At 50.4% G+C, this 71597-nt stretch overlaps 1 long non-coding RNA gene across 1 annotated transcript; it reads right to left on the reverse strand.

Moving 5' to 3' along the window:
• Positions 1-10790: 10790 nt before the first annotated feature.
• On the reverse strand, positions 10791-40953 carry LOC103675555. The gene is made up of 3 exons (XR_571893.1): positions 40895-40953; positions 17775-17874; positions 10791-12916 (listed from the first exon to the last, which is right to left on the reverse strand). It is a non-coding gene; the product is annotated as an uncharacterized LOC103675555 (long non-coding RNA).
• Between the last annotated feature and the right edge of the window lie 30644 nt (positions 40954-71597).

The raw sequence follows: 71597 nt of genomic DNA on the forward strand, positions 1-71597 counted from the left end.
GCTGAGACGCGTTCAAGGTGAACACTCAGGGCAGCGCTCTCCAGATGCAAGGCCTGTAATTCGGCACCAAGTACCCTCTCCTGCCGTCTGTCTGGAATTGACATTGCCGGGCAGGGTGTTTCGAGATAGGCTATAAATCTCCGCCTGCCTCTGATTGGCTCTACAAGCTGCCAGCCCTCAAGGGACAAGCGGGTAGGTTGGCTCCTCAGTGGGCCACCTCCAGCCGTCCTTCGGGGGGTGGCCTCAGGGAGTGAATTATGGCCCCCGGGGCAATGATCATTACTTGGAAATTCTGCACATGGAATTGTTACCTATGTCCGCAGGTCCCAGGAGGGCAGAGCTTAAATGTTCCAGCAGATTGGCTGACTCACTTAGCTGTGATCCAGAAACTGTATGGAGAAAAACATGCGAAGGAGTTGCTGGGTGTGAGTGTCAGAGGCCCCGGAGAGGCTGGTGTTGACAGATCATGAGCACTCCTCCACCGACCCAAAAGGCGACTAGGAAACCAGTGGGAACCTCCGCTTCAACGTCCAGAGGGGGCAGCCTTGCTGGGGGCACGCGATTTGTGTTATGGCTGTCGTTTCTGTGCTTCAAGTGATCCCACCACGAGTTATTCCTAAGATAAGAGTCTCTTCTTTGAAATCTAACATTTTCTAAGATGAAGTTTGGCTGTGTCCCAGATACCCGGCATAAGACTTCCCAGGCCGCACGGGAGCCCTCTGGCACAGGTGTCGGGACCCCCCTTTTACCGACGACTACAGTGAGGCTCGGAGAGAACAGAAGAATGTGCCCGAGGCCCCTCAGCCAGCAAGTGGCAGGACAGAGGTTCAACTCATCCCTCCTTCTTGAAGTTACTGGACCTTTAAAACGTGTTCATCTGCTTGGTCCACTATCACAAAATACCACAGACTGGACGGCTTCAGCAGCAGACATGTGCGGCCTCAGTCTGGGAAGTGGGACGGAAATACCAAGGTGCAAGTCAGTTCCCTTTCTGGTGGCGGAAACGTCCTGGCTTGCAGATTGCTGCCTTCCTGCCGTGTCCTCACACCACAGAGACAGAGAGAGAGCCAGACAGACAGACAGGGAGAGAGAACAGGAGCGGGGAGAAGGGGAGAGAGAGAGAGAGAGAGAGGGCGCACACACTCAGGTGTCTCTTCATATAAGGGCAGTAATCCTGTCGGATCAGGGCCCCACTCCATGACCTCATTTAACCTCAAGCACTTCCTTAGAGGCTCCATCTCCAAACACAGCCACGCTGGGGGTTAGGGCTTCACTTGGGGGGCACAATGCACAACAGAGGGCTACCAATTCGGACTTGACAGGAGTATGTGGAGGGCGTGCAGGAAAAGCCCCTATATCCAGCTCGGCATGAAACAAACAGTTGTCTCACTTACGCCTTTTCTCCTTCAAGGACAGCTGCACCTGGGAGGGTCTGATGAGTGGGGTGGCAGAGAACTGGGGTTGCTGGAGCGGAGGGCTAGACCCAGGCCACACGTCCCAGTGAGACGCACAGGTCTGGCTGGAGAAGGGGTGTGTGAGCCACAGGCTACTCTGAGAGGTGTGGAGGTGGTGTCTGAGGTTTCCCAAGGGGGACCTGGATTGCAGATAGAAGGATTCTCAAAGAAGCAAAATAGCAGAGGTCCCCCTTCCCTTCCCTCTTTCCCTATTAATTTATATTATTTATTGATTTTGATCTTTGCCTCCAGAGCTCTACAGGCAGAATGAAATGGGACCACAGAGGCCACCGTCTATCTGGTCTAGTATCAGGGTAACCCATTCACCTACAATAGTAATGCCACAAATTCATTCAACTCTTCTTGAAGCCCTCCCACCTCCGAAGCCAGCCCATTCTCAAATATCTTTAACTGACGCAAGCTCCATCTCCCTGCAGGTCCTACCTCCTGGAACAACACAGACGGGGGCAGCCCTTTAGAAGACATTTAGAACAAACCCTTTCTCTCCGCTTGAGATTCACGGTTCCCTCATCTGTTCTTCATGCCCAGTGTTTCCGCCCGCATCCCCATCTCTAAGACGAACTGGCCAGTTTCTAAAATATATTTTATCTCTACACCGGCAGCAAGTCCTAGTTAAATCAGTATGCATTCACCAGAATTAAGCCCATTTTGACTACTCCCTCCATCGCTTCCTTCTGAGCCAGGAAGCTGCCATTCGCACACTCAAAACGTGCTTAACGAGCATGACCTGGGTGCCAAGACCACCCCGGGCCTAAGGACGACAGCTGAGTAAGACCGCAGAATCCCCACTCTCCTAGAGCTCTGAGTCTCGTGGAGGAGACTGGCAAACAAATAAGGATGTCAGGTAGGAAATGCCACAAAAGAACATTGTCTTTCACAGTCGAACTGTAGTTCTCAAGTCTAGTGAGCACTTATTCCGAGCAAAGCGCTCGCTCCTTATGGAACCATCCTGTGCGCAAGTACAGGGCTTGTTTATTTGCGTAGGGTTCACAGAACTTCATGCTTTTTGATCCTCACAACAACCTGGTAAAGTAAACAGGATGGACATTATTTTTTTTAAGATTTTACTTATTTACTTGAGAGAGAGAGAGAGTACACACGAGTCGGGGGGGAGGGGGAGAGGGAGAAGCAGACTTCCTGCTGAGCAGGGAGCCCAGGACAGGAGTCTAGGACTGGGGGCTCCACGTGGGGCTCCATCCCAGGACCCCAAGATCGTGACCTGAGCAGAAGGCAGAGGCTTCACCTACTGAGCCATTCCAGTGCCCCCAGGATGGGCATTATTTTGGTCATGAAGCCCATTTTGCAAACGAGCAAACAGACTCATTTTAGCAGCGACGCAGCCAGGGAGGGCTTCCCAGGCCCACTCTAATTCGGGCATTAGCCGTACTGCATGCCAGCGTCAGACAAATGTATGCATTCAAGTATTTAGTTGATGTCCTCGGTGTATCTTGGATCTCCCCCTCAGCAGCAGCCTTTGTAGGGAGGACCCTGATGTGGGGAGCCGGGAAGGGCTGGCTGGGAGGAAGGGACATCATCGCAGAGCCGGGAGGCAGCTTTCTGAGTCAGGAAGCGCAGGGTGAGACATCTGGGGAGGTCAAGCGGCCACTCGTTCAAGAGCCAGGACTCGGGGGCAGGCCAGGAGCCCCCGGCGGGTCACTGCACACAGCTGCAGGGAAGCGACCGAGCTGTGGGGGCTGTGGGGACGGAGGCGCAGAATGAACGGTCTCCTAACAATTGAGGGGGCGGCTGCCTTTGGCAGGCTGCTAAATGAGGTGACGAAAAATGCGTCTGGCTCCCTTGCCGAGTCTCCGCCTTAGCGAGGGCTCTCAGCCCTTCCCTCCTCCTTCCACCCACTAAGAAGGGACGCAGAACACAAGCCACCCATCCTTCTCCAGATGGCTCATCGTTAGTCTTTTAGTCTTAAACCCCCACAAAACCTACACAGGACATGCTCTATTCACTCTCTGGTTCTTTAAACATTCTGCTGGGTAAACTCACGTGTCTACACACGCGTGTGGACACATCAATCCCTCGTATTTCCAGGTGCCATGGGGTCTGAAGCTCGCGGGGACTGGCCATTGAGGTGGTGCAGGGCTCTGCCAAAGTCATCCGATGAAACAGGGGTGGCAGGAAGCGGGCTCTGCACGAGACCCCAGACAGAATGGAAGGCAACGCCAACTTGGGCGAGAGGGAGTGTATGTATGATGCTGGACACGGGAGAGCAGAGGCCTTGCAACGTCTTCCCTCCTGCCTGGGCCGTGGGATCCTGCCTCCGCAGAAGGTCTCCCTTCCGCGACAGCCCGCCCATTGCCACAGAGAGCCAGACGTGATTAGCGCTTCTCGGAAGACAATAGGGCCTGGACGCCGCAGAGCGAGCCACTCTGCCACGCTCGACGGTTAGACCTCATTTTTCTATGGTGAGCAGCCGAGCGGCATGAGTCGTCCTTAAGATGACACGTGGAATGAAAGTAAAATGTAAACTAGGAGCGTAAAGAACAAAGTAAAAATTGAAATCAGAGGAGTCCTGTTCAGACAACATTTGATCAATCTGATGGCATTTGAGTTGCCATCAAACCGCTCAGGCGCGTGTGACTGAATCTCTCTGAGCCCGCGTCCTCGTCTAGAACATGACAGGAACGGGTCAAGTGAACCCCGAGGTCCCCCCTGCACTCAGACGTATGGGCTTCCCCTGACGAAACTGCGAGAGAGATGAGAAGGCAGAGGAATGCTCGTAAAGAATTCTTCAGACACTCGAGGTTTTCAGAGCTTGCTAATTCTGCTTCTGCATCCCATTTCCCAGTGTCCGGTGTTTTCACTTATATGAGCTCCCCATGAAGTCCTCACGGGGACTGAGCGCCGCTTCCTTTCACGGCCGAGGATGCAACGCCCGGGGTGGGATGAGCCAGGCTGCCCGAGGTGAGGTGCATCCCAGGACCCGCCCGGAAACCAGGCTGCCTGACCGGGCTCCTCTCGTTGCTCCTTGTCTGGTCTCGAACCTGCCACACCATCCTGCTTTGTCCTCACCCCTTCATCTGCTCCTCGTCTCGTATGCTCTCGACTTCCTTCCTTGACCCCAGCCGGTGGCTCACATTCATCCCACGTGGGGACTGGGCTCGTCCTCCTTCTACCACTTCTGGGCTCCCTTCCCCACCACAATCCATATTCAGCCTTGGGTTGCGTTTGTGTTTGTTGACCCAGGCAACACTCAGCTCACACCTCAGGACGTACCCCGTGTGAGATGGTGTGATCAGTGTCCGCGAGAAAGGGATTCAAAGACACCGCACCAAAGAGTGACGCACATAAAGCGAGAGGGTCTTTCTGCCACATCTCTGAACGGGAAAATCAATTCGACAAATATTTATTGAGCACTTATTCTGTGCAAGGCATGGTCTGTATATTAAAAAGAAAAATGGTATGGCCTTGAGGTGGTGGAAAAAATAAAAACACGGTTCAACTAATTTGTAAATGTCTGAGAGACCACAGGGAACAAGGTAGGCTCCATAAAGCACTTGTCCAATCCGACTAATATCTCTATTTATTCCAAAATAAGAATAATGACATCTCAAAGGATACGTCATCCCTTTGGACAGCAGTGTGACTTCTGTTCCAGAAACCAAACAATGAGCTACATCGAGAAGTGGCGCCTTGCCTGCGGAACCAGCCAGGCGATCAGAAGGCAGCCCAGGGGGGCAGCCACAGGCAGGCACACGCCGGCCGCACTGCGGCTCCCACTGAAGGGGCTCAGGGTTGAAGACAAAGCGTGGCTGGGAAAACCTGCACCACTGGCTTCTCCTTGGCCCCATTTCCAGGAGTTCTTTCCCCTTTCCACTTGAAGTAACCCATGTGGCTCCATGTGCATCTTATGTGGAATTTTTTTCTTACGGAAGGACCACTGTCCAGACCTTTTTGGCACATGGAACTCAGGGATTAACTCAAAGCTTCTCCGGATGTACCTGACTGATTGAAATTGGAGATAGAAACAAAAGAGAGCAGACCGTGACTCGGCCCCTGGGGAACCCCCCTCAGCAGTCAAGCTACAAAAATGTGCCTTCTGGGGCATCGCAAGGAGTCACAGAACTGCAGGGACAGGTGACGCTGAAGTCCCTGACACCACTTCCAGCAGAGGGCACCCAGCCTCAGCTCAAAACTCAGCACTGGTCATCAATACCCTTGCTGGCCGACCAGCAGATGGTTGGGCCGCTGAGCTTCTCAGCACTCTCTCCCAGTGTTCATTTCCAAAATGACTTCCACTCCGTGATCATGGCTTCTGCTCCTCGGGGCCATCAGGAACAAGCATAATTCCTCAAATTTTCAGTGTCTGGGAATCTAATGCTAGATTAAGAGTTCCTCAAGTGTAGGGACCAAATGAAACGTTTGCAATCCTTTTACAATTATGAAAGAAGTACAACTCTCTGCATAAAATTCAAACCACATAGTAAAGATATTCAGGTCTCCTTCACCTCTTCTCCTAGGACACCTGCTATGAATAGGTTGGCAGGTATGCGTCCGGACCTTTTATTATGCATTTCCATTCATCAAGGGTATGATTTCCACTTTTAAAAAGCTCTGTCTGGCTGCAGGGTGGAGAATGGAGTCCTGGAGGAACCAGGAGCAAAAACAGGAAGTCCACGAAGGCGAGATGAAAAATAATGGCTGCCTGGGCAAACATGGCAGCAGGGAAGTGGAGCCAAGTGGGCAGATGCAATGTATTTTGGGGAGGGAGAACCAGTAAATAATTGCTCAGTGACTCACTGGGCCAGGGTTTGAGGTGACCTTCCTTCTGCTGCGCTCCACTTCGGGCCGCCTTCTCCAACAGTTAGAAAACCAGAGAGCTTTAAAAATACATCCAAGCTTCCCGTCACCTGCCATCATCTAAACACCGTCCCTGGACAGCAGAGCAAACCATAGCATGGCGAACCGCTTCTGCTAGATGCACAGGAAACTTTTCCTTTCAAATCCCTATTTTTAAACACCGAGCGCTTACTAGAAAGTGACCCTCCAACGTGCGTGTATATTTAGCTCTTCACGGTTTACAACCCAAGGGCGGAATTTGAAGAGGCCGGATATTTGGGAAAATAACCAAGTCACACCACCTTTTGAATTGCCCCAGATTTATCCCTGGGGTGTGAGCCTATTTGCAGATTTCTTTTCTCTTCCCACTTGTTTTTAAGCTGCTGAGTTGTCCCTATACATAGCCAGGGAAGAGGCTGGCTTTGCCACGAAAATAGCTACTTAGAGAAACAGAGCAATTTGGAATAAGCAAAAATAGCTCTTTGCGGTAAACTTGAGTGTCTCATTTTTGATATTGATTTCAGTGCCCTCTCGAGTGTGGTTTTCTGGAATCGCAGGTGGAGGCAGGTCCTGGCACCACCCTTGTTTATTTCCTGGTGCACACAACACGCGGTGGCCCTCTGGTCACTTCTGTTTAGAATGTGGAAGCAGAGCCAGGGGGCAGACTTATTTTCACGTGTGGTCATGAAACCTGTAGGTGCCACGTTCATGATGGCCCGTGGATGTCTTACAGTGTATTTCAGACACCACAGAACAACCTATTTTTTCCTACTAAACATGATTCCTTCCACTAAGTGCTACTTGAATTCCTTTCCTTTTGCTTTAGTGTTCACTGCCCGGGTGACTTTTGGAAATTAGTGGCATTACTTCAGATCAGTGGTTTTCAACTGCGCCGCACCTCAGACCTATGAACCCCTGCAGATGGGGTCTGGGCCCATGTAATGTGAAAAGGCTGCCTGGTTTGAGCCCTTTCAGTCCCACTGCTTTGGAACGATCTGCACGTGCATGCTACTAGAACACAGGGAACATCTGAGTAATCAAAATGTGAGTGGCAGAAATCCCAGGCCGCTGCCAGTCTGTGCCTACACACCCCAGCTGAGACCTTGAAGAAGCACTCCACGGGCCTGCATCTCTCACTAGAAAATACTTTGTCCACAATGTGCGAGAGAAAAGGACATCCATCCCAAACAAATCAATAACAGACAGAATGTATGAATCTCAAAATAATTATGCTGAGGAAAAGAAGCCAGACCAAAAAAAAAAAAAAAAAAAAAAGAGTGCACATGGAAGGATTCAATTTATAAAAATTCTAGAAAATGCAAACTGATCTATAGTGATAGAAAGCAGACCTTCATTTATTGGGGGACAAGAAGGGAGGAGGGTAGGGATTATAAAAGGGCATGAGGAAACTCCTTGGGGTGAGGGACATGTTCGTTATCTCGAGTGTGGTGATGATTTCATGAGCAGATACGTATGTGAGAGTTCATCAGATTGTACCCGTGAAGTGTGTGCTGTTTGTTGTACACTGGTTATACTTCAAAAAGGATGGAAAAAATAAGACTACTCCAAAAGAATGAGATAGGCGGTGCTGTTCATGACTCTTGAGCAGGGGAACATCAGACTACAGTAATAGCTCATTTTCAGCAGCACACATAGCCTGTCCCAACCTTGACGTGCATGATCTCATTAAATCCTCATAACGGCCGTAGGAGGAAAGGCAGGGGTAGAGACAATGAGTAGTTTGCTCAAATTCCTCCAGTACATAAGGGGTAGGGCTGGAATTGGGCCCATGTCAAAATGGCTCCACAGACTAATCTCTTAAGTTCAAAGAAGAATTTAGTCCTGGCTTTGCCACTGAATAGCCAAGTGACTGAGTTGGGAGGGTCCCCACGCAAATATCCTTCTGAGGGCCTGAAGACCTCTCACGCAATCTCTGTTTGCAATAAGACTTTCCCCTTTTTGGCGGGCAGTGCGGGGGTTCAACAAATTGTTACCAAAATTAGTCAAAGCCTGTAAGTCTTAAATAAAAAGCTGGCTGATGCCATTTAACTATAATGTGGCAATTTGAATGTAGGAGTCACTATGTTTGAAACATAGAAGTGCATTTGACTTTCCACTCCATACTTTTAATGCGTTTTTTAAAGATTATTTATTTATTTGAGAGAGAGCGCGCACAAGCAGGGCAAGGGACAGAAGCAGACTCGCTGGGCAGGGAGTCTGACCCAGGGCTCAATCCCAGGACCTTGGGATCATGACCCGAGCCAAAGGCAGATGCTTAACCAACTGAGCCATCGGGGCGCCCCAGCCATTCCGTGTTTCTAAAGAACGGGTGGGTCACTGGGGGGCCTCACTGAAAGTGCCTCACGACCACCTTTCTGGGCAGCTAACAGTCTATCCACATGGACAGTGCTACTGATGCCAAATTTCTGAGCCGCACAGATGGAAGGGCTGCTCCTCTCCCTACCAGGAGAAAGTTACCAGAATCTTAGAGCTCTTAGCTCTTCTCTATCTCCCAGTGCTCCATCCTGCCTGGAGAAGGGGTAAGAAGCTTTTCTTTCTCTCGTGCTGGGTCTCATAAGCCTGCAGGTGTTCAGGTGTCAGTTTTCCCCACTTAGTAGGAAAAGAACCTGCTGCTAACTTCCCACTAAAACTAAGAAAGTATCCGTTCATCACACTAATGCCGTGACCTTGAGCAAGTCACGTCAGCCTTCCTTGCACCAGTTCCCTCAGATACAGCGCAAATAACAAGTCATTAGTTAAATGGCATTGGGCAAATCATCTAACCTCTCTGTGCCTCATTTTTCTCATCTGTGAAATGGGACTAAAAATAGTTGTTTTGTGTCCTATGGTTAGTCACATGACTTACATAAGCATTAATGAAATAATATAACTGTTAGCCGTGGCTGGTCTTCCCTGCGCCACTTACAAAGAGCTTTAGTGTTCATTTCGTACGCATGCTGCAGAGGAGGGGCCCGATGTCCAAGAACGTTAAGTAACTTGCTTAGTGAAAACAAGCTAGAACTTGAGTCTGGAATTGACTACATGATGGAAAAGGTCCCTCCCACTCTAACATTAGGTGGTTTTTCTTCTTTTTGACACCAGCAATGTTAACTCTGCAATTTCCTTCCTACAAGGTCTCCCAAATCCCACTTACAACTCTTGGATTGTCAGGGAGATGAAGAGAGAGTGGGCAGGGTCCTTGCTACAGGACACTGCCCCCTGTCGGCAAGGAAATGGAGGTGGGAGTGGCAGGAGGGCCCCTCCCCCCCCCACCCCCACTGGACGGCACTGTCCCATGTTGGCAAGTCCTTGAAACCTCAGTAGCTTCCCTAATTAGCAGTTCACTTCTGCTCACTTGGGGTCCACCGACCCCTGCAAAACAGGTTAACTTCCCACTTCCAAAAGCATCTCTTGCTAGTGAGTCTGAGAAATTTTTCTGGTTTGAACTCTGAAGCTATTTGGAACTAGATATAAAGCATCCCCAGTAATCCTGAATCAACGGCAATCCTGAAGGACACTCAGACACTTGATTTAGAAGCATCTTTGTGAACCAGACTGAAAATCTGGGATAGCAATGCCAAAACTATAACTTCTGGATCTTCTTTATTTACTGCTGCAAAATCCCAAACCTTATCTGTCAATTCAGTGGTCTAGTAAAGAGGAACATTTCTCAGTGACAAAAATGTTGAACTGAGTTTGCCTTCAAAATGAAAGAAGAAGAAACAGTTAGTGTTTGCTCGCTGTCAGTGCCTTAATACTCTGAGTTCTGGCTTCTTGGTGCAAGAAACAGAAAGCCACTTGGGCTAATTTAAATAAAACAATATGGAAAGAGTGAGGGGCATCGGAAGGTCACAGGGTTATACACTCATATCCATAATCTTTTTCTTAAAGAATATATTCTTAAAGCTGCATAAGCTTCAGGCCCCACCCAAGCTGGACTAGTCCTGTGCTCCAGGCTTTGGTTCTCTGCAGAATGGCCTCTTCTGCTGGCCTATCCACCTGTGTGCAGTGTCTGAGGCCAGACTCTATGTACCATTCAGCACAGGGCCTGGGTACATTACCTACAGTCACTGCTTTCAGCTCAGGTCCTGGATAGAAAGGATCTCACCAGTTGCTGGCCAGCGATGCCCTGACTCTCCCCCCATCCAATCACTTGGAAGAGTGTAGGGGAGGGGAATCCATTGGCATTAAAATGCAACTGTCCTTTTAGCATAGCCTTCGAGTGAGAGGGATTCCTAAAGAAGGTAGCCCCAGATTGCCTTAACCACAGTGGGAAGCAACCTATAGGGAAAGACCCTGAAGAAAATGATCAGGTCCTCAAATTGCTCTTCTTCCTCTTCTTTCTCTTTCTTTCCCTTTCCTCCCCCCGGAGGTGGCAGTATGGCCAGGGGCTAAGAGACAGCCCAGGAAGCTGCCTGGCTGAGATGGTGGAGGCAAAGCTGGAAATTCAGAGGCTTCTGGCCTTGTCAGGAGATGGGAGACATAAGGGGGAGTAAGCGGAGAAGTAAATATGTTGAGGCTGATTGGAGTGAAGTTTCTCACTGCTGGAGAAGGGATTTACAAGTAGGGAACAGAGAATGATAGAGTCCTGAGGTGATGGGCTGTAGCTGGAAGTGTTGGTCTAAACCTGTGGTCAGACAGAGACAGAGAGATGACAGAGACAGGTCGGCAGACAAGTAAAAAAAAGAGGTAGATGTCAACAAACAAATGTAGAAGGAACGATGGCAATCAATTGTCTCTGCTGGGCAGCCGTCGTAGGGGTTGTTGATAAAGGCATGAACAAATGCTAAGGCAGGGTGGAGGTCTCCGAAGGAATAAGATATTGGCATAGCCTTAAGATATCTCCCCAACCATATTTGGTGGTTGGAAAATACTTGTCAACCACAGAGGGGAAAACGGTGAGTTAACAGTAGAGAAGTCTGGCAGTCGCCACCTTGACCAGATGGGTCTATCACGGTGGCGTGAAGAGTTGACCGTGAGCCCCCTGACGAAAGGCACCCCAGCCTCATTTCTGGGCTTTTCCTGTTAAGATGCATGGCTTGATTCTAGGCATGGAACCATTGGAAAACCCCAATGAGAGGTCTGTACTCTTTATAAATGGCCAAGGTCAAGAAAGAGAGGGAAAGACTGAGGAACTGCCCCATACTGAGAGGAAATCCAGGTGATAACCAGAAGCAGCGTGTGATCTTGGATTGGTCTTGAACCAGGCAAGAAGGAAGCACTGTTGGAAGAGTTGGCAAATTCTGGATGAGATCTCTATGAATGGGACGGCCCTGTCACAGCAGTATTTCCTGATTTGGAGGATTTGTGGCTGTTACTGAGGAGAGTGTCCTTGATTTAGGGCAGTGCATGCTAGAGTATTTAAGGGCACGAGGGATCGTGTCTGCAACCTGTCCTCAGATAGCTGAGGAAGAGAATAATGACGATGGGCAGATACATGGAGACAGAGAGGGTAGTGGAGCAAATGGCGAACCCGGGTGAAGGTACAGTAAACGGAGCAGACACACAGAAGTTATACTAAAGGAAGTTCTTGGTATTCTTGCAATGTTCCCGTAAGTCTGAAAGGACTTCAAATTATAAAAATTTGTTTAAAAAGAAACCAAGTTCTAAAATTTCTGTCCGTGTCCCCAGACTCTCGATAAAGGAAAAGGAGTGCATCTTCGCTGTGCTAAGCAGAGCCTCTTAAAACTTCTAGCCATTATCCACTTTGTGAAGCGAGCACATCCCCCTCTTCTACTGACCACTGCAATCAATCAATCAATCAAATCAAAACAAAACAAAAAACCCAGGACAAAACAACTAAAAAAAAAAAAAAGAAAGCAAAATAAATTTAAAAATCTCTCACGAGAATAAACAAGAAACTGGTCCTGCTTTGGTAAAACAGTGTGAAGCGAACCCTTTGTTCTCAAAAGCAAACCACCGATTCATGCCGGAAATAGAAAGCATCTACAATGTTAAAAGCAAGTGCCTGTTGCACCAGTGGGAGCTGATCAGTGCCGAGGCAAAATCACTGTCCATAATATTTTCATTTACTTCAGTCCTGTTACAAATATTGACACAGAAGAAGACAGCCTGGCGGAGCCCTGGGGGCCCACGCTTGGTAGTCAGACGCAGCTGGGTTCGAATTCGGGCTCCTCCGCTTTCCAGCTGTGTGTCTTCAGGCAAGTTCCTCAACCCTTCTGTACCTTGGTCCCTGGGCCTGGAGGGCGTGGGTAAGAACAGCTTCTTCCGACAGTTGTGGTGAGGCTGGAGAGAGATCACATGTCAAGCATCCTGCATTTGAAAGGCCCTCAGTTGGTACCTGTCATCTCGCTTTCTGGGAAACACAGAAGAACTTCAAGGCCACCCGGATCCCTGGACCGCACTTCGAGAACCAGCTCAACAGACACCGAGGCGCTTGGCCAGCTTTGTTTGCATCTCTCCGAGCCCAGGACTCCTGTAGGCTGTGATTTCTTGCCTTCCCCTGGATGACATTTCTTCTGCCTGTCTTTATTTCAACCAGACATCCCTTCATCTCGCGGCACGGAGTCCAGGCAATGCTTCTGACATGCTCAAATTTATTCTTTTCCCTTGAAGACATTTCCCTTCACTCCTCATGGCTTATAAGCTAGGGAGACCAAGAGGAAAAATGTTCGTCTGTCGCAGCCTGTCTGCAAAGAGGAGCAACACGGTAAGAAATTGGACTGAGATGAATTTTCAAAGGGCTGAACTTAATAGCAAAAAGCCAAATAAATCTCAAGGAGTGTATACACAAGACCCAGGGGCAGCGCTTTGGGTCCTTGTCTCTTAGAGGCTGGTTCATCTGGAGAAGAATGTGTCATCTTTTCAAAGCCAGCCTGATGTCAGGGCGAGCGATTGTTCTTGGTCTGGCCTCGCATCGTTTGTCACGCACAGTAGCGAGATGGCCGGGGAGCCGCCGTGTCAGGACAGGCCTCACGACCGGCTCCTAGCCAATCCTTCACCGTCACGTCAGCTGGGATGCGAGGGGGAGGAGAGAAGGATGGACCCTCTGCACTTTCAGTCTCACACGAATTGCTTCCAACCGAGGGGGGACAGAGAGGACAGGACAGTACAGACAAATGGCCCCAAAGATGCTCTGATTCTATTCAGAGCCAACTTACTCTCCCGAAGCTGGCAAGCTTGTTCCAAATATGCTTCCTCGAGAGCGTCCCAACACGCAGGAGATTCCTCTCGTTTCCCCCAGGACACAGAACGGTAAAATAGTACTGTGCTTTAAAAGTGCTTCTTCCCCTTTTTTCTCATTGCCAAAGACATACATAGTATTTTAGTAAATACAGATAAACTCAAAACAGGGGTGGGGGAAAGAAAGCAAAATAGCCTATAATCCTACTGATATATACACTTTTCCTTGTCCCAAAAACGGAATGGTCCTACGCCTGATCTTTCGCGACCTCCATTTTTCATTCAACAGGGAACTGCAAAGCATCGCCCCTTGTCATTAAGAATCCTTCCAGCTATTTAGCTGTACCAAGTTCCTGAAAAACACAATGCATTTAACTCAGTCTCTAATGATGAATATTTCAGTTGTTTCCACGCTTAATAGATAATGCTGTAAGGAATACTTTTTAGAGCTCAGTCCTCACATGCAGAGTGACTATTCCCTTAGAATAAGTTCACAGACAAAATTAGTGCAGCCATAGCATGTGAATTTTAAAAACTTCTGTGATAGACCACCAGTTTTTCTGCCCAAGAAGTTGTACCAATGAAATAACACATCCTTACTGGCAGGAGATAGAAGCTGCCAGTGTCTTCCAGCATCTTCTTTACCCTGTTGCGAAATTAATGCATGTGATTTCTTTACACTACTTGGAAAAGTGGGGTCAGGTTTAGTCACCTGTGAGAGAAGCAGAAACCGGAATGAAGAGCATACCGTAGTCCTGAAGGTGCGGATGCCCACCTGCCTGGAAAAACACCTGTTTGAGCAAACATGGCGGTGGTTGGCGGTTCCCATCCACCACGCAGACCTCCAGAAGCAGGATTTACGAAAGCCAGCTTTCTCTCTATTTACAGAAGTTACACAAGCTCAATCCAGAAGATGTGGGAGGGGCAGCACAGTAGGAACAAGACTGCTCCAAATTTCCACCACCCAAAAGTTAACACCATGACCATTCCAGCAGATTTCCTCTCGGTCGTCCATCTTTGCAGGTATGTTTTGTTCACGTACATGAAATAATACTGGTGTTGTTCTGTGCTGCAGTCGTATTTTGTCCTTGACCAAGGGCTTTCCCCCCTTCCCCCACTCAGGACACTGCCTAGCTTGCCTCTCACACTTTCAAGGGGACAAGGGCAAGACGGCATCAATGGGTGGGGGGTACTTTCTCGGCCTGGCTCCCGGGGGAAAGCCACACATCTCCTCCAAGCCCTTGACCTCTGGCTTTAACCCCAGGCTTCTAAACATGTCCAACTGGCCCTGCCTCTACAACAATCCATGAGCCATTAGCTGCGGCTGCATGAAGTCTAGAAGGGTTCATCCCTAAGACCTCAGCTTTTATCCAGGATCTGTGTCATGAACGACCGTCTGAAGAATGTTCCTGTACTTCCTGCAGAGGTCTTCGAAGACAGCGTGTATGATGTGCCTCCGTGTCCTTATATTGAGATCCTTGTGATAAATTCGTGCTCACATGGAGCGTCCAGGAAAAGTTTGCCTCTCCTGACAAATGGCTCTACTTCCTTTCGTCCAATAACTCATCCTATCTCCCCTTTCGCTTTAGCTCAATTTAATGCGCAATTGCAGTAACTATCTTCTGCTAGGTTTCTGCTTTAATCATTTTCTCCTTCATCCATGTGACTGGATATTTCATCTGTAATCTCACTATCCTGGGGCCTATATTTTTAATTGTCGGTCATCTCAAATTTGCTTGGAAGTTGTAGGAATACCGGTCATAAATAAATAAACCATCATCTTGACCCATAGGTCACCTCTTTAAGGTCATATCTGCCTTAGTAATTAATAATTCCCTTCATTAACTCCAAGTTCCTTCCTGGTATTTCCAGGCAACTGCACTCAGAGCTATTATAAGATGCAGTTGGGTACATTAGGCCTAAATGAGAAGAACTGGATTTTTTAGGAATAAATTATAATATATTGGTGTCGCTTAGTCATTTTCCTGTGTAACTGAAGTCTGGTAAGCCTCTCAGATCAAATACACTTCCCGCAGGGCGCCCGGGTGGCTCAGTGGGTTGAGCATCTGCCTTTGGCTCAGGTCATGATCTCAGGGCCCTGGAATCGAGCCCCGCATCGGGGCTCATCAGACAGTCTGCGTCTCCCTCTCCACTCATGCTCTTTCTCTCTCAAATAAATAATAAAATTAAAAACAATACAGTTCTTACTGTTATGACAGTAGGTTATTTCCCGACAAGGATGGTACCCAGGCCACTTCCATGCCAGCCCACTTGGTGACTGATAGAATAAAATGCAGAGTGGCTTCTTGGCAGTGGCCAGTGACCCGTGGGAGGGGACCCAATCGCTTCTGACCCAGTGCTGTCACCGAATATTTCCTTCCTCCTTAAGCCCCACCGTGGACCTTCTCTGGTATGTGTCTCTCACTTGTGTACGTCACCTTGGTGATCTCTCTATCTCCTAAAGCCCCTTCTCCCTCTCAGGGCCCACTCTTTACGTGGTAGATTAGACTAGAGACCACAATTCTTCACCCCCTCCCTGCAAATACCCCCTTCCTCTGGCCTCAACATGGGCAAGTGCATGTCCCTACCCTTGACTCCACGCTGGTCCCTGGGGCTTGCTTTGGCCAACAGAAGAGAGGCCAAGGTCACAGTGTACCAGTTGCAAGCCAAGGCCTTCAGAGGCTGGGCAGACTTCCACTTGATCCCTGTGTTTCTGCCATGGCCAGAAGAGCTTGGAGGAAACTGCTGCTCCTTCAGCCTGGGGTCCATACGAAGCAGAGCTTTACCAGGTAACTTGTAAATCTGTGAGCAAACTAAGTTCTTGCTGTCGTATATGCCACGGAGACACTATCACTGTTTGTCACACAGCAGAAACTGACCGATGCACCCTGTGACGGATCCTTCTGGGAAGATCTGGTTCTTTTCTTTGCCCTTATCCTTTGGCCTTGATTCTGTAGACCATTCGGTGGATTCCCAGCTCCCCTGGAAATTCAACTTCACTGCCCTGTGCAGTCCCAGGCTGTGCCAGCTGAGGTCTGAGTCCTGAGCCTCCTGCTGGTCCCGAGGCTAGAGTCTCTAATTAGGTAGCTGTGGAACGTATGCATCTGGACCCTGGAGTTTGGGACCCTGACACTAAACATAGTGAACTGTTCCCGAGTGTGCGCTAACCAGATGCTGGGTCCCGCACTAAGTGCCGTCACGTGCTAGTTCAGATACTCCGAGATTTACATGGCAGGTATTATCCTCGTGTTCACTGTACGTGGGAGGAGGCAGATGCGCTCAGAGGAAAGTCACTTGCCCCAATCTCCTGGCCACAGGGAAGGAGAACTCAAACCCGCCTATGTGCTACTCCAGAGTCACCCTCCTAGCTGCCTAAATTGTGTGAACTGCCAACCAGGCTGGCAGTCAAAGCAGTCTCAGTCATGCTGGGCTCTCCTCGTCTCCATGCTCAGGGCCGGAAGGCTGGATGAGGGGTCCTGTGCTGGGATGGGTAGCCGCCATCTCACCATTGCTCCCTCCCCACACTCCAACCCTCCCTGCAAGTGGCCTTCTAGATGGGAATTGTGGCAGGAGCCTGTGTAGGTCCCACATAGGACCCCTTTGCTATGTCCTGCTGAGCAGGAACAAGGCCTTGGGGGGAGTGGAGGCTGAAAACCCAGAAGCAAGGGAATATTGGATCAGGAAGGCTTTCCAGAACTTCAGGGGAGAGCTCCATGTGGCTTGAGCAAAGGATCACACTTGCTTTTCCAAGTCAATGCCTAAGCCCCCACAACTGTCCCAAACCACAGAACCACAGCAAGGCAGCTGGAGAGGGCCCTGGAGAACTTGGGTTATAGAGGGGGAAACTGAGGCCCGTTTCTTCATACTGCAGGATCCCACTCTTCACTTCCCAGTAGCATCAGCAAGAATTACACCACCAGAGTGGCATGGCGGTCCTCTTAGTAAGGCTTATTCTAAGCCTTTGTCCTTACCTTAGTATGAGATTCTGTCCCTTCATCCTAATTCTGCGTCTGGCGCATCACTGCCCGCATGCTAATTCATTCAGCTGAGACTTAACCGTACCAGACTATCACAAGGCAGACGCTCTCCAGCCCTGCAGCCCAGGAGGTGCTCATGTCCCCCTAGACACTCTTCCAGATCTTTTGTTTAGGTGTATAGATTTAGATCATGAAAACCTGTGCCTTCCCCACTCCACAGGCCCCAGGGACAGTTGAATTTGCTCCCCCCAGAAGTCTCTTGGGATGGGAATATGTTTCTGAGCAGACATGTGTCAATGTCATCCTGGAGAGAAGGGGCTCACCCCCCCCCCACTTGTTTTCCACATCCTCACAAGTCCACTTCCCACCTTGCAATAAGGTGTCTCACCTGAGAGATGATGTTTACTTCCTCGGAGATTAACTCCTTGGAGTGGAGAACAAAGGTGGGCTCTGTTTGTGTTTGAAGATGCTTCATCTATATCGATTCCCTGGGAACAAAGAAAACAGAGGGTCACTCCCTTCACATCTTTACCCCCACACCTGATCCACAGTGATCTCATGTACCCCCGATTCCTCTAAGGGAGGCCTGAGATCCACTCAGAAATGTCCCCAGAGGCCACCACCCAGCTGTCTCTCAGCAGGGAATGCATGTCCCCACTGCCCTTCGACAGGTCTGCCAGAGGTGACAGACTGGCGGTCCTCTGGCTCTCAGAGCCACCTGGTGCCTCCCTTACCCCCCCTCCCCTGACAGGTGTAAATTGGCTCACAAATCCTGCAATTCGTTTAGCCCATGCTCCGCTGAGTTTCCTCGGCGATTTTCTGGTTTATTGCCCGTTGCCTGGTTGCTAAGATTCCTTGTAAATTGCATTGCCCTCTGCTCTGCTCTGCCATTTGTCCAGGCTCAACATGGAAGCTGTTGTCCCGGCCTTTGCCATGTGCTGGTGGTGACTCGCTCTAAAGTCAAAGCGCCACTGCAGGCAGGCTGCCACCTGGATGGCAAGGAGGCTGTGCGGTGAGACAGGACCCCAAGGGCACAGACCTAATTTATGCCATCAGGCAGAACCCATCTTTCTTGCCTGTCTCATTCGGAGGAGGAATCAATATACTGAGGTGGTGGGATCGCTCAGCGCTCTCAAAATGTTCCTTGATGCCATCACACTCTAGGGGCTGCAGATGACTGAAAGACAGACAGATGGCCTTCCACTAGCACTACAGAGACAGAGAGACAAGACATGACTGAGAAGAGGCTGCAAGTGCAAGCCCCTGTCAGATGATCCAGTCAGGTTCGAATGCAAGCTTTCTCATTTCCTGGCTGTGTGACCTTGAGTAAGTTACTTCCACTCTCTGTGCTTTAATTGTTCTTCTATAAAAAAGAACTAACAAGAGCATTTACTGCATTTGATTGTTGCGAGGTTTAAATGAGATGATATTTAGAACTCCTACTCCCCGGCATATAGTAAGAGCTCAATAAAAAGTGAACTATTACTACTATTATCAACGCCATCATTGTCCCAAAGCAGCAAGCCGGAAGCCGGTGCACACCGCACCCTTCCCATCCCTTCACCCAGCTGACTTGTCCCATGCTGCACCACTCCTTTGGTTCCGTATGTCTCATTCGTCCCCTCCCTTGTCTGCTTCCTCTCCAGCTCCCTCTGGTTGACACGGTGGCCTCCATTTTCTTGCACCCTTTAACTGGGAGAGGCGAGCCACTCGTCATAATGAAAAGAGGGGTCCAGGCTTTTGCTCCCACCACGTCAGAGCAGAATGGTAAATTACACGTCACATTTCTGCAGGTGCCAGACAGTTATATCAATTACAGGCAATGTTTTTATAACATGAACAATGAACCTTTATATAGATAAACGATTTATACCGGTTCCTCTAGGAAGGCAAATGTACGTTCTCCTGGCACACACCACTTCTCACATGTTCTCAGCAGCTACCAGAGTCCAACGTGCTGATGGAGGCGTTCCATGTTAACCTTCCTTTTAGCGTCTTCACAAGAGAACCTGGCAGACCCCTGGGGGCTTAGAAGCCACGCTGGAGGCGCTGTCACAGGAACTCAGAGGTGGAAGGACCCTCAGCAGTTACTGAACCCAGACTCTGGCCATGCCCACGAGCCCCGTGTCCAGCCCCTACTCGTCAACGGAATCTGCACATCCCCAGAGAGAGCTTGTTCGCTGACGGGCAGCTCAAGATAGCAGACAGTTACGTCTTAAACGGAACTGAAAGTTACCCATTTACAATTCCTTGCCCGGCACCCTCTTGGACAACACTGAAAAACACAACAGCCTTGTCAAGCATTTGACTCCATCCTCCCATCTTCCCTTTGTCCTCTCCTCTCCAGGCTAAAAAGCCCAAATTCCCTCAAGTATTCCAGGCCCAGTTTCTGGACTCTTCTCCATCTCACTCACTCCCCCTGACCACACCCTTGGGCTGACCCACCAGCATGAAGGTACTCCTTACACTGCAAAGCCTGGCCTGGAACGATCCGTCTAGATGAGGCCTGACCGGCCCAGCGGCTCTCAGGCCCCTTACCGCGATCCCATGAGGAATTCAGATTTGTTCTGTGATCGAAAATTTGAAGTGACTCTTCAGTTGTGGCTTTGACAGCTAAAGCCTCCTCAGGTCTTGTTCACCAGGACAGATACGCAGCCATGGCTCCCCTAACTTGCATCTGATTCTTTCACCTCAAAGTGGAACTTTATACATTTGTTGCTTATAGTCTTGGGCTCCGCATCTCCGTTTCCTCGACCAAGCAGGGATGCATGTGTCGAGGGGGTGGCCTTGACCACTCCAGCACTTAGAGAAGCAGGCATGTTTACGGTGACCCTGCTTCTTTTATTTCTCCTTCCCCAGCCTCTGCCACGGTGCTGCGTATGCAGTAGGTGCTCGGTATGCAGTAGGCACTCAGTAATAGCTAATTCTGTATCTAACCTGCCGTGTCACCCCCAAATCACAAGCTCGAATATGTGCTATATGTGAAGGCCCTTTGGCCATTGGCAGGTGATGTAAAGATATCACTTATTATTAATGGTGTAAGGACAACTGAATGCCGATGGAAGGCGGGAGCCATCGGTCGTTTTCTCTACGCCCACGGCGGCTGGAATGACGCCTCTCACAGCAGGTGCACCATGAAGGTAATCGGTTGAATTCAACCAGAGCAACTCGCCCTGCATCTTAGACACAGACTTAGAAGAAGAAAGTCCACACATGGGGCAGAAGGTTCTGGCCAGACTGTAACAGGAGATGAGGGCATAGGATGAAACAGGGAAGTAAAAAGAGAAGTGGGGACGATTCTGAACCTGAAGGGGCTCATTTCCCAGGTGTCTGAGCCGGACCGGTCAGTCCGTGCCTAAGTGGCTTCAACGCAGCATTTACGATTGCTCACGAGGCTGTGGGTCAGGGGGCAGGTCTCAGCCGGGCTTGGCTGGCACGACTGAGCTCCATCTTGCGTCTGCAATCAGCTGGCGGGTCAGCTGGTGTCCCCTCACACGCATGTCTGGCAGTTGGCTGCCTGCAGGCTGGGGTGATGGGGTGACTGGGTCATGAGTCCCTCATCATCCAGCGAGCTAGCTCCTGCTTATTCACTTGGCCGCTCAACAGGGTTCGAAAGAAAAAGCAGTAGTGCCCAAGATGTCTTGGGCCTTGGCGTGGAACTGGCCACTGTCACTTCCACTGTATTCCACTGGCCAAAGCAAGTCACAAGGCCAGCCCACATTTAAGAGGTGAGGGTGGGGGAACCTCTACCTTTCATGTGAGGAGCTCAGATGTTACACTGCAAAAGGTACCTTTATAGGGAGGTACGAAGAGTTGGGGACATTTTAATAATCAAATTACCCCTTTCTTGCTTCCATCCTTCCATCCGTTCACACTGCTTGGGTATCAACTACGGAACAGAACCACGCTAAGCGCTGTAAGTATGGCTGGAGAATGCGCATGTTGGCGACATGAGCCCTAGACTCTAGAAGGGGGTTCCAGTCTGAAGAAGGCCAATTAGAAGGAGGGCGGCCGATAGCCAGAGCTGCTTCCGCGGGCATGAATAGCCTCTGTCTTGCTGTGGCCATGGGAAGATGGTCCCCCCGTGACCAGGCTGAACCCCGGTGCCCACCCAGCATTGCTGCTGCTGCCGGCATCCTGAACAGTTTATGAATTCGGTCAGTCACTGTGCGCGTTGCCACACCACATGTCAGTCTAGCCCTGGCAAGGACATAAACAACCTGATGGGCCTCTTGAGCACTGAAGGAGCCTGGCAGTGAAGTCGGCTGTAGAGCTCTTGCGGGGTGACTTGGGACAAGGCGAGGACCGCCAGGCCAGGCGCAGCCTAGGATAGAAAGCTCCGTGCAGAGCTCTTGGCAGGGCACTGTTATAGCTCAGTTTTATGAGCTCTTAAATCTCAACATTTACTAAAATGAGGGAGCCCGGCAGGAAGATTAAGCACTGTTGGGCCCTTTAAATCATCAGCACCAGCCATCCTGGGGGCTAGATTTGTTTTAGACCCTGGCATGATCTCTGTGTCAAAGACCCAGGGAAATGAGCAGTAGTTAAGAGCTCGGGTTCCTTGCCAAGTTCTGCCCTGTATGACCTTGAGCCAGTGACAGAACATCTCCATGCCTCAGTTTCCTCTTCAGTAGGTGGGGCTGTAAGCACTTGAAAGAAAATGCCTAGGAAATTCAGGGGTGCTGTTATAGTATATGGTGACTCTGGGGGTTCTTGGTAGCTTCCAGCCCTTGGAAGAACCCCTCTCCACCCACCTCACCACCATGACCTGGAACACCAGAGTCCCAGGACTCACATGTCCGTAGAAGCCCTTGACTCTTAATCAGCCGGAGCCAGGAAGAGATGCTCTGACCCAACCTTAAATGGCTCAGACCCTGGAATACTCTATAATCACTCAGAGTTGCCCTGGGGCCCAGGGTAAAGATGAGGCTTGCTCCTTCATTCTGTGAATCTGCTGAATGACTCCGGACAAGTCACCCAACCTCTCTGAGCCTCATAATGCTCACAGGAACTTTGGCAGAACAAAGGGCGTCAGGATGAAAGTCCTTTAGAAATTGTAAATCTCTGCATAATTCATTCATTCGTTCAACAAACATTCACAGAACGCCAGGAACCAAGCACTCTGCCAAGCCCTGGAGATGGAAAGAAGAGCGAGCCTCCATGCTCGCCAGACACTCAGGCCTGTGTGGACAAGCGGGCGGTCAGCAAGCTCCTGTCATCAGGACAGGGTCTGGGGGAGCCCCGGAGTTAGGGAGGCTTCACGGAGGAGCCAAGAACAGTTAAAGCATGACAACGGAAAGGCCTGGGCCAGGCCAAAGGCTGCGAGAGAGCAGGAGGGGAAGGACAAGGAGGACAAGATGACATGTGGCCATGTGACTGTGAAAGACAATAGCAAGCTGACCGGCCGGGGCCTGGGGCTCGGATCCGCAGCAGGAGATCAGGAGGGGGAAGGCGGGCTCATGAGGGCCCCGTAGGCCACACTGAGGGAGCTAACCTGAGGTCACGGAGTGTCGTCAGCCGCAGCAGCAGGGGCTCTCGGAGGAGCTACCTCGTGCTCACGCGCGTCCTGAGCCAGCATCTTGCGAACGCGGACTGCACGCAGAGCACCACGCCGCGCACGCGCACGGGCCTTCTCCCGAGACGTCCCCCAGAAGGCGGGGCGTCATCAGCTGCATTTACCCAGGAGGCAACTGGGTTCCTCGCCTGAGGCCACCCAGCCAATCAGAGGCAGAGCTGGCTCCAGACCAGGCAGCCGTGCGTTACCCCCTCTCTGGGACCCTAGGTGAAGTGCAGCCTCCCCCACTTTCCCCAGGACGCTCAGAATGCGGGTGTCTTCAGCCCCCGCCCCCCGCCGCATGGGCTGGTTCACCCACACCTGCTGCGCTTCTCACTCCCGCTCGCCCCGCTCCGCGCGGAGAACAGGCATCACCTGATCCAAATTTAAGCTCCCCCAGGACCTAGCGTGGAACCTTCCAGTAAACTCTGTCCCCAGAGAGGGCACTTGGAAATCCTCTTCATTAGACTCCTAATGTGGGAAATTAAAACTATGAGCTCGAAGCTTTTCAGGGCAGCAAATAATATTTACGGTAATACCGTTTTAGAAGATCAAATATTTATAACAGGGTAGACTGCATCGTGCTGCTCTGCTCGTTGTCTGAGCTTCTGGGCGGCGGCAGCTGCATTACGGATGCGCCCAGTCATTAAAACACTTTCAAAACCGTTTGTGCTCCTGAACGCGCCTCTCCAGGGGGCAGGCTACGGCCCCGCGCGAGAAAAGCTACCCAGGGCTCAGTAGGCCCGGGTGCCAGGGACCGCAGCAATGTCCCACCTGCCCCCTCCCTCTTAGGCTAGGGGGATGCCCCCCTTTGTTCAGGTGCTGGGGTTCCCTTTAGGACCCTTCCCCTCATCCATCATTACAGATGATCCTGTAATTACCACCTTTCTTTCTGGATTACCACCTAAGAGTTCATTCCTTAAAGGGAAGACAGTGTCTGCCTTGTGCATGCTGTCTCCTTGGGGCCTAGCACAGAGCCTGACACATGGTGGGGGCTAAACACATTATTACCGAAGGAACACCATGCTCCCAAACTCATAACTTTCTTTAAGCGCCTACTGTGGATCCATCAAAGAGGGATTTGCTACATCTTTTTTTTCTCCAGCTCTAAAAGCATATGCTTTTTTGTAGGAGACTCCATTTTACAAGGGAGTACTTTTTTTTGTCTGATTTAGTCATTTCTTCCAGTTCTAGAGTGTATCCCTTGCTTACCTGCTCCCTATTAACTATTTTCTTCTTTCTCATCCTTGTCTGATATTATTAAAATAATTTTATTATTATTTGTACAGTCTAATTATTCTTTTTATTTCTCTGTCTTATCCCAAACCATCACCCCCTTGGTCTTCTGGAAACTTCTCTGAACCCCAACTGACTTGGGGATTATCCAGTGACCAAGAAGCATGTCACACTCCACTCTGGCTAGTTCACTGCTGAGATCAGATGTAGGCAATGTTTTCTGGGAGGAGGCCAATCAACATTGGGGCTTCCTGGCCTTTGCAGAACGTCCTCCTGTAAATTCCTGCAGAGACTCGGCAGGGACACCAGGTCCTTTTGCTGGGTTTTATTGGATAGCTCAGTAAGATGCAATTTAGGTCAGGGAGACAGAGGCCCTGATCCCAGGATAGTCCCTTCCCAGGAGGGTGCTTTCCAAGGCAACTGATTGAGAAGTGGGGTGTATGGACTCTGGAGCCTGGGGCCAACCCCTGTGATGCGGCTTTGACACAGACAGCATCCTTTTGCATGGGCAGGCAGAGACAGACGAGTCAAAGTGTGGCCAGGAAGCAATGAGGCTATGTTTGGCTAATGAAATGAAGCTGATTTTCTGGTTTCGCGCTGAAGGCCGAAAGAGGTCTCCAAGAGCGTTTCCTATGAATTCTATGAGACGTGAAGTCTAATGAGATACCTTTTGAAAATTTTAAATGCCTTACATTTATCAGTTTGCCTATACCTGTTTCCACCTCCCCAAATACTGGTGAATTAGTGACAAATGGCTTCTCTCAAACATCCTGCTTACTTACGTGTTCAATGATTTTACCCTTCATTATAGATCAGTGGTTCTCAAACTTGTCCATGCGGCTGAGCACCTGGAAGTTAAGGGCTTTTTGCGGAACACCATGAAATACTGATATATTTAATCCCATTATGTGAGCCAGGAACAGTTTTACTAGCAGAAAATATGACTCTATGAATGTGTGCAATCTAATATCATGACCACAAACACACGTGTCCTACAAGAAAAAAAAAGAAGCTGTCAGGCTGAGATTGGCTCTGTGCACAGCCTCTTTGGTATCTATCTGTTTGTTGCTGGTTCATTCCTGCTGTTTTCTTCTGAGGCTGCCCAGTGGTCAAGGAGCAGTAGGTACCGAAGCCTTAAGGAAGAACTCAAGGGTGGGGGTGAGCAGACTAAGCAGGTGGGAGCAGGAATCCAGTTCATCAGGGTCAGAAAGCCCCTTCCAGCTGCCCTGACAAGGGGTTCTGGTGTCTGCGGTGCCCCAGGGACTTGGGCGGCACCTGCCCGCCCCCACCCCCGCCCCCGTCCCCAGCCCCTGCAGCTGCTAAGACCTGGGGCTAAAGCTTTACCTCGATACCTCAGCTGTTCCCTGCAATCTCATGTTCTCATACAACCTACGTCACCTGGGCCAGTCTCTCCCTCGTGACCATGACAAACCAGGTGGGCACACCTGGAAGGACGGAAAGCAGGAAGTCACCACCTGACAATCCACGTCACCCAGGAGAGGCCCCACCCAGATAATCCAGCATGATCTCACCCCTGGCCTGAGGGGGTGCCATCTAAGGAAGAGGTTAAGAGGCCCTTGATTCTGTTCCCTTCTCTCCCGCCACAGCCCCACCCTGTGCTCTTTTGAGAGCCACAGCCTTCGTGGACTCCAGTCTTCCACTGATGTTTTCCCGACTGAGTTCTGAATCCTTTGTACCCGTTTCCTAGGGCTGCCATAACAAATGACCAAAAACTTGGGGTTTTAAAACAACAGAAATTTGTTTTCTCATAGTTCTGGAGGCCAGGAGTCCAAAATCAATATCACTGGGTCAAAATCAAGCAGAGCTGCACCCCCTCCAAAGGCTGGGGGAGAGACTCCTTGCCTCTCCCAGCTGCTGGGGGCTCCAAGTGTCCTTAGGCTTGTGGTTGCTTGACTGCAACGCCTGCCTCTCACCTCATCGGGCTTCTTTTCTGTCTCTTATAAAGGTTTAGGGTCTACCCAGATAATCCAGGATGATCTCACCTCAAGATCCTTAATTTGACCCCAACTACAAAGACCCTTTTGCCAAATAAGTTCACATGCATAAGTTCTGGGGATTAAGACATGGGCATATGTTGGGGGAAGGGGACGGGTGTGGGGGGAGGTGGGCAGGGTGCTGCTCGACCCACTACACCCAAGATAGGATCACTCTGGGGAAAAGTCTTATCACCAGGGATGATGCTAGCTCACCTCTACATTCCTCCTCTTTGGGTTCCCTTTGCCGTGGTCTGCTTCTCCATCTCACTCTGGCCCACAGTCTTGGCTTAGATTGTTGTAAGATCTAGATCTTGCCTGGACCCTACAGTAGCCACCCCAAGGAATGAACAGTGCCACCAACAGGTGGACCTAAGAATTGCACCCAGCTTCACGCCCATCTCACCCTAAGACCAGCACACCTGACCTTCTAGAAGGAAATAGATTTTCCATACGGACTGGCTTACTCCAAAACGATAAATAAATTATTTTTTTATTTTACCTTTTTAAAGCTAGCCCCCAAAGATGGTCTTTTGGGTACAAAGTTGACAACAGTAAAGAAAACAATTGAAATTGTTTTTATTATCTACAATTAGGACCAGAAAGTAAGATTATCACAGTCTGATTAAAGCTGAGAATTTCTGGGGCCACTGGCAAGTCTCATCCCCTCTGCCTCTGGGGAAACATTGTCCTTAAGACTGTGAATATAATAAAGCAGGTGATACTTGAGAACAAGGTTCCGCCTCCGGCTGATTCTCCCAGGTGCAGCAAAATGTAAAGATGAAGCCCCTGCCAAGTCTAGACAGACCCCACCCCCACCCCCAGAGGAATTCCACGAGGCTGGTGAGTGAGGGTCCCCAACTTCACCCCACTAATCCCTTTCTGCTCTGTCGCTTCAGAAATGCTTGTCATCTGCCAGAGGATAGTCATGTCATGTGCTCCTGTCATCAGGCTGCTAAACGGCTTGCTCTTACGTATGCATTTTGGCCGTTTGGATTTTCCATCTCATTGTCTCTTATCCGCAGTGCAGAATGCCGAAGAAGCCTCACCAGCTCTTTCCAATTCCAACACAGCTTTTCTCTCCTTTCAGAAGGTGACACTGAATGGCAGCAAGGTGGCAAGGGGGCCCCTGGCCGGGACCCCTCACAGCCTGCGGGGCTCCGGGCGGAGGGGGCGCTCATTCACAGACCCACCTCCAGTTTGAAGCACAGAACGTGACCTCAGCGCAGCTCAGAGAGAGCAGCGAGCAGGAAATTCTGACACCACTCCTGGGGGTATCTCAGCACCACTTCCTGGCCAAGTTGTTAGAAAATTATCTGTTTTTTTGTTTTTTTGTTTTCTTGGTTTTTTTAGTGTCTTGTGTCTCGCCAGACGGTGAACTCCCAAGGACAGAGATAATAATAGCACTAATGGCCACCATTTATTCAGCGCTTACTATGTGTCCTGCACTGTTCTCAGCATTTAACATACATGGCCTCGGCTAACCCTCATTATCGCTCAGCAGGCTGGGTGCTGCTGCTGGCTTCATTTTGAAGATGAGGAGGCTGATACACAGGGCGGGTGAAGTGGCCCGGGGATGGAGCTGGAGTTTCAATCCAGTCCCACCAACGCCAGAGCTTGTGTTCTTACCCCCAGCACCAACCACAGTGCCTGTCACACAGTAGGCATTTCATAAAATGCAGCGAAAGGAACAAGTGGAAAAATAAACGCCTTCTCCCTGTTTTGGCCGCGCTCAGCAGCCCCCGCCCCGTCAGCTCTTCCCAGCACCGAGACAGAAGCCTGGCCCTTCCAAGCAGGCCTCCCGCTGAAGGACCCCGGCCTGCCGACTTCTCAGCGCTGCAGTGTGATTCCGGGGGGGCGGTGGTCATAGTTCTGCACAGCGAATCCACAGGACAAGACGAGAGAAACCAAACTTGTCCGCTGAGACTCCTCTGGATGCAGCCATCACAGGCATAAGACAGTGATGTGTACCTTTTCGTGGCGGCCCTCCCTCTCCCTATGTAGACCACCTGCCCCTGGTCTTGGCTGCTGAGGAAAGAGGCATAAAGTAGATGTGAGGAGAGGCCTGGTTCCCAGGGTGTCCACTGAGAAGGACATAGTGCACCTGGATCCTTCCAGGAATCAGAGTCTCAGAGAGCGGAGGGCAACTAAGGGCGACCAAGACGTAGAGGGACAGGATGGCCTTTGGAGCAGGCAGACCAGGTGCTGCAGGCCAGCTGGATGGCCTCAGAGTAGCCTCAACCCTCAAAGCCCACAATTCTTCATCTGTAAACACAGGAAGCTCAGACTTCTTAATTACGAGGATTAATAAGATACAAATATGTGAAAGGCCTCCCTGGCTGTCTGCTGGTCTGGCCTCGGGACTGGCCTGAGTCCTTCCACTCCGGGCCTCCCGAGGGTCTGAAACACAGCACCACACAGAATGGCGGTTAAACGCACAGGCTCTAGAGCCACGTGTCCTGCCTCGGAGTCTCAGCTCAGAAGCTTCCTGGCTGCACGACTTCACGACTTTTCTCTCTGCCTCAGGTTCTCCAGCTCTCAAAGGCGCTGTTCACTTGTCCCTCCTTCACAGTTGTGAGGATGGAAGGAAGCAAAGGCCTGGACGAATGTCCCCATGACTAGTAATGTCACAGCAGCAGCAGGGGCAGCATCTTATGATGACTCCCCCTCATCCCCAGAGACGGGGAAGCACTGTCTCCGGCAAGGACTAGCGTGAGAAGGCCCCCCCTCAGTCCCTACTCCTCACGCTGGAGCGCCTGACATCAAAGGCCCCAGGAAAGAATCTGGAGCCCTTAGGATCCTGGGCCCTCCCTCAGAATATTCAGAGCCCCCCAGACTTCTACCGTAGCAAAGATTCAGGAACTCAGGTCTAGGGCTCTGTAGAGAGAGACCAGGGCGGGAACCCCAGTTCTGCGACATGTCACAATACACTAGGTACTTAACTTCTCTGGGTCTCAGTTTCCTCATCTGTGAAGTGGGGGGAATCATAGTATCTAATCTCCTAGGGTTGAGGCTTAAATGAGGTAATGCATGTAGCTCATTTAGAACGGACCTCAAATTGTGAGCACCCAGTAGGGTTTGGCTGTAACCCTATTTGTACCGTGCTTTACGCAGTTTATAAAGCGTTTTCACATAGGCTCTCCTTTTGACGATCCAACCATAGTGGCAGCCCCAGGGAGCCTTCAGATTCATCAAGCGCTAGACATTCCAAAGTAGGAATTAGCCCTGGTTTGTTTGTTTGTTTTTTATAGAGAAAGCCAGCGAGAGAGGGAACACAAGCAGGGGGAGTGGGAGAGGAAGAAGCAGGCTCATAGTGGAGGAGCCTGATGTGGGACTCGATCCCAGAACGCCGGGATCACGCCCTGAGCCGAAGGCAGTTGTGCCACCCAGGCGCCCCTGGCCCTGTTTTGACAGAAGAACTCAAGGATCAGAAAGAACACGTGACAGGCCCAGGGCAGGGCCAAGCCTTATGACCCTTGACAGCATCCCCTTAATCAGGGTGCCAGGCTATTTCCCAACCAAGGAAAAAATGTCACCACACCCATGGAGACGTTTAATTTTGTTACAGCCCTGGAGATCTAAGTTACTTCTTTGCCCGGGCTCTGCTGGGTAAACAGCTTTGCTACATGTCACCTTTGAGAAAAGGCCGCTGTTATAAGGCCAGAGCTTGGATGTTGACATGCTGGGAACAGTTGCCCACCCGTTTTCATCCTGCAAATAAACGCCTGGCGTCTGGCCAGGGGCAGGGTGGCCTCAGTATAGATGAAAGCAGAGCCTCGTTGACAACCCCACCGCCGCCCCCCCTCCGAGCTGGAGGCAAATGGCCCCTCCTCTGTTGTTTTCCAGTATCTTCTCCCTATTAAAATGCAGGCTACGTCAATCCCCTGCTGGAAATTGTGCTTTTGCCTATGATATGAAAGCTGTGACCATATTCATGTTCCCCAAACACTTATTTGCTGACCCAAGGGATCCCTTTAGCTAAGAGTCTCAAAGGCCTGAGTAATCCCCCGATTTCAAAAGACGCCCCTTTAAGAAAGCAGCCAGATCTAAACCCAAGCCATAGGCAGACATATCTTCTATGCAAGAGAGCAAAGACTGAGAAATAACAATAGCCCCAAACAGAGATCCTTCTAGTTTATTCTAAAAGAAAAGAATGTGTTCATTACCTCCCAACCACACCATGGAGCTGCCCCAGACCCCTGTGTCCCAACATGTGCTCCATGGAATGTTCCACGGATATGAATAAATAAGCCTCCAGGGGCAAGAAGGCATTGGAAGAGGGGGTGCCATTGCCAAATAAGTTTGAGAAAGTCTGGACTAAAGAAACTTAAACCAGTGTCTTTCCTTCTCAAGCCTTTGAAAATGCTAATGGAGATGAGCTATAGGAGAAAGAAAGGTCCGGAACGCAATGCTTCCCAAATGTTTGGCCATCAGCATCTCCCACCCCTGTGGCATGGAGCCGTGTAATGCGGCCATTCTGGGAACGCCGCAGTCCCCATCCTGAGAACCCCATAAAGGCAAAGCCTGCCTTCTTCATCGTTGCTTCCCTAAAGCACCTGGCACGGCACCTGTCCTACAGTAGACAGCAATCAAAGTTTGTTGACTTTCATCGAATTCTAAAGCCCTTTAATTCTAAAGCTGTTTGTCAGCGGCTTGGCAAGGTCTTTGTCCTCGGAATTCTAGATTTTAATGCTCCCAGGTGTCCCTGAACACTTGGAGCAGTTTCTACTTTAGCCTCAGGTAAATGTACCTTAAATTCCTGCCCAGGATGTTGCTGGCTTCTGAGAACGCTTCCCTGGGATGCCTAGTTCTTACCCTCAAAGGCAAGAGAAGAGCCATCGGCCACAGGAGTTCACGAGCCAGCTCCTCCCCTCCCCAGTGTGTGGCCTCGAGCAGGGCACAGACTCCATTTCTCATGGGAAACGTGAGCGTGATTCCTTCCTAAGCTCCCCTCGAGGATTTAATGAGAGAGCGGAAGTGACGTACCTGCCGCTCAGTGGCCCTTTCCTGGTATTAGCTCCTTCCTTCGTCACATTTCCCAAAGTCTGAGTGAGTTAGAGGCGGGTGCACCTGCAGACGAGCGCAGCCCACGAGCTGGGGCGAGACCCTCGCAGAGGGAAACGCAAACCTCTGACCATCAGTAAGAATGCCGAGGAAGGGCTCGCAAATGGCCAAGCCGTACCTCCCCCGGAGGCCCAGAAGCGAGCTGCCGGCCGAGCTAGCCCAGCTTACAGAGGTCCTCTGCTGGAGGGAAGGCATCTACGCTTGGTCAAAACCACAGAATGCCTGCTACGAGGCCTGAGGTTTCAGCAAATAGTTCAGAACCCGCATCACCAAGCTCGGCTTCCCTCTCAGAGCACTCAAGCGGACACTGTGCTGTGTCAGCTCGGAGCCAGCAGAGAGGGACAGACGCATCTGCCCCAGGGTCCCCACTCAGCCACGTAGCTGTGCGATTTGGAACACACTAATGTCTTTGAGCCTCATTTTCCTTGCCTATAAAATGGGAATCACGATGCCTATCTCCTTAGAATGTTACTATAAAAATGAAATGAGCTAGAGCAAAATGAAAAGACTTCATAAACTGCGTAGTGTCCTGCCATTCAAAGAGAAGCTGTCTTGATGCTATTTCTTAGGGGAAGCTCCATGACGTGCCCAGGGCTTCCGACGTGTGACACGGGCTGCCCAGGGCAAGGAGCCTCTACTCTCTGGATCCTGCAGCAAAGGCAGTGCCACACCCTTCGGGGACCGCTCCCCTGTGACCTCTTCCCTGGAGGCTTCGCTGACGCTCAGCCCAGCACTCCGACAACCTGCATATGCTCCCGTCCTTCTTTAAATAAAAGTGACCTTCGCCGAGCACAGACTGCGACCCGACTATGGCACCGGGCATGATGTGCTCTACGTCACTGAGTCCTCACATAGCCCCGTGGTTTGGGAAAGAGGAGCTTCACTTCACACTTAGGGAGACCAAGACCTGGAGACCATGCTGGGGAGAGGGAAAAAGGCAAGGAAAGAGAAATGACCTGTTTTCGAGGGAGGTGTCAGTTACTACCTGGTCAATGAATGGAAATGATGAATCATCAACCACTAAATTACTATTATAAGCATTAGGTAGCAAGAAAGGAAAATGATTGTAGAATGATGAAAAACCGAGAGCAAAATGCCGGGAGCACCGTGGCTGCAGCCGAGGGCTCACACTCCTAAGTGTGAGCCGTGGGCTTTTAGGTTGATTTCCACATGAATTAATTGCATCTTGTAAGTGGGGGCGAGAGGGCACAGGTGCCCACGTTAGGGGAGCACAATGAAGGTAAGATTTCGCAGGTGCTGGTGGCAGGGGCCAGCATCAAAAAGTAAGGGGACGGGCTGCGCAGGGATCTGGGGTTGGCCGAGTGCAGAGGCTTCAGTGGAGCCCAGAGCACGAGGAGGGAAATTGGGAGGACTGAGACCTAGAAACCAGAGCATAGACGTGCTTCCCCATTGCTGGGTGTTTTCTTTGGTTTCCAGGCAGCAGAGAGCCATGTTTCTGAGCAGGATGTGATACCTGGAGCTGTCTCTGTTCCCTGGTGTAAAGAGGGTGAGACGGGGAGGGGGGGGGGGGGGGGGGGGGGATCCCTTGAAGAAGGAACTGTCCCACCCTCCCTCTCTGGGGGTGGATTTGAGCCCTCTGTGTCTCTCTAGGAGCCAGGACCCAGGACATCCTTGCCCTGCAGAGCCTGCCCAAGCCCCAGCTTTCCTAGGCTGGACTCTGAGGCCCCGGAGGCCCCAGGGAGCCTTGTAGCTGAAGCTGGTTCAGGGGCGGCCATAAGAGGGCAGGAGAGCGCTGGTAATGGGCACTGCAGCACCGGCTGCCTCTCTGGAGCAGGGCTGGCCTGACCCGCAGCAGGAGGCCCTGGGAGCTCTGCTGGCTGGTGGGCAGTCGGGGTGGGATGGGTTGGGGTGCAGTGGGGTATGGGAAAGAGAGGGAGAGGGAGGGGGAAGGCTAACACTTGGGGCAAATGCCATGATGAACACTGGACTATATCAGACAGACCTGGGTTGGATTCCCCGCTGAACCACGTCCCGGCTGTATGAGATTGGATGTGTTAACTGACCTCTCTGTGCCTCATTTTCTCTTTGGCAAGTTAGGAAATGCTAATAGCAAAGTTATTGAGGTGGTCACACCAAAGAAGGTGGGGGGGGCAGTCCTGCATTGATCCTGAGGCACTGGTCAATGCCTGTCTTACATACAGGTGCACAGACGGAGGCTTGACTGTGGCCCGGGATGGGGGCTTCTCTCACCTCTCTCACTTCTTACTGGAAGAAAGTCCACTGGGGTCACTCACCTACAGCCTCCCCAGGGCCTCTCTCTGCTGCTGGACCACACTCCTTACCCTCTTCCCCTCACCCTGCCCCTATCACTTTCCCAAGCAACACCAGGAAACTTGCCCACCCAACCCCTGATTGCCAGAACCTGCCAGAATGTGCCTCCAAGCGTGAGAGTCCCCTCCAGGAATTCCTTCCAGCTTTAGGGTCCCACCTGTGACCTAAGAAGCCTGCACGGGCCACTTTCCCAGAGCAGAGTGAGTCCAGAGTCTATGGGACGCATGCACACCTTGAAACCCGATTAACAGAACAAGAATCACAGAGCGAAGCTTTGAGTGCCCAGGTGCCTGCTAAGCTCTTTACATGGGACCTTGATTCAATCCTCAGCAACAGGCATATGAGGCTACTGTCCCATTTCACAGACGAGCAAGCCAAGGCATGGAGAATTTCAGGGGTCTTCCCGGGCCCTCCCAGCTGGCTTCCACATCCGGGCTGTCCGATCGGAGAGAGACTTACCCTCCCCACCACGGGCTGGTCGTACCCAACCACCCCCCCAACACATGGGGGACTGTCTGGGCCAGCTCAGACCGCACCTCTGGGCACGCGGTCCTGTCCTGCCAACTGTCTTCCTGGGCAGTCCCAAGGCCAGATGATGCCACTCTTTGTCTTCCCCACACCCCCATGCCTCGCACAACAGGGCTTCCTTAGGGTGAGCTCCTCTCCGGAGCCTGCCAGACCCCCAGGCACACACGCAAGGCCCCCACTCCCCCAGCTCCTACCCCAGAGGCTGCAGTGGGCAGCGAGGACGGCTCACCATGGCATGAAGGCACGAACCCTGTTCCTCAGGGGCTCGGCTGGGACTGTTTCACCGCCCCCAGGATCTCATCCCAAACCTCTCTCCCCGCAGCCACCCTGCTTCGAGCTGCATCCCATCCCCCTCTCTTTTTGTGTGTCTTCTCCCTGAGCTAGAAGGCTTCAGAGTCGCTAGCATAGAGGTTTCCCAACCAAGCCCTGGGGCTGGTGGGGGCGGTTGGGGGAATCCCTGGGGAGGTGCCTCCAGGGTAGGAGGCAGAGAGGGGCTCTGGGCCCCCTTCCCCACTTCTACTAGAGAGGCCCAGCTGTTAGTCTGTTTCATGTAACAGAATTCCGCGTATGCTTTTGTTTGAACAAAGGGTTCTTTCTGAGTGTGAGAAAGCCTTCAAGCCCCTAAAGTGGGATCAAACCCTCAGTAGGTTCTGCCCTCCCTCCAAACCTCGGTCTTAACATTAGTGCCCAGCCAGCCAGATTCCGCCCCTTCTCCTGTTGCCACCTTGCAGATATTTATAGCATCACTGTGGCCACCAGAGAGCGTAATGGGCTTTTTAGGCTAAACCAATTAAACTCTCTGCCAGTAAGTCATGTCTCCAGGATGGCTTCTGCCGCCCTTCTCTGAACTTGTTCTATCTTCATTATCTCAGCTCTTCACAGCCGGGGGGTGGGGGGGTGGGGTGGGGGGGGTGGGGGACGACACCGCCCAGGAGTTCACACATGGGTTACTGGGGGATGTCTGCTTCTCTTTCCAGTCCCTTCGGTGTCCTTCTGCCCAACAGCATTTCTCGATCCCTGGCTGCAGACCTGGGCAATGCTGTCCACCCCCTTGTAAACTGGGAAGCAGAATATACTTAAGAAGAGGACATTGGTCTTTTCCTCCTTTTTCCCTTTGCTCCCTCCAATCGACAAATACCAGCATCTACGCCGTGGGGAATACACCTGGACGGCAACATGCAAAGATGATTGACTTCCAGGATGGGCCGCCCAGCCCTACCGTCTGCTGCAAGCTGGCGTGAAGCGTTTCCCCAGGGTTGACTGGGAGCCCGAGGATCCATGAAGATAGAACAAGGGATCTAGGAGCTTGAGGCAAGATACTACGTTCTCATTTCTTGTCTAAATCAAAAATAAAATATTTACTTTTTAAATGGATGGTGTAAGTGCTCTGAAGGCGTGCCATGAGAACACACCCACCGAATCAGCTGAGATCAGGAATGCTTGCCCTTGACTCAGTCCCCAGCCTGCTGCTCATCTCGTAGCCGACCACCGAGATCACCCTGGTAGCTTTAGCCATCACACAGTATTAAATTCTTTTTATGTTTAGTCATACTCAGCTTACTTTACACCCAGTATGGACCACCGGTTTAAGACAAGAAGCATAAGGAACACTGAGATGGAAATATGATATCAAGTTAATGAGGAACATAAAATACAGAGTAATCCTCAAAATTTTCCCAGTACTCCATAAACCATTGCTAAAAAGGGCAAGCACACAATGGCAATTATAGTCAATTTGGCTTTTTTATTTATTAAGAATAAAGATGATCCACTCCTGTAATGTGTTTTTGAAAAGTGTTTATATATAGCTGTTTCAAGCTTTCTCTTTAGTCTCAATATACAATAGAAGAAACCCTTTACATTTAAAAAACAAGTTGATTTTTCAAAACACAAAAATTTTGGTAACTCCCAACAAAAAGGTCCTAAAAAACAGCTTTTGATGCTGCAACTTATTGCAACTTAACTTGCATTTTAAAATATATTTGGTCTTCAATGAAACATCAAATTACAATTTTGTCAACAAATCACCTTTCTGCATAATTAACTTAAAGCAAATTAAACATTATTTATCACTTATTCAATGGGGGAAATGCCCAAATTCATCTTTAAACATTATGGATATAATTAAAGAGTGATTAAAATAAACTTTATAATCCAATATTTAATAATACCCTGATCTAAAATTATATTATTACATTTAAAAATTACTCTCTTACATACCACAGAAAAATTACAAAATGATTTTAAAAAACTCATTAGTGTTGTTCTCTAAACTTTTCCAGTTTTTTTTTTTTTTCTTTTTGGATCCCATGACAGATTTGCATTTGTGGGCCCCTGTAGTTAGATGAAGTTGTATCCCTACTTCTAGCCAATGAGTTAGGAAGTAGACGTTTCTAGACCTCCCAAATTTCCTTTTCTCTCTGGCACAGGGACTGGTGACATTTGAGATGGTGGCTGTTCCATCAGTTGGGGTCCCTAGGCTACCACGATGAACACAGCACTCCTGTTGTCCCATAATGGACACGTTGACCCAGCAAGAAAGAGAACTGTTTTAAGCCACTAAGATTTGGAGCCTGTTTGTTACTGTAGTTTACCCAAGCCTATCTTGACTGATATAATTCACAGGTGGGACTATGTGAGATTATCTATCACTTTATTCCTAGATAATCTCTACCCACAGAAATAATAGTACAGTGGGTCAAGCTTCAGTCTTAGGGAAACATACCTGTGTCTGGATCCTGTGGCTTGGGCAAGTTACTTTACTTCTCTGAACTTAGTTTCTTTATCTTTAAATACATGCATAATACCTACCTCTACTGGTTGGTGAAGGGTTTAGAATAACATATAGCAAAGGTCTTGCACCAAGTCTAACATATAGACACTTAAGAAATAGAAGCCATTATATGTTTTTCGTGTATTGAGTTTGAGAAGTTCTTTGTAGATCTTGGATACCAGTCTTTTATCTGTAGTATCATTTGCAAATATATTCTCCCATTCCATGGGCTGCCTCTTAGTTTTTTTGACTGTTTCCTTGGCTGTGCAGAAGCCAAAGATACAGACGTAGTGAAGAGAAGGGCCATATGCACCCCAATGTTCATAGCAGCATTGTCCACAATAGCTAAATCGTGGAAGGAGCCGAGATGCCCTTCACCAGATGACTGGATTAAGAAGATGTGGTCCATATATACAGTGGAATATTACTCAGCTATCAAAAAGAACGATTTCTCAACATTTGCTGCAACATGGACGGTACTGGAGGAGATAATGCTAAGTGAAATAAGTCAAGAAGAGAAAGACAATTATCATATGGTTTCTCTCATCTATGGAACATAAGAACTAGGAAGATCAGTAGGAGAAGAAAGGGATAAGGGGGGTAATCAGAAGGGGGAATGAAGCATGAGAGACTATGGACTCTGAGAAACAAACTGAGGGCTTCAGAGGGGAGAGGGGTGGGGAATTGGGTTGGGCTGGTGATGGGTAGTAAGGAGGGCACGTATTGCATGGTGCACTGGGTGTTATACGCAACTAATGAATCATCGAACTTTACATCAAAAACCAGGGATGTACTGTATGGTGACTAACATAATATAATAAAAAATATTATTATAAAAAAAAGAAATAGAAGCCATTATAGATATTTTAGTAAACTTCCTTCCTCTTCCCAGCACCTCTTGTCCATGTCCCTTTCCTGTGGCAAACTACTCCTCCCCCTCTCCAGTCATGTGATTCTAATGAGACTGCCAATCACAGTGGCCCATGCCCTGGTGGAAAGGATGAGCATGTAACCAAGTCCTCACCAATCCCCCTCCCCATTCACAGGGATTGGTCAAAGGGCTGGGCATGTAACCCAAGCATGGCCAATCAGGACTGTTCCATGGGATTTGCTATAAGACAGTGAGAGAGAGGTTTCATCCTCCATAGAGAGTGACCAATGATGTCATAAGCCTAGAGCTGGCAGTGGTATTATTCCCTACTACATAGATAAAATTCTTCAATGAAGGAAGAGAGAAGAGCCAAGAGATGGAGTGATGTAGAGGAGGGAAGAAAAAAGAGAGATAGGAAAAGAGGGAAAGAGGGGGAGGAAGGGAGGGAGGGAGACAGAGAGAGAGAGAGATGAGCTCTCATCATAGTTACTCTGGATCTAACCAGCCTCGTCCGATGCCAGCAAATACCTCTTCATTCCTAGTTATATGAGTCAATGAATTTCTCATGGGCTAAGCTAGTTTGTGTTGAGTTTCTGTTGTTTGCAATCAAAAGCATCTTGATGAGTTCAGACATGCACACACAAACATAGCACAACCCAGGCACAATGTGATAAGCACCACAGGAGACATACCAAAGGTGAGCAAAAATACAGCAGGGGGAGTAGTCAGGTCTGACTGGCTAAAGCAGGTGATGATCAGGAAGGGCTTCCTGAGGGAGGTGGCATTTCAAGCAGAGCCTTCAAGAAGGTAACCTGTCAATGGGTGGTGTTGTATTTATTTTACCTTTTTAAGCCCTGTGAACATACATCCTCTCCCCACCTCATCCCTTTCAGACCTGGACAATAAATCTAGGAGGCGATGTGAATTTTCCCTACTTTCCTATGATTAAAGGTTAAGTTAGTGTTAAAGAAAAAATTTAGAAAGTTTCCAGAGAGATTTTTCTTAAGCCCTGTAGTTTCCCCACATCACCTACCACCCCAAATACTAATCAGGTATCAACAAAGCAACAGGTACCAGGGAAACACAGGTAAACAAGGCAGACACACCTCCCAACTTCATGGTCCACTGGGAGAGGGTAGGGGACAGACATCATGAATATTCGTGAGAGCCACAAGAGAAAGCAAAAAGGAGGAAGATGGAAAATAACTGGAGGGTAGAAGGAGAGGCAGCCATCTCACATAGGATGTCCAAAGACTTTCTAAGGCTTCAGAAAAGAAGGCTTATTTTCCTCCAGAAAAGAAGGAGGCAGTCATACATGAGAGGAAGCTCATCGGGGCAAAGGGACCAGTGTGTTCAGAGGCTTGGAAGAGGAAGGAGAAGAATGTTAGGGGAATTGAAGTAAGAGCAATGTGGATACAGCGTGGTAACCACAAGGAGCCTGGAGGGAACGGAGCCTGACAGCTAGCCAAGGGCTCAAGCACACAGTCTTGATAGGCATGGAAGGAACTGGGGCTTATTTTATGGGTGTAGAAAATTCCTATAAAGTTTCAAGCTGGAGAATGACAAGATCTCTCCCATCCCCATCACTACAAGCCCAAATCCTAACTTTTGCCCCACCAGCCCCATGTGGAGGGATCTAAGGACCTCACTCACCTGACTGGTTCCTCTATAGCTTCCTCCTGGAGTCCCAGGGTCTCTGTCCTGGGGGCCGGACCCCATTGTCCTGGTGCTCAAGCTCCAGCCTTAATTACTTGCCCTGCAGCCCATTTTCTCTGAGATTGGGGCCTCCCTGTTCTCATCACTTTTCCTGGGCTAGAGTATTTCAAAGTATCTTACCAAGGCATCTGAATCAGAATCACCCAAGGAGCTTGTGCAAAACCAGCTCCCAAGAGAGGCTGATTGGCCAGGCCTGGTTTGTAGAAGCTTCTGAAGGCTTCAGAAGAACCTCCTCATATGAGGTGGGGCTGCTTTCTCCTGGGATCCCTCTCCAGGACTGACCCTCTGTCTGCCAGTTCGCCTGCTTTGCCTTCCTGCTAGGCACCCAAACATAGACCACCTTCCCAGGGTTCCCCCAACTTCCCAGACTCCGAGTATCCAAGGCCCATCTGCCAGGCCCATATCCCCAGCTATTTCTTGCAGGACATCCCCCCGAGTGCCTGACGTCTGTCTGAACCACCAATACCTGTCTATCACTGGGTCCTCCTCCCCAGAGCGCCTGGCTGGCCAACTTCTCATCCCTTGCAGCTTGGGATCCACAAGCCCTTTAGGCAGATCTGCTTCTCACCCACATTGCCCCGTGGCTAAACACGTGGGCTTTATGGTTGGACAGGCTTGAGTCTGAATCCTGGCATTGCTACGGACCAGCTGGGTGGCTTTAGGCAAGTTACGCTCTTTGAGTTTCAGTCTCTTGTCTGGGAAATGAAGCTAATAGTTACTATCTTATCCTTTTGCCACAAAGGTTAAATGCAATAATACATTTAGTTGTTGGCAGTATATAGCCAGCACTCAATAAATGTTAGTTACTGTTGCTATTATTACTGTTGCCGTGATTACTATTATTATTCCTGGCCAGGTATGATTAGCTTGACAACCCAGCTCCCGTTCTTTGAAGTGATGATAGAAGCCTTCCTCCTAACATAACTTCTTCTCCCTGCTGTCCCTCCCTGAATGAGGACACTGGTCCAGGTGCTGTCATCTGGTATCTCAGGAGGTAGAAAATGGCAGGAAGCCATTCCCTCCAGGAACCTGTCGTCCCCTCCCCCAGGGTAGAGCACATGGCCGGTGCTGATTTGTTGGAATGAACAGGGTTTGAGCCCCTGTCCCCTCCTCCCATTTCTGCTGTCCTGGCTAAAATCTATTTCTGTCAGCTTTGTACTCCCCTGAGCTGAGATATTTGGCTTCAGGGAACAGCTTCTCCAGGGGGGAAAAAACACACATAACCTCCAAGCCTCTCTCTAAAATCAATTGCAAGAGTGGTTCTGCTGCTCTGGCACCTTTGTGTGCTCCAGCTGGGAGACCAGCTGTCGGGATGCTGGGCCGAGGAACTGGGCTGAGGCATGCGCAACGCCCCCCCACCCCCGGATGGGAGAGGAATGCGTTTTCTCCCAAACCAACTGTCTGGGGGTGGCCTGAGAGCTCCGGGCTCCAAAGACAGGGCCAAGGTGGACACAAACCCACATGCGAGCCCTCCCCTTACCTGGCACGTACGGGCCATGTCAGGAAGTGAGCTGCCCAGAACCACACCTATAGAGCTGGCGAGGCCACAGAAATCCTCTCTTGCAGCCTCTCCGGTGAACAGCTGGGCAGCTAAGGCCAGAGAGGAAGGCGCCTTCTGAGCCCTCAGTGAGGCAAAGCCACAGCCCCTGGCCTCACAGTGACCTCCCTGGGGGACTCACTGGCTGGGCTGCTCAGCCAGGTCATCTGTTGCCTAGAGTAACAGCCACATCTGGCTGCACCGGCGCCCCTCTCTGGCCATCTGGTTGGCCCCTGGCCCTGCTCTCTTTACTGCCAGCATCGCCTTCCTGTTTGTTTTCTTACGGGAAGAGCCAGAGGGGCCAGGCAGGGCCACAGCTATTGAATGGCCCTTCTGAAGAGCGGATTGTTACTCCAGCAGCTCTGGAATGTCTAGAAGGATGAAATGGAACTGCTGTTTGCAGGGATGGGGAGTGATCTGGGCCTGGCGTTAGCCCTGTGTATCTTATGAGGTCAGAATTCTTAAACGGTACCACATCCCAGATTTCAAAGTTTGTGGGCATCATTTCCATGCCTGCGCCTCCCCATGCCCCCAACAGGATAAGGCCAAGGGGCTTTGCAGCTACCACAGCCCAGAGGGGATCAGTTGAGGATCAACCAGTCAACTGAGCAGCTGGGCCACATCTTGAACTGAAGTTTTGGAAACCACTTTAGTTCCACATTCCTGGGCCAGACACCATGGACAGAATGAGATTTACTAGATGCAGAAAGTACCTCAAAATGTATAGGGCTTCCAGATAGAGGGCCACACCAGCCCACACAGCATCTTCGTACAAAGCAGACAAAAGTTCCTCTTCCACAACTCATTTTGCATCCAACTGTTAAAAAATTGTTGTGATATATCGATTTTGTTAGCACAACATACCTGATTGCCAGGAAACTATGGTCATTCATTTACAAACCTGCAACGTACACAACGTGAAGAGAACCGCTGGAGTGATGTGATGCGTCACCTGCCAGCGGTGTGTGGTGGCCTGGGCCGACGGTGCAGCACCACCCCTTATTTCAGACCCTTCCAAAGTTGCCCTGTCCAGGCCTGTGATTCTCCTTTCCCATTCCCTGAACAGCTGGCTCACCCTGGGATGGACAGCTTGTGGTGACCCACAAACTGAGGATGCAGATCGAGGGGGTCCCTGTGCTAGGGCCCTAAGTGCCTCCTCTGCCCTCCCCAGCACAAGGAAATGGCCAGAGGCCACATGCAGAGATAGGAGCTCAGGCTGACCTCTGCTTGGGACAGGAAGAGCGGGGCAGGAGGGCCGGGAGCTGCTCCTAGCAGTGTAGATAGATGGTGTTGAAGGGGTGTTAGGATATAGAGCACCAGACATCATGGTGGAATGTAGAGAGAGCAATAAATGGGGCAGGAAGCTAAATGCATCCAGAAAGCATTGAGATTCTACTCCCAGGGTCTTTCTCTAAGCAGGGAAAGGAATGTCCTCACTTTTCTAGATGGAAAAATATTCCTGGGTATAATTCTCCTCCACAGGCTGAGGACAGAACTATCAAACTCCTGGATACCCCCACCAAAATCTCTCCACATAGGAGAAGAAGAGAGAAGTCAGACCCTGAGGGCTTAAAATTTATTTCCACCTTGCTTTAGGAACCAGAGAGCCTTGCTCCCACTTCTCCTCACTCACCCCACCACCCCTCCCTCCACCCATCTGGGCCTTCACCCTTGTCACGGCCTCTGGGCTCATTATCTGCCCACTGATATTCAAAACGATTTCATTAACGTCATCGCAAATGCAGTCATGAAGAACTTATTAAGGAAGTTTGAACCGGCCAATGTTTCCCACAAAGAGCCAACTTAAATACCAAGTAAAATATCCATTTACAGTGTCAAAGAAAACCCCAAATGCATAGGGTCGAAGAAATATCGTCGCTCCTGGTCGATGCAGAGGGTGCTGCCAGAGAAGCTGCAGGAAAATTATTAATATCTATTTTTGGGAAACGTAGATTAAAAATAAACAGCCGCGGTTGAGGGCAGACATGTGACGATGGAGTGAATGTGAAAAGCAAGTGCGAGGATGTTTAGTCACAAATTTTGAGCCTGAATGATCAAGCTTTATTTGTTCTCTGTATGGTTCATAATTTTAACCTTTTATTATGCAAAGCAGCCAGTTTGGTTTTACATTGCCAAAGGAAGCTTGGATGATTAACAGATCACATTTGTCAATCACTTCATCTATGAAAAGGTGGGCTAGCCTGAAAGAGATTTTTTAAGTTGTTTTCAACTTTTTGGACATGGAGACATGAGCCCCAAAGTCAGCATTCTCTCCCAAAAGCTGATGCAGAGGAAAACTTTTGGTGGAGAAGGAGGGTACAGAGGATGACCCAAGATAATCCCTGGGGTCCTAGGGAAGAAAGCCTCCCTGCATGCCAGTGAACAGCCTTCAGCATCTTGAGGTGCTGGGTAGGGGCTGACTGCCAAGCAGGAGGGTTTAGTCTTCCTCACTCCTTGGGAGCTCTCCAGGGTCCTGGACAGCCTCTGCATAAAACTCTCTGACCTACTGAACCCTCAGGCCATGAGCTGGGCTGTAGTCTCTGCCTTCCTGGCTTTTACCCTCCAGATACCAGCTACTCCTAATATGAACAGCCTGCCAGTGTCTACACGCTCTGCAGTCTCACATGACACGCAAAAGCAGTGTAGTTGAAAAGAAGCTAGATTTTCACACCAGACATGGGTTTGAATCTCAGTTCTACCACCCAGTATGTGAGTTGAGAAAGTTCTCTCTTCTCCTTGAGCTTCAACTCTCTTTCTGTAAAATTAGATAACAACATTTGCCTTTTAGGGTTGTAAATTTTTTTTAAAGTTGGTGAATATTAAATACCTCGTGTCTGACATAAAGCAGGTCTCAATAACAAATGCATGACATTGTGATGCATGTCAGCTTCAGTGCTGTGGCTGGGCTGCTGACCCCATTCCCTGTTCCTGAGTTAGGACTCAGTGGTTGCAAGCACAGAAAATGGGCATAGGCTTATGTAAAAAAAAGGGGGGGGTGTTGCATTACAAGGACACAATGGTGTTAATGGAAGCCAAGAGCCTGAGTGCACCACACATCAGTAGGATGGTAAACTAGGAGTGGTGAGGTCACCAGCACCCTTCGTCGTCTCCCATCTCTGCTCCTCTCTAGCGTCTCCTTATTCCCTCTGTAGGCAATTGTCTCTGTTCTTCCATCCACTTGGCAGAAAATGCACTCCAGTGTTCATGAGTGTTCACTTTAGAGGTCTAAATAGATACTGGCCCAGACTGGCTCCATTTTCTCAGTTCTGATTCTTGTTTATTGGAAGAGACATAGGATTGGGCTTGTTGGAATGACCCCTGATTAAAACAAGCCACAGTGGGGGCAGGTCACCCAGCAGGAACATGGCTACTGGTCCTTCTCAGGAGAGACAGGGTGAACACACATCCAATATTGTCACTTGGGTTTCCAATGTAAACCACCTTTTGATGCATAAAAGCTGCTAAATTGTTTTATAGATGATAGATAGATAGATAGATAGATAGATAGATAGATAGATAGGATTTGGGAAGTGATAGAGGCAAAGTTATGTCAGTCACATATTTTTAAAATGTATTTTTCTGGGGCGCCTGGGTGGATCAGTCAGTTAAATGTCTGCCTTCAGCACAGGTCATGACCCCAGGGTCCTGGGATGGAGCCCCATGTCGGGCTCCCGGCTCAGCAGGGAGCCTGCTTCTCCCTCTCCTCCCCACTCATGCTCTCTCTCGCTATCTCTGTCTCTTTCTCTCTCAAATAAATAAATAAATTTTTTAAAAATAAAATGTGTTTTTCTTGCCATCAGACTCATAGAGAATAAAAAGCTAATGGTCTTGTCAGAGTGAGACTTACCAACACTGTTCAATAACTTTCACCGTGTGGGGCCACGGTGGGAAACATGGAAGACATCAGTTTTGCCCAGAAGCCCCCAATGGCATGCCATCCTGTGTCCCCGGCAGGGCAGGAGTTCAGAGTGACCAGGCCTATTGGTTTCTCAGTCTGTGTACCTGAAGGAGATACTCCTGACCAAGAAGGAGTGCCATATGCAGAGCTGAGCCTAGAATCTGTCTCCATACAGCCTGTTCTAGGATACATGTCCAGCCTCAGAGAGCTTGACTGCATAACCTCATTCTCCATGCTCTTCGGACCCTTCTCCTCATCCTTTTTCCTACCAATATGTCCTAACAGCCTCACCACAGCCTCTGTTACCTATCTAGGCTGTGCTTCTCAATTTAGTCAACCATCAGAATCAGGTAGAGAGAGTTTAAAATATGGAGATCCTTAAACCACTCCTACCCCGCTCCCAGGGACTATTTTGGAAGCTTGGCGGGGGGGCGCAGGGAGGATGGGGAAGAACTTATTTTTAAACAGTTTCCCTGGGTGATTTGGATTTACATCAGACTTGAGAGCCCTGAACAAGGGTAAACAGTCTCTCAACACAAATGTAAGTTAAGGCTCTATTATGCTAAGCCTGGGGGTAAAAGCTTTAGATATGATTTCTATGAACTGCTTTGGCTTCACTCCTCTAAGGGAAGAGGTGGCTTTCTCGTCTACTGCACTAGCAAGCTTGCCGGAGCGCAATGCCTTGGGGATTGCTGCAGGTTGATCAACAGAATGATGGCTCTGTACCATGAAGGGTGATGCCCTGTTCTCCCAAGAGCCCTCAGAAGAATGGTACCCACAAGCCTGTCATTGGAGAAGAACAGTGTTTTTAGTAAGCCTGCCACTGGAGAAGAACAGTGTTTTAGTGAAAGACAGCTACATGAACGCCGATGGGACAGTGGGGCAGGGACTGGCCTGTGATTACAGGGCCATACTCCGCATTGAGCCACTGTTTACATAATCCAACAGCCAGACTAATTGCTAAGGGGTAATGGAAAAGTGAGAGCCCCCAGCCTGGCTAAGAGGGGCAGAGAGACTTTGGGGCTGGGTGGGAGAGGACAGTTAGGACCAGCAGCAAATCAGGGCAGCTGGACCACAAGTGGAGAGTATGGAAGAGCTTGAGAGGACAGGGAAGCTCGGAGGAAACTCAGGGCTAAATTAGAGGGAGCCAAGAACTAGACAGAAAACAGTAACTTCTCAGGAAGTCTAGGAGAGAAGGATACTGGGCGGAAACAAGCTGACCTCAGCTGGCCTGCAGAGGCTTGTAGACTTGAGTAATTTCAGGGGAAATTTCAGGAGAAGAGCTCACGGAGCTCTACAGAAACAGAGAATTTGGCCTTAGGCGCAAACTTGTCTCTAACAAGCTGTGCGACCTTGGACAAGCTGCCAAGTCTCCCCGGGTCTCGGTTTCTCCAGCAGTAAAATGGCAGAGCCAGAGTGGTGGATCCCCAGGTTCTGCTCCAGCTCCGAGACTGGGTGATGTTGCCACCGAGTGGGGGAGACTCAGCCTAAGCTGCTCTGTGTGCTGGAATCTCTCCCTCACCCCAGGCTGGGCCCTGTGGGGACACCTCATGCTCAGATCTCCCACACTGAGGGGACCACCCCTAATGACTGACTAGGAGGGGAGAGGAGAGTGGTAGCCTGAGAGGGAGCCATGGAGGTGGGGAGCCCCGAGGGGTGTCACAGCCAACTGGGGAGCAGAGGGGTCTACAGCATAAGGAGACCTGAGACCAGACCCACGTTCCCATCGTGGGCTTCTCCCCACAACGCCCACCCCAAGGATCTCAAGGAACCCTGCAAAGAGGGCTCATTACTTCTAGCAGCAGAAGGGAAACCCTAACTCTGCTCATGATCAGGTTACGCAGAACAACCAGGGCATCAGGTTTTTTGCTCTGGGCTGGAATGGCCCCATCGCAGTGTGGTAACTGGCCAAGCTGGCAGCCACCCATGCCTTTGATGGATGAAAAACAGATGTTGAATTACAACTTCCTCGTGCAGTCTATTTAGTAGTAGTGGGGTCTGCATCAGTCAGTGTCTGGTGGGGGAAATAGAAACCACAGCAGTTGTTTTAGCAGAGAGAATTTAATCTAGAGAATTGGTTCAAGCCATATTGGATGGGAAGGAGAGTGAATAACTATGAAGGCAGCCGCCACCCCAGGGTGGGAGGAGAGGGACAGCCACAGGCACCAGCATGTAATTGCTTGTAAGCAGGGCTGCAGCGGCAGGAGCAGGGAGCTGGGCATCTGCTGCCCAGCTGCTGTATCTGAGCCGGCCCGGGGAGGCTGATTCTAGAAGTGTGCCAGAAAGGCTAGAAACTAGAACTAACTTCTGCTGCCAGGACGCAGGACTTCGTTATGGTGAGGCTGACGGGAACAAGAAGAAAATCTGGAAGGAGCAAGCCCCAGTTCCCTCCTCCTCTTGCCTTCTTGTCTCTTTCCAGCCTCCCAGTGGCCCAGCCAGGGCACCACATAGCTGAATGTACTAGAATGGGGTTGGCCGGGCGACCATATTGAGCCATCTGGCAGCCATGGGGCCCCGGCAGTGGGGGAGAAATTAGGAGGCCGGGGGAGGGGGGGCAGTGTGAAAACTCAGCTAAAGCTTGCTTTGATGTGATGCTTAGGGACCCAATAGCTGGGTTTGGAGTGAGACCCAAGCTCGAGATGGCAGTGGCGCCCCAGTAAGTCAGGGCTAGACAACCCGTCTCTAGAGACAGGAAACTGGACAGAGGCTGGCTTGTGGCCTCATCCGTTTCGGTGTCCACACTTCTTCCTCTGGGGGGAGCTGGAACAGACCTGGAGGAACTAAGTCCTCCACGCAGGTGTGGATGAGAAGTGAGCACCCCCCGCCCCCAGGGGGGACCTGTTCCGCCTCCACCAGATACTGCCCTTGCTGGATCAAACCCACTCAGCACTGGAAGGAGAAAGGGTAAGAGCTCTTTTCTTGTCCCAGAGAGGTTGGCAATGCATCAGAGCCACATGTAAAACTGCGGCCCCTTTTGACTAGCTCCATCACTGTAGGAGTGCCAAGTCTGGGAAGCAGCTGCCAGTGTAGACCAGGTGCAGAAATGTCACCCAGTGGGGCAGCCACACTGTGTGCCCCGGGCCCTCAGCCTTTACCACATCAGTGTGATGGCCCGACCTCCTGCCACCAGGGCCTCAGGCTGCCCCCCCAACCCCACCGCTCACCCCCAGGACAAGCAGTGATGGAATCGGCAGCCCTCGCCGATGCCTGATGGGCTGTGAGTACCCCCATTCCCTTGCTCCCAGGTGCGCTGACGCTGAGGTGCCTGTCTACACCACTTCCAGCAGAATTAGATTCCCCTCCTGCCTTCCATACCTCCCTTCCCCACCCCCACAGCTGTGTTGTCTGGGATCCCCTCTTGGGCCTCATCATCCTCATTTGGGGGACTGAGACCCCCAGGAAATGGTGAAAAGGAGAGAAGCCTCATGTTCAGAGGGGAGCTGGCCCCCCACGAGGACCCAGCCACGGACGACGCGTGGGCTCTGGCCGCCCCCTCTGCAGGCGGCCCCAGAGGCCCCCACAGGAAGCGCCCACAGCCAGGCTGCCCTTTGGAGCCTGGCCGGCCGCTCGGGCTTGAGGTTTCTCTGAGCAAGGCTGCGGCTGTGCTTGGGTTAGTATGTTTTCCCTGAAACTCTGTCACACCCATATCTACATGACACCCGGCCCTTTGAGCTCCGAGCATACTTTTGAAAAGGGAAAATCTAGGTCAGACAGTCACCATCCAAGCAAGGTTTCAAAGGACTTTCCATTCCCCAAGCCCTTCCCTTTGAACTTGGCCAAAAGTTTCCTCCTAGGCTGATACCTCTGCCTCAGAATGATAGCCCAAAGGTGAAAAATGCAGGGCAGCATTCACCACAAGTGGGTGGAGTTGTTTTTGAGTCTGATGAGTAAGCGAGGAAAAGTACTGGCAGCCAAGGCTGGCAGCCCAGTCCTGCCTGGGACGGCCCGGCTCTGTGCCAAGGCCTTGCCAGTCGCTCATGCCATGAGCTGCTGCTCAGGGAACTTCCCTCGTGGAACCACAACTGGATCAAGTCACCACGCTGGCCTTTTCTCCCCATGCCTCCCGATGTGGCCCTGTGGTGCTCAGGCCATCCGCAGAGCTCCAGCTCTGCAACGTGCCCCAGCCACACGGGGCCGGCAGGCAGTGCCAACATCTGTGTCACCACCCCGGGTCTCTTCCCTGTATCCTCAGGTCACCCATGCCCACATGCCCCGGGCCCCTGGCTCAGTTGGCCAATTCCAGCTCATTCCTCTCGGGCGGGCTTTCCCCAGTAGCAGGTGGAGTGAGTGCACATTGTTCTCTCTGGGCATGTGTATGATTTGGGGGATGGGAGTGAGGGGTGGGCTTTCTTTCTCTGAACCCTAGGAAGTGAAGCATAACTCAAAGGAATAACCACATGGGCGTTACATGGCCCCCATAGCCATCTGCTGCTCCCCAGGGCTTTGGAGCCCCTCAGCCGGTCCCAAAGGAGTCCAGAGAAAGCCCTGGAGCCTGCTGCCCCAGCAGCCCAGCCCCACGGGGAAAGGAGCAGACGGTTGGCAATAGGCACTCCTTCAAGAGTTGAGGCAGGTGCCACCGACAGACTGACCTGCTGTCGGACTGCAGTGTGAGGCAGGGCCGTCCTGCTGGTTTGGAGCGCTAAAGGCGGGGTCCGCAAAAGGGGCCCCAGAAGCCCCCACCTGCACGTGAAGTCCCTCTTCCTGGGACGGTCAGAGCTAGATGTGTCCTAGCACAGGTGGCTCCTTCGCTTTTTCATTTTGATTTTATTTGGGGTGTACAGTAACACATGTATAGATTTACACACCCACCACCGCAGTCAGCATACAAGACAGTTCCATTGCCCCCAAAACTCGTGCTACCCCTTCGTAGACATACCCCCTTCCTTCCACCATAAATAACCCCTGGCAACCGCTGACCTCCTGCCAATGAAATAAAAACAAAGTCCAGGAATGAATTACATGGTGAGTTGCAGTGACTGTGAGCCATGTGGGGCTTCCCCCCAAAACACCACGTGTGTGTAAGGCTGAGAATGCCTCGAGCTGAGGCTTCTGGTAGACTCAGGGGAATGTGAACATCAGTGGGGAGAGATTGGGCTTTGTCACCGGAGAGCTGGCTCTTAGCCTGGACTCAGCTGTATGCCTGTTGGCAGGCTTCTGGGCTTTTCTGAACCTCTGTTTACTGGGATTGATGCTTGTAGGTTTGATAAGGGTGTTTCTGTTGTGAGGTGGTCAAGCTTGGTGGTGAGTATCCGAAGAAGGTCTGCATAAAGGCATAGACCCCAAGCGTGGCCTACCTGTAAGCCCCATTGGAGGAAAGAACCCTCTTGAAATAGTGAGGAAAAGTTACTTTGTAGCCATGCAAACTCCGTGCTTCCCAGCTAAGAAGTCTCTGGTGGTGTGAGAAAGGTTCCTGGACGTAAGATCCAGGGAACAGATCTGATCCAGAGGACAGAGCTCCACTCTGCCAAAAGAGGGGAGCAAATGTGAACTTTCTCTCAGGACCACCCCTATGCCTCTGCTCTTCCTCACCTCCCTAGGTTTGGACCCTGAGAATCTAAGCCTCCGCTCACAGCAGCGAGGTCCCCGGAGCAGATGGTTGGGAGCTAAGGCTCTGAACCAGGGAGACCTAGTTCAAAGCCGAGCCACTTTCTGGCTGGCGGACCATGGACAAGCTCCTCAACTTTGCCAGCCTCACTTTCCTCATCTGTAGGTGGAGGTGATAACAGCACTTCCATCAGGGGCTGTCCTGGGCGTCAAATGAAGCGACACCCATACAGCCCTCCACGTGGGCCCAGCGCACGCCACGTTTTTGGGAAAGGTCAGTTCGTTTGTTGCCCTGTTGTTGTGATCGTTTTTTAAACTTCAAGGAAGGATGCTGGACCTCAATTCCCTAAACTCTCTCCCAGCTCTGGTGGTGGTTAAAAGAGTGGGTCCTACTTCATCATTCTGGAAATCTACAGTCATGCAAAACTGATTTCCTGAAAACAAGGGCTACCCTAGAAAAAGTGCCAGTTCTGGCCTCGTTTTCACCACTGGACCCAAAATGACTTTAGCATCAGTGTTGTCGATTATAGACCAGAAAGTCTCAAGCGCCTCATCGCTGATGGAAGGGGTCAGGTCAAGGGCTTCTGGATGCTGAACCAAGAGCCAGCGAAGCCTGCAGACATCTGTCACTCACGCCCCCTTGGGCCCACAGGCAATCTCCAAATGCATGTTTTAGGTCATGGAGGTTTTTTTCTGGACTTGGCCACACACAGTGAGGGGAGGTTCGACCCCTGGCCCCCCACAAATCGTAAATGTGCAAGCAGACTCCATTTTGCCTCAACAGGTACCTGAAAACTGCATAATAAAATGGATTGTTGTAAAGCAGCCCACATTTTCCCAGAGGCCCAGAGTTGTAAGTGGTGGTTACTGGTCTGATCAGTGGTGACTTAACAGCAAATTTATACCACCAACAATGTCATAAAAGCAAATACTGTATGTCTCCATAATCACTTATGATATTCCAGCTCTGCTCCAAGTCCTATCAAATGGGCATCAATATACTGAACACTTTACTACATGAAGGGAACCAATGGCCTCTATGCAATATATGTGCAGCTATAAAAACACAATGTGTCATAAATTTGAACTAAAACCAATATTCCAGCCTTAATGGACATCAATTAAATATTTAATTAATGCCCGTTTTCCCTACTCGCTTTGAATTCCAAATGAATTTGGGAAGGATGATTTGGGGGGCTCAGATCTCTTTTAAAAACTGCCCAGGGAAGTCCACATGGTTACCTTTGTCCCTCAATATGCGAAGGTCCTAGAGGATGCAGCGGCATCAAGCTTCATGAGTGAGCGAGTGAGTGAGAGGCGGTTGTTAAGGATGGTGTCCATCCCACCGAAGAGCCAAAGGGCTGCCCCACACTCCGCGCTCCAGGCCCCTCCTGCCTCTGAAGGAGAAGCTGCCCTGCCCAGTCACCCTGTGAGGCCAGTGACCACACCAGCGGGCTGCAGAGATAAGGGAGGGAAGGGGGCTTATGGAGTCACCACGTGAGGGACCACGGGGGTCAGAATCATGGGCAGCTGCTTCACATGCAGAAGACTGGGCCTCACCCTGACGTCCCTGTGCCTGGGTGTCAACCTGCATCCCAGCCAGCCCCTGGGTGACTCTGGTGCACCCTGGGGTTTAAGAATCCCTACATGGGGGTGACTCCCCGCTCCCCCCACTCCTGGCCACACCCGCGTGCCAGCAAACCCGCGTGTGAGGGCCCTCGCCCGGCCATGCCCAAAATTCCCTTCCTTCCCTGCAGGGCCCCGCTGTCCTTCGTTCATGTGCATCTTTCTAGACCTTTAAAAATGCATTTGCATACCCACATGTCATTTGAAGTTCTTCTCATGTCCACAAATGGCATCGTGCCACATGTATTGATGTGGAACCTGCTTTTCTCACTTTACAAAATGCCAGGCAACCCCGCCATGTCCATGTCTGCAGATGCGCCTCATTGTTCCCCCTCCCCCCCACAGCATTGCATAACAAGGCTCTGCTGCAGGCTATTTCATCACTCCCCTGGCAGTGGAATGTGTAAACGGCCCCCCTCCTTTGTTCTGGTCACTAGCCATGTTTCTTTGCACAAGCCTTGGGTTCATTCACACTCTTTCTAAAATCGACGGGCACTAGGCCTAGGCAAGGAAGGAAGCAGAGCGCTCCGGGGACTGCTCCTGGCGAGGCAGGCAGCGCTTCAGTGAACAGCCTTCCAACAACAACCAGGCCATTAGCTCAAACATTAGCTTCTCTCGCTAACTTGCCTACACCTCAATCACTTGGGACCTGGAATTGCCTCCCAGGGGTCTCCCTTTTGTGCTACCGCATGGCTCTTCCTAGCCCGCCACGTGATTGGGCCATTCCCCTCCGCCACCTGCGGCTCGAGGCAGGGCCCACCTCCTTCCCCAGCCGCTGCTCCGTCCATCGTCACCCCCCCTTCGGGCCCTGCCACTGCCCGGCTCCAGCCTGCCAGGAGTCTCCACTCTCTTGCTGAGTCCCCTGCGGAAGGCTGTGGAGGCTGCCTTCCCATCCAGTTTCTCTCCCCCTGGGTAACCTACCTGCCCCTCAAACCCCACACAGCGCTCCCTCCGCCATGAGACCCCTCAGATCACGCTCGCCACAAGCCTTCCCTCCGGCCATCAGACCCCCCAGACGCACGTGCCCTCCTGTTGGGCTTTTCGCTCTAAGCAGGGCTACAGGCAGCAGCCCGCACGCCTCCTCTGCCCCGCTTGGTCGCCTGTGCTGTGGACACCAGAGGCCCTAACCCAAGGCTGCCTCGGCCGGCGAGAGAGGACTGTGAGAGACGAGGTACTTACCCCTCCTTCCCTTTGTGTGTTCCCCGAGTGACTTAGAGCCTGCTGTGTCTTCTCCACAAGTCAAGCTGACCCTCTTAGCTGACTGCTAGAACTAGCTACGCAGAGGCCTTGGAATGTCAGACCTGTTCCGGCCCCAGGGTCTGCGTCCTCTGACTCAGCAAACGACGGCCCAGCCCTTCCCCAGACCTGGCTGCAGGCCCCCGAAGCCCTCCAGCTCTCAGCCTCTGCTAAGCCTCTCTCAGCTGTGGGCTCCGACTGCTCTCAAGCTGCTGGGCCAGCCTCACCCAGGCGCTGGGCTGGCCCAGAGCACGTCCATCACCCCTAGACCCTCACTCCCTGATGGCAGTAGTCTCACCTTGGGGTGCACAGGGGTCACCCAGGGCTTTTGTTGAGACGGAACAGAGGCCCCACCAGAGTTTCTGATTCAGGAGTTCTGGGGTGGAGCCTGATAATTGGCATTTCTAGTAAGTCCCCAGGTGATGTTGAAGCTGCTGATCTGGGGAACACAGTTTGAGAACCACTGCCTTACAGCTTTGGAACTGGTTTCCGCTGCCCTAATTTTGGGTGAGATGAGCCTGAGGGAAATCCCTAGTTACTTTATGTCCATCACCAAATCTTGTTCTCTTTTTGCAGCTGGTTTTACGCGGCTGACAGGGAAGGTTCCTGGCAGGGCTGGTGGCCGGCCACCTGGCTGTGAGCTAAGGGTGGGAGGGCAGCTTTGCAGGGTTGTGAGAGGATTGCTTCAAGGGACCACTGGCATCAGAACCACCATAGCCTGAATCCCCCTCCTCTTCCCTGGCACACGCTATCTGTCCCCTTTATCTCAGTGCTTTGTGTCCTTTGGAGGGTCACAGGCCACTTTTCGAGTCTGATGAAAGCAATGTGTTCCTGTCCCTAGGAAAGCATATATACTGACAATTTTGCATGCAATTGGGGGGGGGGGACATCACAGATGCCCCCAAAGCCCACCACGGATCTCAGATCGAGGACCCTGTTCTACCTCAGTGATTCTTAACCTTCATTGTGCAAGAAGATGTCACCTGGGAACTTAAAAATTACCGATCCCCAGAAACACCCATAACCAGCACCACCACAGGGATTCTGATGCAATCCGTCTGGGGTAGGATGGAGGCTTGAGTCTTTTTTAATGTGCAGTCAAGTTGAAAATACTGCAACTTGCTTCCTTCCTTTCGACTAGTCCCTCCTTCCCTGTCCACACTGCCTAGACCCTTCTCAAGGCCCTTCTGGCTAGTGGGGCCCCAGGCAAGTCCTGAGCCTCTGTTGCTTGCCATGATGATTAGGGGTGGATGGGATGGCTGAGTGTCTGTCCGGGGTCACCTCTCTTCAATTATCATCCTCACAAAGGTTCATGGTCAATCTCTAGGCTGTAACCGTGTCTTCTCCGAGAGGGTGTCTGGAGCAGTCAACCCCATCCTTCCCACCTGGGAACAGCCGTATGCCCCATTAACCGGGCAGCTCCTTCCCATTTAGATTCAGATCAGCAATAGAAGGAGCTGCTATTCTGTCCTGTCTTCAGAAACAATTAAGATGAAAAAGTATCTCAAGCAACCGCATGGAAAGGTCGGCTTCAGCACAGGGTGTTCACGCGCCTGTGAGAATCGCAGTGTTGGGGTAGCATCCCAGGAGGGCACTTTAAGACTTCCAAGACGCAGGACTCCATAATCAATACTCGGAGACAGCATAGGCGATTGTAAATTGATTAAGTGAAGCGCTTAAATAGAACAATCACAGTCTAATTATCGCTCATCGCTGACTCGAGGTATACTCTGAAGTTATAAAAAACCATCTGTGGTTTCTCCCTACTCCTTCTGAGGAACCGAGCAGGAAGAAGTAGAGATTGGGGCTGGGGAACCAGGGGGGAGAAGAGGAAGAGTGAGCCAGCTCTTGTCCCTTGCCTAGGCAGCTGGGGTTTCTGTCTGCCCAGCATCCTATCCCCTTTGTGGTACCAGTGCTTCACACTCCCTTTAAGGGACTAATCCCCCCATTCCATGATGTCTTGGTACCACTGCCAGACTTCCCCCTTCCCACCCCCACCTCCTTGTCCCTCAGCACCATCTGCCCCTGTCAGACCCTCAGTGGTTGAATTACAACTTGACTGATATGACCTGAGACGACTTTACTGGCAGCAACTTAAATCAACTTCCCTTTAGTTCTGGCTACTAACCAGGTCCCCTGCGCTGTTACCCTGCTACCAGCCTGGATTATTCAACTTTTCCTGTATCCTTGCAATAAATTCCTTTTTTGTTTAAATTAGCTAAGTGGTGTCTATTGTTTCTAGGTAACACGGGCTAACTAACTGATCCATGTCACCCCAAAGGGTCCTCGTAGGAAAGATCCGAGGGGTGACAGATAAGAAGCTGTGTCCTGTGTCTTCTACCAGGGCAGGGTGGGTGCATGCAAGCCACCCCAGGGCTAGCCTGAGTGTAGGCACTGTGCAGGTTAAGGCCATGTTGAGTGGGTACAAACACTGCAGGTATGGCCAAGTTCAGGCATATCAGGGGTGAGGTCCATGAAGCCAACCACTGTGGAATGTCCACTTTCCAGCAACCAGAGGAGACACAGCAATGGGGCAGCTGCTCCGTCTTTGCAGAGCTTAGTCCTCTCACAGCAAAAATGTCCATCTGGGCTAGAGTTATGGTTTCCTCGGTTGCTATAACAAATTACTACAAACTACATGGCCTAAAACAACAGAAATTTATTCTCTCAAAATCTGGTGACCAGATTTGAGGTCTGCCATCAAGGTGTTGGTAGGGCCACACTCCCTCTGAAGGCTCCAGGGGAGAGCCCTTCCTTGCTTCTTCCAGCTTCTGGAAGTTCCAGGAGTTTCCTGACTTCTAGCAGTCTAACTCCTGTCTCCAATTTCATTTTTAGGTGGTCTTCTTTCCCATGTCCATGTGTCTCAAATCTCCCTCTCCTCTCTTTTATAAAGACATCAGTCATTGGACTTAGGAGCCACTCTAAATCTAAGATGACCTCATTTCTATGTCCTTAACTGCATCTGCAAAGACACTTCTTCCAAATGAGGTCACCTTCATAGATTCTGGGAGTTAGGACTTGGACATATTGCATTTGGGGCCACTATTCAATCCAGCCCTGCCTACTCCTACCCTCCATCAGAAAGCAGTCTATATCTCACAGGAGAATCAATACTGGAGGAAGTTTGATTGACTAAGAGGTTAGTGAGTTAGAATCAGATAGGAGCTACCTAGGTATAATGGTCAGGGGTATGCCATAGGTCAAAATATACTGCAGGGCAAAGATTATAGGATTAGTCGTCAATGCGCCTAGATTTCATACTCACCTCATGGTAATATAGCAGATGCTTCTTATGCACCATTCCACATCCCCACAGGGTGGTTAATGCCCCCAAGGTTACCTCCACAATACAGGACACAATTGGAGAAAGGGTTGGTAAATAAATGCCCTAAACATAAGACTCTGAAAGGTAGAGAGAAGGCAAACCAGCTAGGGACCTTGGAAACCAAGGAATGACATGACATTGAGTTCCCTGAGTTTTCTTTTTGCCTCATATATTCCAGACTTGTTACTGAAGAAGCCAGCAACCTGGCAGCACCAATAGACACAGACCACAAAAGCCCCAGCAAAAGCCTACTCTCTCAGCCAAAGGATCAGGAAGCCTATCTAGACAGAAAACTTTTAGACAATGGCTGCTGTACTTGAGTAAACACCATAGAAAAGAAAACCACCACGGCACCATTCCCCCCACAACCTGAGGAACACACACATACATACACAAGAGCAAAAGCCAAGAGTCTAGATTTCCATTCTTACCGAGCTGTAACAAGACAATGAATCCTCACCCTAGTGCAGGGTGGTATAATAGTAGAAGGTTGAGTAGGGAGCTGAGACCTGCATCTCTACTGAGTGGTGGCATGTCAAGAAAGCTTCAGGAAAAAAAAAAAGGAAAAGGAAGGAGGAGGAGGAGGAGGAGGGGAAGGAGAAGAGAAAGAGAAAGAGAAGGAAGAGGAGGGGAGGAAGTGGAGGAAGAGGAGGAGGAGGAGGAGAAAGAAGAAGGAGAAGAAGGAGAAGGAGAAGAAGAAGAAGAAGAAGAAGAAGAAGAAGAAGAAGAAGGGGAGGAGGAAGAAGAGGAGGGGCACCTGGGTGGCACAGCGGTTAAGCTTCTGCCTTCGGCTCAGGGCGTGATCCTGGCATTATGGGATCGAGCCCCACATCAGGCTCCTCTGGTATGAGCCTGCTTCTTCCTCTCCCACTCCCCCTGCTTGTGTTCCCTCTCTCGCTGGCTGTCTCTATCTCTGTCAAATAAATAAATAAAATCTTAAAAAAAAAAAAAGAAGAAGAAGAAGGAAGAAAGAAAGAAAGAAAGAAAGAAAGAAAGAAAGAAAGAAGAAAGAAAAAATGTTTTAAAAAGCCAAAAGAAAACTTTAGAACAAAAACATACAATAACTAAAATTAAAAATCTCAGTGGGTAAACTCCAGAACAAAATGGAGAGAACAGAGGAAAGAATCAGTGGATTCAAGGATAGAAGAACAGAAATGCCCTAATCTGAACAACATAAAGAAAATAGAATTAAATAAAGAAGAAGAAGAAGAATGAACGAAGCCTCAGGGAACTGCAGGCCTATAACAAAAGATCTAATATTCATTATTCATGTTATTGGAGTTCTGGAAGCAGCGGAAAATGAGGGCAGGACTGAAAAAATACTTGAAGAAGTAATGGCTGAAAATGTTCCAAATTTAGCAGAATGAGTAAACCTATAAATTCAAGAAGATGAACAAACTCCAAACAGGATAAACCCAAACAAATTCATACTGAGACACATCATAGTCAGACTTCTGAAAACCAAAGGCAGAAAAATCTTGAAACAGAGAAAGAAAAATGACCTTACCTATAGGGGAAAAACAATTTGAATGACAGTGGATTTATCATCAGAAACTAAGGGCCAGAAAAAATAGCACATTTTCAAGAAAGAAAAGAAATGAAAGAAAAGAACTGTCAAGACAGAATTTTATATCCAGCAAGAAAAATTCTTCATGCATGAAGGGGTAATCAAGCCCTTCTCAGATGAAAAAAACTAAGAGAATTTGTTGTCAGGAGGTCTATCCTAAAAGAATGGCCAGAAGTTCTCTAAGCAGAGGGAAATGATAAAAAGAAAGCACTTTGAAACATCAGGAGGGAAGAAAGAAAAACAGAAAAATAAAAAGATGGGTAAATACCTATTTTATTCTGTTCTTGAGTTTTCTAAGTTACGTTTGACAGTTGAAGCAAAACTTATTAACACTGTCTGGTATGGTTATAAATTTATGTAAAGGAAATATTTAAGACAACTATATTATAAATGGGAGAGGGTAAAGAGACAAAGGAAGATAAGGTTTCTACAGTTCACTCTGGGAAAATAGCAATACCAGTAGACTTAAAAATTAGATATGTTTAATGTAATACCTAAAGTGACCACTAAAAACTGCTGTACAAGGAGATACTCTCAAAAACACTATAGATTAGGGGTGCCTGGATGACTCAGTTGGTTAAGCATCTGCCTTTGGCTCAGGTCATGAACCCCATGTCTGGCTCCCTGCTTACTTAGCAGGCAGTCTGCTTCTTCTCCCTCTTCCTCTGCCCCTCGCCCTGGATTGTGCTCTCTTGCTCTCTCTCTCAAATGAATAAATAAAATCTTTTAAAAAAATACTGTAGATTAATCAAAATGGAATTCTAAAAGATGTTGAAGTAGCCCACAGGAAGGCAGGGAAAAGAAAGGGAGAAACAAACAAATGAAAAATACCCCAGACCAAACAGAAAAGACAAAACAAACGACAGACTTAAGCACTGATAGATCAGTAATTGCATTAAATGTAAATGGTCTAAATACACCAATTAAAAGACAGAGATTGACGGAGTGGATTTAAAAACATGACCTAACTATATTCTGTCTACAAGAATCTCATTTCAAATATAACGACATTGGTAGTTGGAAGGAAAGGATAGGGAAAAAAAGATATCATTCCAGAATTAATCAAAAGAAGGCAGGTATGGCTATATTAATATCAGATAAAGTATAGTTGAGAGCGAAGATAATGATCAGAAAGAGAGAGAGACATTATAGAATAATAAAAGGGCCAGTCCACCAAAAAGGGCAATCATTAAATATTGCATGTACAAACAACAGAGCTGCAGATAATGTGAAGCAAAAACTGAAAGGAAAAAATATCAAACATCTATTATTTTTATGATCTACAATTAGAGTTGGTAACTTCAACATTCCTCTTTTGACAACTAATAGAGCAACCAGACAGAAAATCAGTAGGATATAGAATTCAACACTACCATCAGTCAACAGAATCTCATTGACATTTACAGAACACTCTACCCAATAACAGCAGGATCCACACTCTTTTCAAGTGTTCCTGGAACATACACCAAGATAGACCATATCCTGGGCCACAAAACATACCTCAACAAATTTTTAAAAATTTAAATCATACAGAGTGTGTTATCTAACCACAATAGAATCAGATAGAAATCAGCAATTGAAATAAAACTGGAAAATTGCAAAATACTTGGAATTAAACAACACACTTCTAACTAATTCATAGGTCACAGAGGAAGTCTCAAGGGAAATAAAAAGCATACACTGACCAAAATGAAAATGAAAATGTAACATATCAAAACTTATGAGAGAAATAAAGCAGTGCTAAGAGGAAAACTTATAGCACTAATGCTTATATTAGAAAAGAGTAAAGTCTCAAATCAATAATCTAATTTCCTACCTCAAGAACCTAGGAAAAGAACAAAATAAACACCAATCAGAGGAAGGAAATAATATGGATAAGAGCAGAAATTGGAAACAGAAAAACAATAGAGAAAATTAGTGAAACAAAAAGTTGGTTCTTTCAAAAGACTAATAAAATTGATAATCTTCTAGCAAGAAAATAACAAAGAAAAAGAGAGAGAATACACAAATTACCATATCAGGAATAAAGGAGGGAATATAATACCTGTAGTCATACACCCTGTCAGACATCAAAAGGATAATAAGAGAATACTATGAACAACTCTACACAAATAACTGACAACATAGGTGACTTGGACCTACAGGTAACATCATATTTAATGGTGAAAGACTGAATGCCTTTCCCTTAAGATTGGAAACAATCCAAGACAAAAATATCCATGCTTACTCCTTCTCTTTATCTTTATACTGGAGGTCCCACGAAATGCAATAGAACAAGAAAAAGAAATAAAAGGCATCCAGGTTGTAAAGGGTGAAATAAAACTGTCCCTATTCGCAGATGACATAATTCTCTATGAAGAAACTCCCAAGGAATATATAAGCTACTAGAAGTGAGTCTAGCAATTTCACAGGATACAAGGTCAATGCTAAAAAAATGACTGTATTTTTATTTACTAGTGATGATCAGTGGAAAATCTAAAATGTTTAAGTGCTGGGATGCCTGGGTGGCTCAGCTGGGTAAGCATCTGCCTTCAGTTCAGGTCATGATCCCAGAACCAAGACCCACCTCAGGTTCCTTGCTCAGTGGGGAGCCTGCTTCTCCCTCTGCCTGCCACTCCCCCTGCTTGTGCTCTCTCTCTCACACAAATAAATAAATTAATAAAATCTTTAAAAATAAATAAATAAAATGTTTAAGTGCCATTTAGAATATCAGCAAAATGTGGAACACTTAGGCATAAATCCAACAACAATACGTCATATTTGAGATCTTTAGGCCAAAAACTACAAATCATTAATTAAAGAAATCAACAAGAAATGGAGAACTGTATTGTGTTCATGTATTAGAAGGCAAAATTTTCTTAAAATATCACCTCTCCTCAAATTGATGTATAAATTCAGTGCAATTCCAATCAAAATTCTGGCAGGTTCTTTGGCAGAAATTGACAAGCTGGTTCTAAAATGTATGTAGAAAGGCAAAGGAACTAGACTAAACCAGAACAATGTTGAAAAAGAACAAGGTTGGAGGACTCATACTATCTGAGACTTATTATAAAACTGTAACAATCAACACAGCGTGCTACTGGTGAAAAGGTAGGCCATAGGCCAATGAAACAGACCAGAGTTGAGGTGACACAGCACAGAACCAGGGGTGGGGGGGCAAGGAGGCATCTTCTCACTTCTGAGGGAAGGTGGCACCATTCTGCGCCTTGAGAGGAGGCAGCTTTTGGAGCATCAAGAGCTAGCCCCTCTGGCTTAGATCTCAGCATTTTTCCCAATGAGCAGTAGCCATGAATACTTGAAAAGTTTTTCAAGAAGCTTCTCAGTAATGGACATCAATGGTGGCGGAGGGGAGGGTGCAAACCTGGGGTGCAAGATTAAAGAAGATGCTGCAATCTAACCCTAATTAATAGTCTGGTTTATGAGCGCATGTTGACCCCCCGCTGAACACTCCTAGATGTGAACTGGGTGAGAATTTGGTTGGGGCGGGGACAGGGGTTGCTGGAAGTGGTCCCTAAATAATAGGGACAAGAACCTAGAAAATGTGACCTTTCCCATTAGTATGACGCCAGTAGCACAAAGAGCCTGGGAAACTTGGGTTATATTTACTTTTCTAGATTTCCCAAAGCGGCTACATAAATAACAGGTGCTCAATAAACAGGCGGAATGAACAAGTAAATGAATGATCTTATCTACACAAACAGATTCCACTGGCTGATGTAATTGATGTAATTCATATAACGATATAAATATAATTCATGACTTATGTGACTTACACTGGGGTAGGAACAGGGTTTTTATCTCTTTGTATCCCCACCAAGCATAGCAAAGTGTTCTCTGTACAAATATGACCGATCCCTGCCCGATATTTAGTACAAGATAACACCCCCACTTGAATGAGACACATTCACCTATTAGCTCTGGTTTACAAATCCCTGCCAAAGGCACAAGGCACTGCACCAAGTTCCCGTCACACCACCTCACCACAGCGACAGTAATTCAGAGTGCTGGTGGGCAGAAGCTTACGCTCATTAATTGCTAATGAGGAGAGGAAATTATTTCCCCTAAGAAGTTAAGTTTCTGCTGATATCTTGGTGGAATTCCTTCTCTCCCACTTTGTTTACTAGCACTCAATGCTAAAAGGAGACATGGTTTATCTACATTTTTTTTCTGGATAGTTCAGTCACACTTTAGAGGTCAAGCTGTCCTAAGAAGAATGGTTTTCAGTTAATGGCTAGGAAATGAAGCTTTTCTTGTCCTTTCTGGGCAGTTTCCTTTGTGAACAAATGAACAACCTCATAACTATTTAACTCTTCTTGAGCCGCTGGTGTGTCCAGAATGGTCCAGGATGCAAAATTATCCCAGCAACTCAAGATGTACTGTGAATTATGAAAGCCAGGACCAGCTCTAGGAGGACGGAGAGGGCCTCTGGAATCTGCCTGCCCGGAGCTGGTGGGCATCAGTGACACCCGTTGGCCAACTGGTCTCCTGGAAGATCTCAGACTTCAGGCTGATGTTCACAATGGCATAGATTTTGTGGTATTGAATAGATGGTGAAATTCCTGTCATGCAGGAAGATCCTGCCAGAATCTCGATGTTGGCCTGACCTCCTACCCCTGACCTAGCATGAGTAGGGCCCCGGAGAACAATAGTGAGGAATCCCTCCACCACCACCGCAATGATGCTTTCCTCAGGGACACAGAGGTCCTTGTAGAACTCCACATAGGACAGAAAATATGGCATGAAGGGACTGAAAATGCATTTGGGAATAACTGGGATCCCCCCCAAAACTCAGCCCATCATATGTGGAGGAGGCTCCTCATAACACAAAAGGACTCCAAGAGGGCTGAGCCCACCAGGCATGTCTGGGACTCTAAGGAAAAAAGGCATCCACGGGGCTCTAGATTCTGTCAGTGCAAACATCTTCCAACAGTATCTTCTAGAGAAGTGGTTCTCAAATATTAGCAGGCATTAGAATTATCTGGAGGATGTGTTGAAACACAGGTGCTAGGCCCCAACCCCAGAGTTTCTGGTCTGAGGTGCGGCCTGATAACTGGCATTTCTAACAGGTTCCCCGGGGATGCTGATGCTGCTGGTCTAGGACCACAGTCCAAGAACTGCTGGGCTGAAGTGTGAGATTTCCAGGCCGGCCGCTTGTTCTGCCTGCTGTTGTCTGAATAGACCCATCAATTAGCCCTGTCTTTTGGTGGGGCTTGTCTTTCTCCCCCCGCACTCCCCATCCTCACTCCTGGTGTGGCCTTTAATGCCAGTGGTTCCTCACCTCACCTCCAGCACTCTGTCCCTGTCTTGGCTCAGCTCCTGCTTCATCCAGGGACTTCCCTTGACCTCTGTCCTGGCAGGTTCCCACCCCCACCCTCCCTGGCAGGCCAGGTCAGGGGAATTCTCCACCCAGACAGTTCCTTGCTGCCCCCTCCTGGTTCCTGGAAGCTGAGCCTTGGTTACAGGAAAATTAACCCTTTGGAGTCTGTCAGTCCCAGCCTTGACAGATCTTATATTCTAGCCAGATTGAGAGAACCAATTCCTCACAAAGAATCTTGAAAGTATTTGCAAAGTTCTAGATCAACAAACTCAGATGCGAGAGAACACAAGACTGTGTTTAGGTCACGCATATCTCTCTTTAATCGATAGCTCTGTTTCCCTGTTTCTGAACTCCTATTTCCCACTCACCGCCCCAGTGAATCCCGGAGATAATTCATAAATCTGGGGCTAAGAGTGGCTCCTGTAACACTTAGGCCTTCAGTCTGGCTCTGCCCCCAAATTGGTTGACGATCTTCCACCAAGAGGCTAAGAAGAGGCGAGAGCCAGGGCTAGGGGAGATGTCACACAGGCTTCGAGGTTCCCAGGTTAGCCCACTGAAGCCTACTACCCTCATGGGCCACAAGAAACTGGGAGAAGCGGTGCAGTTACTGTACTTGTTGCTTTTAAAGATCCAGGAAAGCAGCTTGGAATAAGAAATGTTTTTTAATTTAACTTGTCTCGTGTTGCCTGAGGAAAAGGGGGTTCAATCACAGGCGGGTGAGAAGGTCAGCACAGACTTCTGGGAGCTTCTGAAGGGGCCTCAGAGGCTTCGGGGCTGTGGCACTGAGTCTTCATCCCATCTCATTTCCCCCAGAACTTATGACTTTAATTTACCTGAATAGAAGAGCGTCCCGGCACCGCCAGCGTTAGCTGCTGGGACAGGGAAAGTAGGGGTTTGCAGGTGGCACTGGAAGGGAAAAGAGCGAATGGGAGGGGAGATATTCTCAAGGGAACTAGAGAAGAGCTAGGGCATGTGGCTGAGAGCAGGAGGTGGGGAGAACGAGAGGGAGCGAACAGGGGCGGGAGGGCCTGGAGGAGAGGGGAGCTGATGATGGGGAGAATGCTGGTTGATGACCCTCCTCAGGCGAGGACTTGAATATGAGAAGCAGGGTAATGAAGTGCGAGCCTATATGTCGGGGAGCGGGGCGGGGTGGGGGGGTGAAACAAAAACAGGCTGGGGGCAAAGGCGTGTGTTAAGCTATTGGTATCAAATGAAATTGAACACCCAAACATCTGTGGGAATTCAGGGCCTTTGAGCTGGGGATCCCAGGGGCAGAGGTGGAAATGGGGGAGCCTAAGTCAGGCTCTCTGCCTTTCAGCAGCTTATGGGTTATTAAGATCCTCCCTGTGCACCCCCCCAGAACACCCCTTCCCAGCCCCCTACTTTTACCCCCCACCAAAGGTTTGAATCTGTGAAGAGTTAAATACCAGCTCAAGACAGCACCAGCAGAGATTAAATTCCTACGGCCAGGTTCTAATCAAACCCACCCCCACCCCCTGCCCCTCCTCAGAAAGCTTCAGTGCCCCGCACCTGCCGAGGCAAGGTTCTGGGGCTCTGGTGCTGCCTGGCCGACAGCTCTCTAAACACCACACAAGTGACCAGGCACCCCACCTCCACCCCCAGGGCCCACCTCCAAGCCACATTCCCATCTCCATGTGGCACCTCATGGCCTCCCACCCATACACACAGCCGTCCTCAGACCTCCATGCCTCGGAGGGCATCCCCGCCACCTTGTCCAATTGCACCCCCCCCCCACAGGGCACAGAATTCACAGGGCAAGGGGATGTGCCCACTGCAGGCTCAGTCCCACTTCCAAATGTGAGCTCAAGGAGCTCCTTGCCCAAGAAGCCAAGCTGGCCTCCGGCCCTCCGTCCCGAGTGCAGACTGCACCGCCAGGCTGTGCACCCAGGCCCGGGGCAGCCAAAGGGCAGCTGCTGTGTGTCTGCACAGAGCCTCCTGTATGCGCGCTCCTGCCACAGCAGAAGGTGCCTTGCTGTGTGGGAAGGGGCAGAGGGTGGGAGAGGAAGGAGGTGTGACACACTGGGGCTCAGGGACAGGGGCAGATGCTTCCCACAATACCATGTTTCTGGATTCAATTCTGGCCTTCCAGGTCTTTCCAGAGGTGTTATTTGTCAAGGCAGGAAGATAGACCATGCTTTATTTAACAATGAGTTAGTTTGACTTTTAACTCTTAGACATATGATATGAGGCCCCCTTTGACTCATGCCCAGGACCTGCCCATGTTGAGGTGGGCCTGTCCAACCCCAAGCGTTATCAAGTAATAACAATTTTTCCAAAGCTTCCAGAGGAACAGGGCAGACAGTGACATGGCATATCACAGAGCAAAACTTCCTAACATTTCTCTTTACCGGCTCTGTCTTCCCCCAAATGTCCTCTCCGCCCTGCAGCCAGCTCATCTCTCTCTCCCCAGGAACCATCTCCCAGGCCAGCCTGTCCCCAGGCAGGCCGCCCCTGTTAGATCCACCTCCTCACCTCCCCCCACCGAGACTCCTCAAAATCCCCTCAGCTCCCACCCCTCCCCTTGGAACAAAAGCCCTGCGCCCGGTTAAACAGCTCTCAGCAAAGGGTCCTGTGTCGAAATGGTCAGTTCCCCTCCCTGTGTCCTGCCTTCTGTCGCCCCGGCCTACTGTCCATCGCCACCACGTCTGAGTCAGCTCTCACCAAGCTGGTGCACACAGGAGGACAGAGACTGTGTCTGCTTCAGCTCCGGGATTCCTCCAGGACCTGACCCCTGGAGAGCATTCACGTAAGCTCCCATGGGGGAATTCGCAGAGGAGCTAGGATCAGACTGAGGCCTAAAGGACAGGTAGAATATAAGAAATGAAGTCAGAAGAGAAAAGAAGGACAGGGAACAGGAGGAACAGCAGTGGATTCTGCATATCCTATGGGCAACAGTGAGCCACTGAGGATTCCTGAGCTAAGGCATGACAAGATGAATCTGCTCAGGTTTCACTGAAGTCAGGGACAGCCAAGATAGGGGAAGAGAGGAGAGCAGTTTGGCCCTTGGATGTCAGAGAGTAGGGGTGCAAAGGCAGGACAAATGGACGCAGGAGGCTGTGCCCTGCGCTGGGCGAAAGGACTTGCCTGAGGCCAGAGTTCAGAGTCAGAGCAAGAACTCAGGTTCCCCCTATTCCTAAACTGTACAGTTTCCTCCATAATGAGTCTCCAAGGAGGTGGGGCCGGATTGAGCCTTGAAGGCCATGGAGCAGGACAGCCTTCCCCCCCCCCCCCCCAGCCCAGGGGCTGCTGGCAACATCCCAGGACACAGCTTTCTGCAGGAGATCTCGGCCTTCCCGTTTGGAAGGAAAGCACAGGCCCTGATTTGGCCAGGTTTGAGGAACACCCCATGGGGAAAAGACTCAGCTACTCTTCACCTCTCAGCTCCTCACCCTGGTGGGGGGGCAGACGGAGAAGCTTATGCCCCAGGCCCTGGGGGCCTGGGGGAGGGGACATGGGATAACCTCTGATGCCTGCCCAGTGCTCCATGGCTTCCACCACTTTACATGACCACCCCTCTTCCCATCTCTCCACTTAGTGAATTTGCAGAGCGGGGGGAGAGACAGAACAGACCCCCAATCAACCAACAGATGAGACATTGTCAGCATTATCATAACAGTGAGCAGGTCTGTCCATCCCTCAAGGCACTTCTTCCATGAAGCCTTCAATCCTCAGACTCCCCTCCCGCCCCTCCCCCCACAGTACCCGGAGCCCAGAGCCCAGAGTTAACTGTTTCTGCTGCAGTTCACCACTCGCTACTCTTTGCAGATAATGTGTGTGATTCTGGCCAAATCACTTAACCTCTCTGTGCCCCAATTTCATCATCTGTAAAGGAGGGTGATGAAAGTGTTGTCCATGGGGATTTTAAGAGAATTACGTGAGATGACACACAGAGCAACCGCACCGCACCTGCTCGCTGTTATGATGTGATGACCATGCCTCATCCCTTGGCCGATCGGGAATCTGTCTCCCCCACCCCCCTGCACATTCCTTGAGGGCAGGGATCACATCTGGCTTGTTTGTGTCCCCCCAACACCCCCAGCTCTAGCTCAAGCGCCAGCACGGAGCAGCCACCAGCACATGCGGAGCTCTTGCCGTGCACCAAGCCTGTGACGGAATCCCGATCAATCAGAAGTTCCAGGGGCCCCCAGAGTTGAGGCGGACACGGACCTGTATATCAAGAGGTCCTGGGCTCTGGCTGAGGCTGTGAGCACAGTCAGGCACGAAGGAGGAAGCAGCAGTCTCCATCAAGTCAAAACTGATTGAGATGAACTGAATTGTCCCATTTGACCCCCACAACAACCGAAAGTAAGGGTGAGGAGACGGCCACTCAGCTGAGAAAATCCCATCACTAGTAAGCTGTAGGGCTGGGTCCTGGGACCCAAGCCCCTCGCTTCTCAATAAGAGAGCCTCACAGTGACCCCCCCCCGCCCACACCGCCAGGCGATTACTCCTTCCACTGCTCCCTAGCCGCAGCCTCTACCCAGTGTCTTGTAGGTCAACGGACTTCCGGGCAACACATCCATTCATTCCCTGGGCTCTAGCCGGGGCCAGCCTCCAGGGTATTTTTAGTTCTGGGCAGTCAAGCCTGGGTGGGTGATTGGCAGCAGGTGGAGCCCTCCGTGTTGTTCCTGGCTCGGCATGAGAAGTGGCTGGGCATGGGGAGGGGGCTGAGGCATACCTGGCACCCTAGCCCACAGCTGCCTCATTGTCCCCAGGGGTGGGGCTGGGCTGCTGCTGCTGCCACTGACCCAAAGCTGGGAGCATTCTTTCCTGTTGATTCATGCAGGGAATGCTCTGGGCCCTGTTGGGGCGGGGCGGGGGCACTGGAGGGACATCTGGGACACGAGAGGCCAGGGGTGGACAGTAGTCCTCCAGGAGCCGGGTCAGTGTGACCTGGCTGTCACCCAGGGGTCAGAAAGGTCCACCTTGCCATCCTAGCCCTTATCACATTCTGTCTCATGCCTTGTGGTGGTGTTTGCTTACAGATCTGCCTCCGCCACCAGACTGGGAAGCCCCCCTCCCGCCCCTGCAGTGTCTAGCACTCCAGCACCCTGTCTAGCAAGGAGGAGAAAATCAATAAAGATTTGCTGAATGAATGAGCCTTTGGAAGGACACTCAGGCAAGGTTGGGGAAAAGGGGGAACCAGGCTGTACTGATCTGGACCTAGGGAAGGAAGCTGGGAGGCTGGAACTCTCTGCCCATTTTACAGATGGGGGCACCGAGGCACCAGGAGGGACCAGGACTATGGGAAAGAATTTGGAGGAAAGGGGCTGGGATTCCTGTGCCTGGGAGTTCAGCTAAGCTGATTGGGCCTCCCTCTTTCAGCCTTTTCTACTTTTGTTTTATTCCACAGTCCCCCCACCCCACCCTCTATACACCCCCCACCCCCAACCCCCGCCCCCGGGCCTGTCAAGGTCCAGGACGGCCTCATTCAACTGTGTAAGGAGTTGTAGAGAAGGACTTAAGTTCTACCATTTACTGTTTATTACTGGGGGAAGCAAGTCAGTCCTGTCTCTTGGGGCTCAATGTTCCCAATTGTGCAATGGGCAGACCAGAGACCTCGCGCTCACGAAATACTCAATACATTTCGAGGGACCAGGGCAAGGGAGAGGGCTGCTTGTTACCCCAAAGAGAGCACACCTGCGCTACACCACCCTAACCTCATTTGAACTGAGCCTCCCACTCCCCCCTCGCTGCCCCCGCCCCCAAGGGAGTCAGTCTGGGGGCCCCTACGCTAGTGAGGCGCTCCCGTTTAAAAGATAACTGTGCTCTGGGCACTGACACCTCCCGGGCCTCACTGGATGGGGGGACTCTGGGGGTGGGCAGGTCACCCCGTTTCGCAGAGAAGGGCACTGCGTGTGGGACAGGGACTCCCGAGGCCACAGGCACCCCAGGCAAACGCAGCCCGCTGGCGCCGCTCCGCCCGCCTCTCAGCGGGACTCTGATCCTCCCACAGTCCCTCCTGCTGCAGCGCGCCAGTTTCCACCTCGGGAAACAGCCGACCCCTCCCTGGCCCCCGCCGCCCCTGCTCCTCGAGACCCCAGGACTTCCCAGGCCGAGACGTGTGGACGCCCGCTGCGGGCGGGGGGCGCAGGGCAGAGGGGCAGAGCGAGCCGGGCCGGGCTGGGCGCCTGCCTCGACCGGGTCCGCCCGGGGGCGGGGCCTACGGGGCCTCCTCCGCTGGCGGCGGGGTGGGGGGCGCCCGCGGGCCGCAGCCTCAGCCGGATAAAAGGGCCCCAGGGCGCCCCGGGAGGTCCGTCAGCGCTGCTCGGCCGTGGCATCCGGCCCCTGCCCGACCATCCGTGCTGCAGCTGGTGAGCCCCCGCCTGGCCCCTGGCCCCAGGTCTGTCTCTCGCTGTCCTGTCTGTCCCACTTCTGTCTCTCTGTGGGGCTGCCTCAAGGTTCCTGAAGGCTGAGGGCTGGGAGGGATGGGGGTCCCATGGACAGATGGCCTAGCCTCCTAGTCGCTCACCAACCTGCTTCCAATGGAAATGACCAAATTAGGGAGCTTGGCCCAAGGCCCGCCCAGGGTGGCTGGCCCTGGCCCACGGGGTGCCTGCGTGTCTTGTTTGTGAACACGCCGTTGTAACCATTTCTCTGCCCTCACCAAGGGAGAAGCAAGGGAAGGGGCAAGGTGGGTTCAGATGTCACTCTTGTGACTTGGGGGACAGAGAGGCAGGGTGGAACCAGGCTCCCCAGCTAAATAAACCAGAGCTGATTAAGCTGGGGTTGGGGAGGCAGAGGACAGAGGGTGGGCAGAGGGCCTCAACCTCAGGATGTCCTGTGCCTGGCCAGGTAGAGCTCAGAGCCATTCGCTGGCACACTTCAGGTCACCATAAGTAGTGGTCCCAGGGAGGGACCCCATCCCCCAAAGAGCTAGAGAGAAGGGGCTTCGAGTGATCCCAAGGCTGGTGCCCACGACGGCAACACCCCCCACCACTACCACCACGTTCTCTCCTGAATATCCTTAGGCATCTCCAGCCCTCTCTAGGGGGGCCAGGTGAGGCCAGGTGCCAGAGTCCCCTCATAGCACCTGAGCAGGTGCCTCTCTGCGTCAGGCTGGCAGGATCCTGGATCTGTCACTCGGTTGCACTCGGTGTTGGCATCAGCCCCAGTGCCCTCACGCCATGGCTGGCTCATCAATCAGCCAGCAGCAGGGTGGAATTTCATTCATCCCCCTGCCTCCCTTCTTCCTTCCCCTCCTCCTCCAGCGTCCGGCTCTCCCATGGCTGAGAGCCTGGCTTCAGGAGCCCGGCTACTGCTACCTGGCTTCTGGAGCCCAGCTGCCTGGCTTTGAGCCCTGGCTGGGCAAGTTACTTAGCTTCTCTGGACCTCAGCTTCTCAGCTATAAAGTAGAGATAAGTACTCCATAAATAGTTTTAAATATACTATAATAATTAATTATTAACTACCCCTCCCGCCTTCCCTCCCCTACCCTGTCTGCTTCTCCACTTGTGAAGAGAACTGCCCCTTTCGAGGCTGTTTGCTTCTCTAAGGGAGGCTTCTCAGCCGGGTGGTCTTCCCTGTGCTGGGCACTAGAGGATAGTTTTGGGGAGATGCTGTGGGGGCTGGGTGTGGAGACAGCGAGCAAACACTGAGTGCTGGGAGCAGGGGGTTGCTGGGAGGGTTTAGTGGAGGGGGCAGCATGTAAACTGAGTGTTGGAAGACCTGTAGGGATTTACCAGTTGGACACAGAGAGAAAGGATACTCCAAGTAGAAGGAGCAGTGAGAGCAGAGGCCGGGATGTGGGAGCAGAGAATGGATGGATATGTTTGGAGAACGGCAAAAAGGCAAGTTTGGGGTGAGCAGAAGCTACAGAGGGCCCTGCAGTGGCAGACAGGCTGGGAAGAGGGGCCCTCCTTACATCTGACTCTCGGTTCCTGCTGCTGCCTATTCCCCCTCCCCGGGCAGCTGTCATGGAAGGGAGCCACCGTCACCCAGATCCCAGGGTCCTGCAGCAAAAGCCCACCCCAGCCTCCAGGCAGGCCCGGGACTACGCACAGCCTCTCACGAGACCTCCAGGGTGCTGCGGGATGTCAGCCACAAGCCACATGCAGACCTGCCCAGCCCTCCCCATGGCCCATCACAGCATGTCATAGATAGCAGGACCCC

Source organism: Ursus maritimus, unplaced genomic scaffold (genome assembly GCF_017311325.1).
Source record: "Ursus maritimus isolate PB19 unplaced genomic scaffold, ASM1731132v1 scaffold_7, whole genome shotgun sequence".
Classification (NCBI taxonomy): domain Eukaryota; kingdom Metazoa; phylum Chordata; class Mammalia; order Carnivora; family Ursidae; genus Ursus; species Ursus maritimus.